The 72,089-nt window shown below is 32.8% G+C and overlaps 3 protein-coding genes and 2 long non-coding RNA genes across 9 annotated transcripts; 3 read left to right on the top strand and 2 right to left on the bottom strand.

Moving 5' to 3' along the window:
* The first annotated feature begins 28,591 nt into the window (after positions 1-28,591).
* On the top strand, positions 28,592-33,213 carry LOC105967756 (uncharacterized). Of its 3 annotated transcripts, none has more exons than XM_088820040.1 (15): positions 28,592-28,787; positions 28,870-28,977; positions 29,057-29,200; positions 29,511-29,828; positions 29,958-30,048; positions 30,167-30,445; positions 30,548-30,742; positions 30,897-30,991; positions 31,173-31,478; positions 31,570-31,655; positions 31,735-31,953; positions 32,116-32,244; positions 32,338-32,640; positions 32,736-32,851; positions 32,973-33,213. In XM_088820040.1, the coding sequence occupies exons 1-15, from the start codon at positions 28,683-28,685 to the stop codon at positions 33,065-33,067; spliced, it is 2,589 nt and encodes an 862-aa protein (XP_088676166.1). In that variant the 5' UTR covers positions 28,592-28,682; the 3' UTR covers positions 33,068-33,213. The 3 variants fall into 3 exon arrangements, with proteins under 3 accessions (XP_088676166.1, XP_088676164.1, XP_088676161.1); XM_088820038.1 differs by having other exon boundaries at positions 28,602-28,787; positions 31,152-31,478; XM_088820035.1 differs by having other exon boundaries at positions 28,602-28,787; positions 29,958-30,081.
* A 13,111-nt stretch (positions 33,214-46,324) lies between these two features.
* On the top strand, positions 46,325-49,430 carry LOC105954340 (uncharacterized). Its single transcript, XR_016031902.1, has 3 exons — positions 46,325-46,952; positions 47,706-47,790; positions 49,228-49,430. It is a non-coding gene; the product is annotated as an uncharacterized LOC105954340 (long non-coding RNA).
* A 451-nt stretch (positions 49,431-49,881) lies between these two features.
* Positions 49,882-57,259, bottom strand: LOC148772852 (uncharacterized). Of its 2 annotated transcripts, none has more exons than XR_016031899.1 (2): positions 51,893-52,358; positions 49,882-50,107 (listed from the first exon to the last, which is right to left on the bottom strand). XR_016031899.1 is itself a non-coding variant. In XM_088820023.1 (2 exons), exons 1-2 carry the CDS (start codon positions 57,187-57,189, stop codon positions 50,073-50,075), a joined length of 1,068 nt encoding a protein of 355 aa, XP_088676149.1. In that variant the 5' UTR covers positions 57,190-57,259; the 3' UTR covers positions 49,882-50,072. The 2 variants fall into 2 exon arrangements, 1 of the variants encoding a protein (XP_088676149.1); XM_088820023.1 differs by lacking the exon at positions 51,893-52,358 and adding an exon at positions 56,157-57,259.
* A 3,386-nt stretch (positions 57,260-60,645) lies between these two features.
* On the bottom strand, positions 60,646-63,635 carry LOC105972825 (uncharacterized). 2 transcript variants are annotated; one of them, XR_016031896.1, is made up of 5 exons: positions 63,227-63,635; positions 62,787-62,954; positions 62,531-62,590; positions 61,221-61,990; positions 60,646-61,142 (listed from the first exon to the last, which is right to left on the bottom strand). It is a non-coding gene; the product is annotated as an uncharacterized LOC105972825 (long non-coding RNA). The 2 variants fall into 2 exon arrangements; XR_016031895.1 differs by lacking the exon at positions 63,227-63,635 and having other exon boundaries at positions 62,787-63,210.
* A 2,948-nt stretch (positions 63,636-66,583) lies between these two features.
* Positions 66,584-67,743, top strand: LOC148772851 (uncharacterized). The gene is made up of 5 exons (XM_088821196.1): positions 66,584-66,759; positions 66,849-66,950; positions 67,055-67,132; positions 67,205-67,265; positions 67,384-67,743. The coding sequence occupies exons 1-5, from the start codon at positions 66,600-66,602 to the stop codon at positions 67,391-67,393; spliced, it is 411 nt and encodes a 136-aa protein (XP_088677322.1). The 5' UTR covers positions 66,584-66,599; the 3' UTR covers positions 67,394-67,743.
* Positions 67,744-72,089: the final 4,346 nt, after the last annotated feature.

Below are 72,089 nucleotides of genomic sequence, written 5' to 3'. Positions count from 1 at the left end.
CATTTAGGATAAAAATATTTCTATTATTAGTGTACATACACAAACATAATGAATATTCATTAAGCATATATATTGTATATGGTTTACCATGCTTCCACATAGAAATTAAACTATCATGCAATAATCCACCATTATATCATATAGCATTATCAATGTATTTCACAAATAGATATCTTATAATTAGAAAGCGTACCCGATAAATTATATGTTCGTCAATTCAAGATTTTGTGGGTAGCACCAAATCGTGTCAATATTATGGCAGTGCTGAATGATTTATTCATATCTCTTCCGTCCCAAGTCCGATTTTGTTGATTCAATATGATCCGAACAACCAACAAACTTTTCTACAACTTTTATCTTTTACGTTTTCTGAGATTCAGACTGGATCATGATCAAAATAAGCCTCGAAGTCGGAATAGGTGTGCTGTAAATTTGCACCTACAATGGAACAAGAAAAAAATGTATTAAATAATATTCATGAATCAAAAATAATATAAAACCTCATTATTGATCTTCGATTCAGTCTTCTTTCACCAAAATTTCGTGCATTGGACATTGGTGATGCGTTAATATGCGACGAGTTGCATTGGTCACGAACGGTTGTATTTTTCATGAAAAGATGCATTGGCAGTTCTGCCACCCTTTCGTGTTTTCATCATAACTTCCTCGTACGATCTCCGATTGTGACGATCTAACATGTTCTGGAAAGCTAACTTGATTATCTACAACTTCGGTGAAATGTTAATTTGCCATATTCGGACTGTAACACCTTCGAAAATGGGCAAGAATGTGGACTTCATGTTCTGTCCGAAAATAAACTTTCTCCAATTGTATTTTGTAACTTCTTGATTTTTGGCAGACTATCTTCTTCTCCATCTCGTTTACCAACATGTGCAGAAAACACAATTTACTAAATCACAAAAAATTTCGTCTTAAGATTGTTGTTCCCGATACATAAAACTGGTCATATGTGCTTGTTGTTGTAGGGGTCCTCTAAATCTTCTTATTGTTCATATGCAGTCAGTGATATGCCGTACGGAAATATAAATAACTTAAAAGTGTTATAAATAAATACAATTTATATCATCTTACCTTGACTAATCAATTAAATTCATTGGATTTGACAATAAGATTAATATAAAGTGCAAACAGACCTAACACTACAAATTAAATTATTTTTCAGTTTTTATAATTAAAGAAACAGAGAAAAAATATAAAAACAAGCAACAATCAGACAAGTAGAGGTGGGCATTCGGATCGGGTTATTCGGGATTTTGACATAGAAATGATTACCTGAACCCATCCCGAAATAGACCTAACACTACAAATTAAATTATTTTTCAATTTTTATAATTAAAGAAACAGAGAAAAAATATAAAAACAAGCAACAATCAGACACGTAGAGGTGGGCATTCAGATCGGGTTATTCGGGATTTTGACATAGAAATCATTACCTGAACCCATCCCGAAATAACCAGGTGTCCGGTTATCTCGGGTCGGGTTCGAGGTTTTTTTTTTTTTTTTACAACACCAATATTCAATAATGTTGTTCCCGATACATAAAACGGGTAGTGAATTTAGTAAATTGGTTGAACAAATTAATTAGTGAAAATACGGAAAGATTAGCCGAGGCGAGTTGACTCTGTCCTTAAGACGAAATTTCCCCGCAACGGTGCTAACGGATTAAATGGAAAGCGTCTCCCAAGATACAACGGCTAAACTTGGAATAGGAGCACTCCAAATCCCAAGTACGACGAACTGTACTTTGTGTAGAACTTTTCGAGAGAATCTGTGAAGGGTAGGCTTAATATGTAGTAGGCTTGTTTTTGGATTGAAGTGAGGAATTTTGGGAAAGTTATGGTCTATTTATAAGGTTCGAAAAGTAGTGTCCTTTGGAGCAAAAAGGTACCTTTTGTTTGAATGGTTGCACCATTTCGAGTTGAGCCAATTGGGAGTGGTTGCACCATTTCGAGTTGAGCCGAATGGTTTGCATTGGTTCGGCCGCACCAATTCAGACCAGTCAGACCAATCGAGATGGGCTTCGAGTAATAAGGGCCCAATGGGTTAAAAGCCCATGACCTAATGTTTTTGGCCCGTCCCAATATTTTGATATATATACAGCTCAGTACTTCTCTACTTTTCCAATGTGGGATAACTCAAATCCCACTTTCCTTATATTTTGGACTAGTAATTTTTTCATTCACCACAAAATTGGTTCTAATCCAAAATTCATTTATATACTCAATTAGACTGTACAATAACATTGATAAAAAATTGTTCATGACTCAATTTTTAACCAATTTTCCCAACAAATAATAATTTTGATTTTCGAAACTTAGTAGTCCCATAATGCCACCACCTAGTACAAAATCATTTATTTAAAATATAAATAATATAAGAAGCCCTTTGTTTTGGTTCCTATCTTCTTTTTCTTTGAAAAATGAATTAATAACTTCATATTTTATTTTTTAGGTTTTTCTTGGTTTTTTTTTTCTCTTTAGAAAATTTTATAACTTGACATTGAATATATTGATATTTGGTAATTAATACAATGTCAAATACAATGCCTATGTAAGACAATTGTGTTTGGCTTGGGAGTAAGATATCTATAGTTTAGTTTGTTTGTTTTTTTTTTTTTTAGCCGGTGCCCGATTGGGTATCCAAGTAGGAATACTATTACTCGGACCCGACCCGATTTGTGAACACCGGGTACCCAAACTCGACGAAACCCGGTACATTTAAAAATCATCCGATCCGATCAGATAAAACCAAACCAGGTCGGGTTAAAACCCGAATAACTCGATCCGAATGCCTACCCCTATGTAAGACAAGTTATAAACTACAAATTTAAGTAACTAAACTACAAATTTATGTAAATTTACTGTAATTCGAAAAACCAAGCCGCGGAGTACTCATTCTCGACATTTCCTTGTTTGGGCTTCGCACAACCCAAGACTCCAGTGTCCACCTCCTGATTTCATATGGATTTTATGGATTATGGGATTACAAACTAGGGTTACCGATCAAGAGAGAAATATGGTGGGAATTTCGGGATTGCTTTTGCTAGGGCTTACCAGATCGAGAGACTAAAAGCAAAGTTAGGAATTCGGGTTTGAGAAATTAGGGAAAAGTGTGAGTTGGATTGTAGGTGTGCTCCAGCTAGACATTGACTCCAAACGGTCAAACAGAAGTGTCAAAAAATGATGACTTTAAAGACTAATTTTGTGGTTGCGAAAGTTGAAGGATGAATATATATATATATATATATATATATATATATATATATATATATATATATATATATATATATATATATATATATATATATATATATATATATATATATATATATATATATGTATATATATATATATATATATGTATATATATATATATGTATATATATATATATATATGTATATATATATATATATATATATATATATATATATATATATATATATATATATATATATATATATATGTATATATATATATATATATAATAAAAAAATTATCTCAGATTTTTAAAATTAAACTTAAAACAAATTGATTTTAATTTTTAAAAAAATTATTTTCAGTTAATCCCAAGTAGATAATCGATTCAACAATCATCTATTTTAGTAAATAGGTGTTAGATTGATTAATTAGTTTAAATTGTTAAATTGATCTTAATTAATAAAACACATATATAATATTGATTATACTTCAACTTAATTACTAGTACCTCAACGTTGTTTGATTAATTTATGCTAGTTGAGGTCCTATAATTATTTTGAAAAACTCAATAATTAATTAATGTAATTAAGTATATAGTTAGATCGTATGTTCCTCTTAGAACAATATGCGTTTCCATATACCTTTAGAGAACATAGATGTAGGAATCACATTGACCAATCCAAACCTTCTGATGAGATAAAACTTTTTCTAAAAATTCCCTCATTCTTAATTTAATTAAGAATTATTTCAAGCTATAAAGAAAAACCAATCTATTGAATTTTTTTTCTTTCTGCCAACGGTTGAATTATGTGTAGCCCCTTGCAATAGTGCAGTAAGCCGTGTTAGCGGGGGGTGCTATAGTAAGGTAAGCGGTAATTCCATTGACATAACGATGAAGGTAGCCATAGAAAAGGTTATGCTAGATTAACGTGGTCGGCTAGATTAACTTAGGGACTGCATTAGTGTGGCATAATTAAGTTCAATGAGCATCTTTGATTGGTAGGTTAGACTTGACACACGAAGATTTTGAATTCGCGAGATTAACTTAGGTCATTATCCAGTGTGAGAAAAATTACTTTAGGGTCATATAAAGGATATGATTGATTGTGATCTACCTATGGGCAAATATAATCGGGCTAGATTAACTACGGGTAATATTTGCCTATTGGACCTAATGCCCCCATTAAATAAAAATCGGTTTTCTCGTTTGTCTACTAGAGGGAAGTGAAACTCGATAAAATTAGTGGGAGAACAATTAAATAACAAAAGTCCAAATATTTAATTGTAAAAAATATTTAATACGAATCTCTAATAATCCTCTTCTCTAACCTCTCAGATAATCATGTCTAAGAATCCCAGAATGTCAATCCTCGACAATAAACGCAATGGCTCTAATTACCTAGCTTGGTTACGTGGTCTTAAACTTGTGTTAAACGTTGAGGGGCGTCTCAATGTCCTTAATGAGAGACTTCCTGCTACTATACCCGACACTGCGACCGATGCTTAAAAGGAAACTTATGAAGCATAGAAGAAAGACGACACTCATGCTAGGTTCTACATGATAGTTGCCATAGAGCCCGCGCTTGCGAGGAAATATGAGTCTCACAAACATGCTTTCGATATCAAGGCTCATCTCGATAGCATGTATAGTGAGAATATTAGGGCGTCAAGGTACACTGCTACAAAGGATTTTACCACTGCGAGACTGCGCAAAGGGGCTTCGGTCCACGAGCACTGTCTCAAGATGATCACTCTCCTTGAAAAGCTAGTGAACCTTGACGTCACCCTCCCTGCCGAGCTCTCGTTGGATTTGATCATGTTGTCCCTTCCTAGTTCCTATGAATCGTTCATAATGAACTTCAACATGAACAAATTTGATCCTCCTTGGATGAGTTAATGAACATGTTAGTCAATTTCGAGTCTACCATCAAAAAAAAGAAATATGTTCTCGCTGTTGCCACTTCTGGAAAGAAGAGTTCTTCCCAAAAGAAGAGAAAGGAAAGAGTTCCATTCCCAAACAGCAAGTTCGAAGTTGGCGAAGGTAGTAGGGGCCCTAAGGCGAAAGTCAGCAAACATGCTGATGATGCTTGCCATCACTGTGGAAAGAAAGGGCATTGGTGCCGCAACTGCAAGGCTTACCTAAAGCAGAAACGTTCTGAAAAGGGTACTTATTTCATTGACGTAAATTTGTCTGTCAGTTCTTCTTCTTGGGTATTAGATACGGGCTGTGGCTCACACCTATGTAATGATTTGCAGCTAACGACAAGATGTAGAAAGCTTAGAGCGGGTGAGACCTACCTACGGATGGGAATGGAGCAAGAGTTGCTGCCGAAGCCATTGGGACTATTTACTTAAATGTTTCGGATTCTGGTTTTCCTATTGTTTGAACGACTGTTTATTTGTTCCGTCTCTCATTAGAAACCTTATTTTTATTCCCGTTTTGGATATTGAAGTTTTTACTTTTGTTTTTCGAAATTCGATTTGCATGATACAAAAGAATGAAAATTTGATTTGCAAGGGACGACTATTAAACAACTTATATGAACTAAATCCAAGTGAAATACCTATTAATGTTATATCAGCAAAACGTAAGGAGATAGATCAAAACCCCGAACAACTTTGGCACGCTAGATTAGGTCATGTCTCTTTAAGAAGGATGATGATTTTGTTGGTGAAAGATTGTTCACTTGGGACGACGTGAAATCACTACAAACCTGTGAATCCTGCCTTAAAGGGAAAATGACCAAGTCACCCTACAAAGGGAAAATGGTGCGGGCCGAGGGTCTTTTGTATTTGATCCATACAGACGTATGTGGTCCACTGAGTGTTAGTGCGAAGGGTGATTACAACTACTATGCTACATTTACCGACGATTACTCTAGGTATGGGTACGTGTACTTGATGAAGTACAAGTCCGAAACATTTGAAAAGTTCAAAGATTGTAGACACGAAGTAGAGAAACAACTCGGATGAAGTATTAAGAAACTGCGATCCGATCGTGGTGGAAAATACTTGAGCATTGAGTTCATTGGCTATCTAAAAGAGAATGGAATACAATCTCAATGGACTCCACCTGAAACTCCTCAACTAAATGGAGTTTCCTAGCGTCGGAATAGAACCTTGTTAGACTTGGTTCGATCTATGATGGGGTTCACCAACTTACCGGCATACTTATGGGGTCACGCACTTCGCACTGCCGCGTATTTGGTGAATAGAGTTAACACCCAAAGCAGTTAAATCCACACCATACGAACTTTGGCATTCCCGGAAGCCCAACATCAAACATATAAGGACATGGGGTTGTCCCGCTTACGTGAAGCGACTAGTGGGAGATAAGTTGGATAGTAAATCCAACTTATGCTACTTTCTGGGGTATCCGGAGGACTCAATGGGATACGAATTCTATTATGTTAAGGAAGCAAAGACGTTTGTTTTGAGAAATGCCACCTTTCTAGAAAGGGAGTTTCTATCCGATAGAAAAGGCAGCATGATAGAACTTGAAGTATTTCAAGAACCGCAAAGTGAAGTTCAAGCACAAGAACAAGTAATCGAGCCAATACAAAAATCCACTAATATATCTCCTGAATCTCCAGTACATAGATCCGAAAGAATTCGGAAAATGCCTGATAAGTTATTCCTCCTCGAAAATGATGAAGATCATGTTGGACTTGGACACGATCCAAGAACATACAATGAGGCCGTATCGGATGCATACATGGGACGTTGGCTAACTGCCATGAAATCCGAAATGGACTCCAACAAGGTGTGGACCTTGCCCGTAGGCTGCAAGTGGATCTATAAGAAGAAAATTGGAGTGGATGGAAAGTCGTCGACCTATAAAGGTAGATTGTTAGCGAAAGAATATATTCAAAGGCAAGGTGTTGACTATGAGGAAACCTTTTCACCAGTTGCGATACTGAAGTCCATTGGGATGTTGTTGGACATAGCTGCGTGGTACGACTACGAGATATGGCAAATGGATGTGAAGACCTCTTTCCTTAATGGAGACATTGAGGAAGAAATTTACATGGCGCAGCCGGAAGGCTTCATATCTTCTGGAAGTGAGAAAAAAGTTTGCAAACTCCAGCGATCCATTTATGGATTGAAATAAGCATCCCGTAGTTGGAACATAAGGTTCGACTCAACTATCAAAAAGTTTGATTTTGAGAAGAACCCGGAGGAACCTTATGTATACAAGAAGGTTAGTGGGAGGGAAGTGATATTTTTGGTGCTTTATGTCGATGACATTCTACTCATTGCTTTATGTCGATGACATTCTACTCATTGGGAATGACGTAGGAATGTTGCAACAGACAAAAGCTTGGTTGTCCACACGTTTCTCAATGAAGGATTTGGGAGAAGCATTTTACGTATTAGGAATGCGCATCTATAGAGATAGAGCAAGAAAGATGCTTGGCTTATCCCAAAGCTTGTACATAGACACCGTTATGAAATGGTTAAGCATGGAAGAATCCAAGAAGGGATTCTTTCCAATGTCCCACGGGGTTCGTCTCTCGAAATCCATGTGTCCTCAAACACCTAGTGAAATAGAGGAGATGAAAAGAACGCCTTATGCTTCTGCCATAGGAAGCATAATGTATGGCATGCTATGTACTAGACCCGATATTGCGTATGTTGTGAGTGTCACAAGCAGATATCAGTCTAACCCCGGTCCAGCTCACTGCAAGGTTGTGAAACATATCCTCAAGTACTTCGAAGGACTAATGATATATTTTTGGTCTATGGGGGTGCCAAGTTGAAATTAGAGGGCTTTACCGACTCTAGTTTTCAATCGGATGTGGATGACTCAAAGTCGAACTCGGGATTTATATTCACGCTTAATGGTGGTGTCGTGTGTTGAAAGAGTTCCGAACAAAGCACGACAGCCGATTCCACTGCCGAAGCTGAATACAGTGCAGCGTCCGAAGCTGCAAAAAAAGGGGACTTGGATAATGAAATTCATCCAAGAGTTGGGTGTCATTCCTAATGCTAATGAACCAGTACGGTTGTACTGTGATAACACCGGAGTCGTGGCGCAAGCTAAAGAGCCGAGATCTCATCAGAAGTCCAAGCATATTCTGAGAAAGTATCATGTGATCCGAGAGATCATTGATAGAGGTGAAGTCAAAGTAGATCGAATCACATCGGAAGGTAACGTTGCAGACCCCTTCACGAAGCCTTTACCAAGGTCGGTACACGAGAAACATCGAGAGTCGATGGGATTACGATTTATGGGTAGTTGGCTTTAGGTCAAGTGGGAGATTGTTAGAGTAGGTGACCAACAAGCCAACTTGTGGCTGTGGTCTTTCCATTTATTCTTGTAATAAATAATCATTTTTCGTATTAATGATAAAACACCTTGGAATTCTATATCTTTGTCCCTTGTTCAAATATAGATATAGTCCTTACAGTTATTACAAGTACTTGTAATTGATCTTTTAGGATCATGAGATCTTTACTTAAGTATTATAACTGTTAAACGTGTTCCTAGTCGAAGGGTTACGCCACCAATGAGGATATCGGTCTTTCCCATTAAGAGACTAGCACTTAATGTATGTGTAGTGTGTCTCATCAGTAAACGGTAATGTGATATCGGCATGCATAAGTGGGTGCTCGTAAGTTGACGAGTTCACTGAACTCCCTCACCCTAGAAATCTCTAAGCGGTTCTCAATAATCGAGTAGAGATATCCATGGTATAGTTGTACACCATTAGTTCTTATGACCTAGACATCACCGTGACTAGAGGACCATTTGTATCGTGACCTATCCGTGAGTTCCACTGAGGTCCGCCCCAAGCGACAGTGTTCGTGCAGTCCGAAATCTAGTGAAGTCTGTGCATTGTAGTCGGGGATTCGATCGCTAGAATACTCTTGGATGTCTTGTGTGTTCTCATAGTTTGTAATCTTTAAGTCTCTGGCCAGAGCTGACTAAGTGATGATTAGAGAATTCGATTCTCTAAGTCATGCACGTACCGATTACAACACTTAGAACGATCGCACGGTTAATTAACTATTAAGGAGGTCTGGATGAATCAATGCCTCTACTTCAATTGGGACATATGAATCAAAGGGATCGTACTGTACGTTAACTATATCAAAAGGTTCTTGTAGGCACTTTATTTGTATCTAGGGAATCATGACGCGTAGTTGCTAGACGCCAATTTTGATTCGTTGGGAGATTAAGTTGAAATGACCTTCATCTTAATTGTAACTCTGGGGACGAGTTTAAACCACAAAGAGTTGTGGACCCACGGTTAGCTTACACCTGAACCATCGAGGGTCACACTGCTCGTGCACTTGACTTCTTTGAATAAACGGTCAAAGATAAAAATGTTTAATCTTTGCATGATTGAAAGTCAATATGATTGAGTCCAACATTCGTAATTTGAAATTATGAATGAGAATAAGAAAATGAAAAGAATAGGCGAACATCTTAGTAAACTTTCTAAATAGGGAAGTTTCCAAATTTAGAAGGTCCACAGAATTAGGGTTTCCACTTTTAAAAATTGGAAATCGAGAATTGGCACTCGTAATGACGATGACGTTTCAATGATTCCGAAAATGTAATCGTTATAATTTTCATTGAGTTGTGAGAAACGAGCGAGTAAAGACTAACGAACTTAAGTTGTTGGGCCCGGTCCAACTTAAGCCAGTTAGGACTTTTATACAAGACATTATAAATACATGATTTATAGGTCTTGCACAAAAAAAAAACACAACACACTAGAGAAAACCCTAGCCGCTCTCTCACACTCTTGGCCGATTCTCCCGCGTCCGCCGCCGCTCCGTCGCCGTCGCCGGAATCGACCTCACGTGCCGATTACTATTGGTAGTATATTTCCTTTGTCTTTTTCTTTCGTCTATTCTGACTTTTGCGTGTCTAGTGCCACGTATTTAGTAGATCTCAGTATACGAGGTGAAATCTGAGAGGAGGAAGATCAAGGAGTCGAATTGCCGAGAAGCCGTTGTCGAAGCACCGCCGCACGCGCCGCCCGAAGACCGCGCGTAGATCTCAGGCGTCGTCGTCGTTGAGCGTGTCTGTCGCTGTTGTGCCGCCCTTGCTCCTCCCGACTGCACGTATTGGTTTCCGTGGCAGTCTGCTTCGATCCGAGAGTTTGCCTCACGCTCCAAGAGTTATTTTTCGGATCCGATATTTATTAGGTATTAATTTAATTAGATTAAATTACATGTTTATATTCGCAGTACGAATTTCGTGAATTGCTATATGTAATCGTTTGTATGAATTCATGATTTACTGCCAGCATGCTATGTGATTTATTATCGAATTAACTACACGCATGTTGTCTTTAATTTACGCTGGAAGCGTACGTTAAGGTACACAATTAATTATTTAATACGAATCGAGCATGTGATTATTTGAATTAAATTGTTTATTTCATGTAAATATTTTGTTTTCCGCTGCGTGCACGTGCCCAATTCCCAACAGTGCTTATGTATAAAATTTGGGTAACAACAACATGTTACTCACATTTTCCAATTATGTGGCTATTTAAGTGTTATATTGATGCTTTATTTAATGATTTAACTATATCAACCATGCTTATGTATGTATGTGTATTTTTGTTATTATTTGAATATCATAGTATTTTATATAGAATTTGAAGCAACATCTAACATAACTCATTCAGGCTTACGAGTTTCAGACTGAAGTTATTAGGGAACAAAAAAGACGTGCAAATGAAGCAAATGAAGAGCAAATAGTCCATCTTCTGATTCTGCCTTATTGTAAACATATGATAAGCTATTTTAAGAGTTCGTCTATAGTTATGTCTTATTTTTAAACTTATTTTTTTAAATATTTGGATAATAAGCTTATAAGCTATTGGTACGCATTATGAGATCCCGTTATGTTTTATTTTTCTTAAACAGTATTCTAAATGATTATGAGTAAAATAAGGAGGCTGTAATTATCATTTTGAGAAAAAAAAGGGTACTAAGTGAAGAGAGAACCTCAAATGGATGGTTGTAATTTTCCAAACAAGGATAATTTTTTCGTAATCCAACATACCTTTAGGTTGTTTGTAATTATCAAATAAGAATCTAATTTTGTTTACAGGTTACTTACAAGTAATGGTTGATTTGAACTAAGCATTTGCACTGATGATAATTACAAATAACATTACCTTTATGTTGTTTGTAATTATCAAATAAGAATCTAATTTTGTTTACAAGTTACTTACAAGTATTGGTTGATTTGAACTAAGCATTTGTTTTTATTTGCACTGATGATAAAAGTGTATTGAAGAAAAAGTAGTTGTATTATTTTGTTAGGACAATATTTTGTATTTTCAGTTGGAGATAATACAATTTATTTTACTTCATATAATTATTATTTTAATGATCATTATCAAAATTCAATCGATAGGTTTCTATTTTTTCCCCGATAAAACTCCATGGGTTTTCCTAAAATTCTTAGAATTATTTGTTCCCACTCTATTCGATTATATTCCATAATATAACACTACATTCTTCACTATATTCACCGTGCAACACATGGGTGTATTACTAGTATATTTCGAAGCACACTGCACCCATTGACATTTTAATCTTTGACCAAGGGTAAAAAGACAAAAATGCCCAAGACTTTTTGTAATGATTAAAGCATAGTAGTGTGTAAACAAATTTTTAATAGTTTCTCAATTTTAAACAAACAAAATAATAAAATTATATATATATATATATATATATATATATATATATATATATATATATATATATATATATATATATACACACTTACTTATAGACTAAGGAATAATAAAGCAAGATATATCTCAAAGCTCAATATTATCCCCTGATGAAATACGATGAAATACGTGTAATATTTTTAGCAATTTGTGTATAAATACTCATCTTTGGCAATGAGAATATGGAAGCTTTCACTAGAATACAGGTCCACTATGAAGACAATGATGCCTACATAGCATATGTACGAAGTGGATATATAAAAATCATTGCACGATATTTACATTTGAAAAATTGGTATACGATATTGGAATGAGAAGAGCCATTAAGTAAGATTGACAACCCATCTCAGAAGCTATATATATTGCTCATTTCATGGAGAACAATAGTGCGCTGCACTATTTTTCCCTTATGTTTAGTTTTGTCCCATTGGGTTTTCGAGCAAAGGTTTTTAACGAGGCAGCTTATGGATGCTGCTTCGATTGAGTTTTGCACTATTTACCCTTTTGATCGTTTTTGCCCTGGATTTTCTGGCTTGAGGTTTATAATGAGGCATACATATATTTTACTCATCCGAATTTACGACCGCTACAATAATGCTTAGTCCAAGTGGGGTATTATAATATTTAATTACCTAATGACCTAAGGAATGACAAAACAAGATATATATCATATTATCCTTGGATGAAATACGTGTCATGTTTTTAGCTATTGCTTAGTTAAATAAAGCATGAGAATGCTTGTAACAAATTTGTGTATAAATACCCATCTTTGTCAATGAGGACATGGAAACTTTCACTAGCAATTCCACACTCTCTTTCTCTCGAATACATCTTCTATTATTTTGTATTTTGGACACTTACAGTGTATATGAGTATATCTTGTATCTATTTACTATTGTATTATTTTTTATATTTTACAAAACTGAAATGATTTACGCGGTACTAAAACTACGAATACTGTTCATTGTGTTTTTACCTTTCTCCTCTACAAACACCCAACCCACCCAAACCCCCCAAAAGTCCCAAAATGAACAAAAACCCTCAACAATCCTCGCAAATTCGAAAATCTCTCAAATTGAAAAGTAATTTCTTATCTAATTTAGTTATATGTGTGTATTTGTGTTTACTTTGTGGTTAAACATGTGAAAACCCCAAAAAATTGCGTTTTTTGGGTTGTTTTTGTTGCTGGTGTGCATCATTTCCACGCCCAAAACGGGCGTGTGAAAATAGTTTTCACGCCCAAAATAGGCGTAAAAACTATTTTCACACGCCCATTTTGGGCGTGGAAATCTGGTTTTGGCGACCGTTCTGGGCGTGCAAATCCCTGATCGGCGTCAAGACCGGTCGTTCGGTTTGTTATTACTTTTTTATCAAGCTATACGTAATTAATAAACTAAAAGAAAGCTATAAAGTATTAAATATGTTGTAGTCTAGTTGGTTAGGTTACTCAACTCGCATTCGAGCGACCCGGGTTCAAGTCTCATCAGCGGGTTAATAAAGTATTTTTTACCCAGGGTAAATGCAACAAATGAGACTAATTAACTAAAGTATAAGATAATCAAATTCGTGTTAGTCTAGATTGTTAGGATACTATGAGGATAATTAACTAAGTATAAGAGTATTAAATTCGTGTTAGTCTAGTTTGTTAGGATACTATGAGAATAATGAACTAGTATAAGAGTATCAAATTCGTGTTAGTCTAGTTTGTTAGGATACTTGGCTTTCACACATTAGACATGTGTTCGAGTAGCATATATATGTTTTTTTTTTTATTATTATTTAGGCACCCAAACCAGAAGCGAAAATGAGAGTTAGGCGCCCAACCGGGCGCCCGATTTGAGCGTAATCGGGCATCTTTTTTTTTTTTTAAATTGTTTAGTTGTTTAGGCGGCCCCAAACCGGGCGCGGAAGATTTGAGCGTGAATCGGGCATCTTGCACGTCCAGTTTGGTCGTGAAAATTATTTTTCGCAAGAATATTTATTCAAGAGAGAAAGAGGGATAGAGAGTGAATTATATTAAAGGGAAACTACATATTAATTCCTAATCCAAAACACAAAACACGGATCAGTCCCTAGGTAGTTTCCCCAAGTAAATCAGTCCCTACTCACGCGTCTAACATGCAGATCAGTTCCTAATGTGAATTTAATATATTTTATTATATTCTCTCTCTTCTTTTTCAGTCTCACCATTTTCTCTCTCTTCATTTTTTCTCTCTTCATCTTCTTTTTCTTTCTTCTTTTTTTTCCTTTTTATCTGCTCTCTTTCTTCTCTCTTTCTCTCATCTAGTTTCCTCTTTTTCCTACGAAAAAATCACTATAAAACCCACCCACCCCACAATGGCTACAAATGATGTACCTAATGATGTGCCCATTGTGATTCTTGGAAGTTGTCGATACAAAGATCTACTTCACATTATTTCCATCAAAAGTAATTCGACCTTAATGGAGATATATGGTGCTGTTATCAACAAGTAGAATCATACCCATCCATGTGATGAAGATGGTGTTGGAACCACGGCTGTAATTTGACGATTGATCACGAAACTTGTGGATTGAGGCTTGTACTCCATTTGTTTTCCAATTTTATATGTAACAAGTTGCTGCAATAAAAACCACGATAATATGGAGATAGGCAAGGTGAGGCGCGGACTAGGTCGCTCTCTTAAGACGAATTTCACGACCCCTTCTCTAATGAGGTGCAAAAAGGTTCCGATCGTGTCGCCTATGGGATACAACAGCCCAGCCTATCTCTCCGCTGTAACTTCACCGAAATTGCACGTTCAAGTGAAGTAGAAGCTTACACCCGACACACAACAAGAGCTCAAAATATATGTATATAGTATAGATGAAAAGTGTTTCTTTTTTTTCTTCCCTCTGACCCCTTTTACAAGCCACAATGCCCCATTTATATAGCATATAATATGACCCCCATAAAACCTCAATTTAATATATAATTATGGTGTTTTATGTAGGAGAATAATGACTTTGAAGGTTTCAAAATAGTGGTCTAATGATCCTCATAAAAGTGGTCAAAGTCATTATTATATTTTATAATAAAATATATTATTTTTATTAAAAACCCCAACAATCCCCCACTATTTTAATAAAAATAAGAATATTACTAATACTTGAGCTCTTGCGGAATATTATGCATAATGAAAGTGGACAATGCCTTCAAACCTTCACTTAGTACAATATGTTTCCCGTACTAGAATCAAAGTGGACTTAGCCTTCAAACAGTGACCCTTGGGGCACGTAGAATCATATTGCACACATAATACTCAAAGTGTCCCGATCGAAGCTTCTAAAGCCAGCACATTAACGGCCTTGTGCTTTACCCCTTTCTCGTGAGAGCTCTAGAGAATAGCCTATAATTCTCATAGGAAGCGGCCTCACTTCCACACTCACAAGGTGAATTCTATCAAGGATGTTTACGTAACTCCAACACCCCACCCATTCGGGCTATAGAATTCATTAAGAGATCAAAATCTCAACCTCACAATTCGTTATGAGCTTTATTAGTGCACACGCATCATAGGGATGGATAATAAAGTGTGCACTTTTATCACTATCAAGTTGCTTTCAGATCGTTGGTCTCCGACCTAGTTCTTGGGATCTCCAGTCCCTAGGCAGTTGTATCCTCATCAGCAACTTTTCGAATATTTTTAGGCTTTAATCCAATCCCCCTCAATGCATTTCAGATTAAATCTGAAATAATATGAAATATAATTTCACAAATTCAATAGCACTTATTCGACATTTAGTCTCATGAACTCAGTAGTTTATTAACCATTTCTCATATAATTTCACAGATAATTTCACTTAAATTTTCACGTGAATTTTCACATAGATTCACAGTACTGTATTTTCTTTTAATGGTTCCGGATTCCATTAAAAGATTCTCGCAATTTGCCAACTGCAGTTTTTCAATCTCATTTATCAAAGCACAAAGCATTTGATTTTTCTCAATCATATTTATCAAAGCACAAAGCATTTGATTTATTCTCACTAAGATCTTATGTATCACATTCGGTATCAACCGGCCTCTTCACAGGCTAATGTCAAAACAACCAATCAAAATTGATATGAATTTTGACTTATAAATTATCGATATAGCTCATTCACACAAGGAAAACATGTACTCAAGTAGGAATATAATTCCGCTTATTTAGATTTTCAATAATCAATAATATTGAAAACTTTCAAAAACATTTTACTTCACAAATCACAAATTTATTTGCTAATATATTTTCAGCAAATTTTAATAATCACAATTAGGCCTTTGTAAATCACATCAGTGTCACATGTATGCAAATTTAGGCCTATGATAGTTACTTGTATAATCAAGATTGCAAATAAAGCATAATTTATTACATTATCACTATACAAATTTGCAATCATTAAGTGAGCAATTTAAACAAAGATCACGTTAAAATTAATTATAACATGCTATCATATAGGTAGACACTAAAACCCCCACTATTTCTCAATATTTAAACAATATATAAAATGTTTAATGATATGATCATGCTCTCTAAGACCCCCACTAATTCCCCACTAATTCACATCAAATGTTTCAACACATGCATGATGAATTAAATTTAAGATATAGTATATCATGCTCATTTTCACAATTAGAGAGAAAACTATAAAACCTCTACTATTTTTCAATTTAAATAAATTATTTATTTTCATAAATATCCTCTCTCTAGAAAATTATGTCATGATTAAACAAAATTAATTTCGCAACCACATACCACAATACACAAATGTCTACTGATTAAGAAGGCACCAGTTATTTAAAGTCGAGAAAAGGGCATGCAAATTAATCCTTCAAATGCACAGTCAGAGCACGGTAAATACATCATGAACAAATAATATTTTATCCTTCCATTTTTGCCCAAAAAGAATTGCATGCAGTATAACTAAACATGAATTAATATATAGAGGTAATTTTGGCAGTGCAACGGATTTTTCACAGTCAAATGAAATTGTTGCTAAATTAATTCATCAATTCTTAAACAAATAAAACCGTTTTCATTCCAACGTTTCAATTTTTATTTCCTATTAAAATGAATTTCAATAACCTACTTTAATCTTTGTAACTCATAATTCCAACAACGGTCATATGTTTAAGCTTAAATGCAATTAAGAGGGTGTTTGGCTAAGCTTATAAGATGTTAAAAGGAGCTTATAAGATGTTTTAGAACTTATAAGCTCTTCCAAAGTGTTTGGTAATTTTTTAAAAAAAGATCTTAAATTTTTTAAAAATAAGTTGTTGGAGACCAAATAAGATCTTTTTAAATAAGTACCTCTACCTCACCTTTTTATTTAAGATCTTATAATGAGTAAAAATAGGAAATATGCTCATTATCCAAACACTCTAAAAATTAATCATAAAAATAAGATATAACAACTTATCAGCTCTAAAAACATCTTATCAGACGTAAGAGCTTATCAGCTGTTTTAAATAAGCTTAGCCAAACACCCTCTAAGTTCACATTAATAAAATCGTTTACTAGTCAAATATGGAATTTGAAACATGAATGACAGAACCAAAAAAGAAAATCCAAAGCGGCCACAACATGCAATTTTTACACATACAATTCCTCGTGTAAACAATAACTTTAATGCACTAAATATATACCTACTATTCTCAAAAAATCTACACATAATTGGTCATTCAAGAATTTATTTCAAAAGATTTTCATGCAACAATAAATATATGTGTGTCAAATTATATGAACAAATGCATACACATCTCAAATCATTACCACGTGCTATATTATAAATACTAGTGCAAAATTATCTGAAGTAATGTGAAAACGAAGAACATACCAGATTCAATAATTTTCCATTATCGATTCTTTGAATACCTCAAAAAACGCGCACACAATTTGGCAGCTGCAGCAGTGCTCGGTATTTGGAGCATATCTCTCTCGTTCGATGTCCGATTTCAGTGATTTAAGATGTTTCGGATAGCCAACAGAAATGCCTACAACTTTCATGTTTTACACATTCTCAAATTCGGATATTAGCAGGTCCAAAACTAACCTCAAAGTATAAATTCGTGAATTGTACATAGATTCACCTACAACAAAAATAAGATCATTAATTTTATTTCGTCAACACAAGATAGTAATAAAATAAAATGAATTATCTCCCTTTTCATCATCAAGGGTTGCTCTTTTGGATCATCGTCACAGCTCGTCTTCATGGGATCAAATTTCGTCTTAAATTGTTGGAACCACGGCTGTAATTTGACGATTGATCACGAAACTTGTGGATTGAGGCTTGTACTCCATTTGTTTTCCAATTTTATATGTAACAAGTTGCTGCAATAAAAACCACGATAATATGGAGATAGACAAGGTGAGGCGCGGACTAGGTCGCTCTCTTAAGACGAATTTCACGACCCCTTCTCTAATGAGGTGCAAAAAGGTTCCGATCGTGTCGCCTATGGGATACAACAGCCCAGCCTATCTCTCCGCTGTAACTTCACCGAAATTGCACGTTCAAGTGAAGTAGAAGCTTACACCCGACACACAACAAGAGCTCAAAATATATGTATATAGTATAGATGAAAAGTGTTTCTTTTTCTCTTCCCTCTGACCCCTTTTACAAGCCACAATGCCCCATTTATATAGTATATAATATGACCCCCATAAAACCTCAATTTAATATATAATTATGGTGTTTTATGTAGGAGAATAATGACTTTGAAGGTTTCAAAATAGTGGTCTAATGATCCTCATAAAAGTGGTCAAAGTCATTATTATATTTTATAATAAAATATATTATTTTTATTAAAAACCCCAACAGATGGTGTTGGAGAATATGGTTGCATTGCATTTGATAATGAAGATGAGTGTGGTAGACATTGTCGTGATCCGTAAAGATGAAGCTAATTTGCGTGGAAAGAGGGTTCGCACCGATGGCTGGTAGTTCTCCATCCGTTTATGTACTACTGAAATGCATTTCTTCATGGTTGTTAATTATTGTGTGTTGCATACTATAGAATATGACACGTAATAGTATCATGCTAATATAATTATGGTATGGGCGTATGGTACTTACAGTACGTAATCGTTATTCGTATAGTATGGGTGATAGGTAAATTTGGTATTGTTTGTACTTTATTATTATGTGATTTGTACTATGTTGATTTGAACTTTGTACTATGTTTCAATTTACACTATGCTTTTACTATTTGTATTTTGTACTATGTATTATGTACTCTGTTCATTGATGGTTTATCATTTTCAGTCTAATGGTGCTATTTTTATTTACACATGGTATTAGATATGAAATAGGATGGTATGCCTGTTGTTGGTTGATGGTTTATCATTTTCAGTCTAATGGTACTATTTTTATTTACACATGGTATTAGATATGCGATATGATGGTATGCCTATTGTTTCTTGATGGTTTATCATTTTCAGTATAAAGGTACTGATTTTATTTATGCATGCTATTATCTATGGGATATGATGGTATGTCTTATGCTGGTTGATGGTTTATCATTGTCGGTATAAATGTAAAGATTTTATTTACCCATGGTATTATCTATGAGATAGGATGGTATGACTTACTCAACTTATGACCGTTACAAACTAATATAGCCGTTGCTTAGTGTCAGAAGTAATCAAGTCGTAATATGAGCATAAAAGACACATGCTCATTTGTTTCTCATTCATGGCTTCTTCGAGTAGCACCACTCAAATGAGTGGGTTAAAATACAAAAAAGGGAAATGCAAGCGTCTTGATTGTGGGAAGAAAACAATAATCATGGTTTCAGAAACTATTTCAAATCCTGGAAGGTTATTTTACTGTTGCCCACACCATGGCTACTCCCATTGGTGTGAACCATTTGAAGTTGGGGAAACATTTTCCCACAACAACTCAAATCGTGAAGAAAAATGAAGCTACAAGTGTGTCGATGAACCAAGTCCATCAAGAAAGTGAAGTGAAGAATTGCAATTCTGAAGGTGGAGTAGTTCATAGTTTGATAGCGTTGAATCTGGTAATATTTGTAGTCTACATGCTATGTAAAACCTATGTATTGTTGTTTAATTAGTGAACATAAGAGTACGGTAAAGTTAGCGTTATTCGTGAATATAGTACGCTTTGTTCACCAAATAAGTACAATAGTACAATGTATAAGCTGGTAAAGCTCGGGTTATTCGTGAATATAGTACACTTTGTTCACCAAATAAGTACAATATATTGGCTGGTAAAGTTCGGGTTATTCTTGAATATAGTACGCTTTGTTCACCAAATAAGTACAATGTATAAGTTGGTAAAGTTCGGGTTATTCGTTCATATAGTACACTTTGTTCATCAAATAAGTATAATGTAGAAACCGGTAAAGTTCGGGTTATTCGTGAATATAGTACGCTTTGTTCACCAAGTAAGTTTAATGTATATAGTGGTACAGTTCGGGTTGTTCGTGCATATAGTACGCTTAGTTCATCAAGTAAGTACAATGTATAAACTGGTAAAGTTATGGTTATTCATGAATAGTACGATTTGTTCATCAAGTAAGTACAATGAATCCACATGTGAAGTACAAGTTATTCGTGAATATAGTACGCTTTGTTCATTGATAAAGTATATGTTTGCCATTCATATAGTGTTGTTACACTCTAAATATTATTGTGGGGCCAATGCATCCATATAATGCATTTTAAGACACAATTCTTCATTTTAAGACTATTAGAAGTGAATAGAGACAATGTGGGAGTCGATCAGTATCGATTATGGTAACATTTGAGGAAAATATTAGCTTTACACTTGAGCATTGTACACTTATATGAGTATCTTGTATAATATATGAGTATCATGTATGAAATTCAACATATTTATGGGATCTTGTATTCCAAACGCAACAATAATGCTCACCTACCTTAGAATAATCATCCAAAACATAATTTATGCATCTCCCATACTTATTGATCATTAAAGTGTCAAAATTAGTACAATTCAATTCATCACAAAATATGGTACGCTTTGTTCATCAAGTAAGTACAGTGAATCAACATGTGAAGTACAAGTTATTCGCGAATATAGTATACTTTGTTCATTGATAAAGTATATGTTTTCCATTCATATAGTATTGTTGCATTCTATATATTATTGTGGGGTCAATGCATCCATATAATCGCATTTTAAGACACAATTCTTCATTTTAAGACTATTAAAAATGAATAGAGACAATGTGGGAGTCGATCAATATCGATTATGGTAACATTTGAGGAAAATATTAGTTTTACACTTGAGCATTGTACACTTATATGAGTATCTTGTATAGTATATGAGTATCATGTATGAAATTCAACATATTTATGGGATCTTGTACTCCAAATACAACAATAATGCTCACCTACCTTAGAATAATCATCTAAAACATAAGTTATGCATCTCCATACTTATTAATCGTTAAAGTGTCAATGAAATTGGTACAATTGAATTCATCACAAAATATGGTACGCTTTGTTCATCAAGTAAGTACAGTGAATACACATGTGGAGTACAAGTTATTCGTGAATATGGTACGCTTTGGTCACTGATAAAGTATATGTTTGCCATTCATATAGTATTGTTACACTCTATATATTATTGTAGGGCCTATGCATCCATATAATCGCATTTTAAGACGGAATTCTTCATTTTAAGACTATTAAAAATGAATAGAGACAATGTGGGAGTCGATCAACATTGGTTATGGTAACATTTGAGGAAAATATAAGTTTTTCATGAATACACATCTGAAATACAGGTTATTCGTGAATATAGTACGCTTTGTTCATCAAGTAAGTACGAGTCTAGTGTTGGCAAGGTATCTTCGAATAGACTAGAAAGTATTTGTTGCTCATTTTTATGGTACACTTATATTCTTTATACAAACTCAATTCATCGCAAAATAAAGTACCATGTGTTCAAAAGGTAAGTACAATTAATCGAAACATATAGTATGATGCATACAATGGAAAAATACGAATAGAGCTAACCAATAGTATTATTAGCTCTACAACAAAAGAACATATTGTTTATGGCACAAAAACACATTCATCTGTTTATGAAAAAGAAAAAACACAAAAACCCCAAAACACTTCTACTCCCAGATTTTTCACAATAACGCTACATCTCTTTCATCTTTAGCTTCCACTTCTACTCCCCGATGCCTCAGAAAGATAATTGCTAGTTTAGGGCGAAGTGTTTTGATATCGCAAGTTTTTGCCGTAAACCAAATATCTGTATTGTCTACAGCATGACAATATGCCTACAAGCAGACAAACAAGTCGTAATTCATACACATAAAAGTACAATTATAACAAATACAACGTACTATAAAGTTCCACTACTAGTACTTCCAGTAATTTCGTTCAATACCATTGTTGCATATGACACATACTACATTACAATCAAACATTATACTTCCAGTACCCTTTGTCAATACCATTTGAATGTACTAGCAATATCATTCAAAGACACTAGCAATACTATTGGGGCATATGACACATACTATAGAACCATCAAACATTAGCAATACCATTTAAATGCACTAGCAATACTATTGTGGCAAATGACACATACTACAGAACCATCAAACATTCTACTTCCAGTACCTTGTGTCAATACCATCCAAAGTCACTCGCAATACCATTCAAAGCCACTAGCAATACTATTGTGGCATATGACACATACTACAGAACCATCAAACATTATACTTCTAGTAATCTATGTTAATACTGTCCGAAGTCAAGAGCAATACCATTATTAGGACTAAATGCTTTCGGTACAGTACTTCGAGTACCCTGTGTCAGTACCATCTAAATGCACTATTAATACCATTACTGCGCATGACACATACTATAGAACCAGTATAAAATATACAGTAAGCCTCTTTCCCATATCCTATATGAAACCCTTGTTAGGACTCAAAATGCTTTGGCGACATGCTAATGTCACCGAAAAATAATAGCCAGGAGGAAAGTGTTACAAAATCATGAAATTTGACAACAAATAAATGATCTGCAAACCCAAACAACAAAACAACAGATATTGGAATCGAATTAATGATTAGGGGAAACACCGAATAAAGTCGAGGCATAATGCCCATGAGTGAATATGTTCAAAAGCATGCAATTCTACAACAAATAAACCTTTTTGCAAGGTTAAGCAACACCCAAATGGGTCTGTTTCCAAGAAAATGAAAAAACAAAAAAAATCAAACCTTGTTGTTTACCAGGCTTCACCATTGTCTAGAAATGGGTTTGTTTATTTTTATTTTTCCTTTCGCTTTATTATTTTTCTGCGTCTTTGTTGATTCTTCATTATTTGTTGTTTATTCCTTCTTTTTTTTTCTTTGTTCTTGGTTCTTTGTTTGATCTTCTATGTTGCTTCTTCGTCTAGAAATGGGTATAAACTGATAACGGTGGTTTTTTCTGCTCCTTTTTAGCTTCTTTCTTGTTGTTTGATTTTTGAAATGTAACGGGCAAAGAGCGTGTAATACAAATGGCGCGTTGGAGGTTAAAAATAAATTATGTAAAATTAGTATAAGGTAAAGGGTATTTTAGTATTTGCACATTTCATTAGGACTGATCTGATCGTGTGTTTTCTACCTTTTGTTTGACGTTCTTCTTGTCGTATTTTATTAGATTATTAGGGTTTTATTCAGTTTTCTCGGGTTATCTTTTTTATATTTTGTTTGCCGCCCATACTTTCAGATCTTCATTCTGAGTATTCTTCTGCTTGTTTACTCTCGTGTCGGTGGCTCCGGATCTCATCAATCTTTTTTTTTTCTCTCTGATTGGGAAGGGACTCACAAATGGTCTCGAAACAACTTTCTGGTTACGAACGGAGGAGGTAGGAATTACCCTCTCGAGAACTATGAGCTGTATTTTCTGGAATTGTCAAGGGCTTGGGGGTCCCTTGACGATTCATGTGATCGGAGATTTACTCTGAAGGTTCAACCCCAGCTTAGTGTTCCTATCCGAAACGAAAGCAACACAAGTTCTAATAGAAAAATTAAAGAGACGATGGAATCTTTTTGGCTTGGCAGTGGACAAGGTTGGCAAATCCGGTGGGCTAGCACTATTCTGGAAAAAGGAAATACATGTGGACCTTATTAGTTTTTCTTCCCATCATATTGATGTTGAGGTCCGCTCGCAACACGATAACTTGATTTGGAGGTGCACAGGGCTTTATGGCTACCCGGAGCATGAGATCAAACCGAAATCTTGGGATCTGTTGAGAACTCTCCATAATCACAGGAGTTTGCCGTGGATGATAGGTGGCGACTTTAACGAGATATTAAGCAACTCGGAGAAGGAGGGGGGACTTACGCGACTGCCCTATCAGATAGAGGCTTTCCGTGAGATCCTTGATGTTTGCAACTTATCGGATATTGAGGGTTATCCATTTACGTGGACTAATAAGCGAGAGCATCCTAACACCATCAGAAGTCGGCTGGATCGTGCTTGTGCTAACTATGAGTGGATTTCTATTTTCCCGGATGAAAAGGCACTTCACTTACCACTCCCTGGGTCCGATCATATCCCTATAATGGTTGCACTCCTAAGAGAACCGAGAGTTAATAAACACAAACTTTGTAGACCATTTAGATTTGAAGCAATGTGGATTGGACGGGGTGAGTGTGAGGATATTATCCGACAGACGTAGGGAGAGAACGTCACATCCGAGCCTATGGAGGACCTCATTTGGAAGAGGAATGAATGTAGAATATCCCTCACTAAGTGGAGTAAGTCCACTCTTAAGCAACCTCAAAGACAGATTGAGACTTTACATAAGAAAATCCATTTTTTGAACAGTGAAATACAAACTGAGGTTGTTCGGGCTGAATTGAGGGCCGTTAGGGAAAATTTGGAGCAGTTATATGAGGAAAATGATATTTATTGGCGTCAAAGGAGCAAAGTTCAATGGATGAAAGAAGGAGACCGAAATACAAATTTTTTTCATGCAAAGGCTTCCTCTCGTAATCGTGTTAACAGAGTAGATCGATTAAAAGATATGAATGGGAACTGGAAGGTGAATGAGGAAGACGTCGAAAAAATTATTGCTGAATACTTTGCTCACATTTTCAAGTCTACCAATCCGAGTGAGAGGGAGATTGATGAGGTTTTGGAGCATTTTGATCCGAGAGTTACGAGCGAAGCGAATCAGATGTTATCCATGCCTTTCACTGCTGATGAGGTAACCCGTGCTATTTCTCAAATGGCGGCCCCTTTAAAATCTCCTGGCCCGGATGGCTTTCCTGTTATCTTTTATACTAAATATTGGCATATCTTAGGGTCTAATGTTATTTCTTGCGTGTTAGAATTTCTTAATAATAAGAGACTCCCTTCTGCCCTTAATTTCACCTACATTGTTCTTATCCCTAAGGTGAAAAAGGCGGAAAAAATGACAGAGTATAGACCTATCAGTCTATACAATGTGATTTATAAATTCGGATCAAAGGCTATATTGTTAATCGTCTCAAACCGATTCTTTGTGATATTATTTCACCCACCCAATCTGCTTTTGTTCCCAAACGTCTTATCACCGATAATGTTCTCGTTTCTTACGAGGTCAATCACTTCATTAAGTCTAACTCTAGTAATCGAAATAATTATATGGCAGTCAAGTTAGACATTAGTAAAGCATACGATCGGATTGAATGGTTATTTTTGAGAAAAAATCTTTGTCGTTTGGGTTTTTTGCCTGGGTTTGTTGATCTTATTATGTTGTGTATCTCTTCTGTCTCGTACTCATTTCTCTTTAATTGTTCACAGTTTGGCTCGCTTCGTCCATCTAGAGGTATTCGGCAAGGCGACCCTTTGTCCCCATATATGTTTATATGCTGTGTAGAAGCTTTAATTAATATGGTTCATAAGGCAGTCAATGAAGGTAACTTTCATGGAATTAAAATTGCTCCATCAGCTCCCACAATTTCCAATTTGTGCTTCGCGGACGACACTCTTCTGTTTTGTACGGCTTCTGAAGCCGATGCGATTACTATGAAAAACATTCTTGATCAATACGCAAGGATTTCGGGACAGGAGATTAATTTTGAAAAGACTAATGTGAGTTTTTGTCCAACAACTTTCGCGGCTTTGAAGGAAAGTATTTGCAATATTTTGGGGTTTCCAAGTGGTGGATCGACATGAAAGATACTTAGGTATGCCTGTCTCGATGGGAAGAACAAGAAAATAAATTTTTAGTTTTCTTCGAGATCGTATTTGGGCACGTATTAAAGGATGGGGCGAGAAACAACTCTCAAATTCCGGAAAAGAGGTTCTATTAGGGTTGTTTTGCAAGCAATTCTGTCATACATGATGAGTTGCTTTATGTTACCGGTGGGTCTCATTAATGATCTGGAATCGGCTATCCGAAGGTTTTGGTGGGGAAATGGAAATGACAGGAAGATGCCGTGGTTAGCGTGGAATAGAATGTGCATGTCGAAAGCTGATGGTGGTCTTGGATTTCGGGATTTGCGTAGTTTCAATATAGCATTATTAGCCAAACAAACCTGGAGAATTTTAAATTACCCTAACCTTCTGTTATCCAAAATTCTAAAAGCTCGTTATTTCTCCAATGGTGAAGTTCTCACGACTGAATTAGGTTTGCGGCCTTCAGCGACTTGGCGGAGTTTAGTTAAGGCACGATCTCATCTGTTCAAAGGTTTAAGAAAGAGAATTGGTGATGGCTCAAGCACATCTATCTGGGCGGACCCATGGCTCGGTGACGATGGAAATTTCAAAGTTATTACTCGAAGACCTATGCACTCGTGTTTCCCAGATAGAGTCGAAGATTTAATTAACCCAACTTCAAAGTCGTGGGATATCTCGATTATTAATGAGCAGTTTTGGCCAGTGGATCGAGAACGTATTCTGGCTATACCAATTGGAAGTTCATATGCATCGGACAAATGGATTTGGCACTACACGAAGGACGGAAAATTTACGGTTAAGTCGTGTTATCAACTCGCACTAGCAACAACACACAGCTATCATGCTAATATGGGTCTAGCGAATGAATCGTCGAGTGGATTATCAAGTAGAAGATGGAAGAACATATGGAATTTGGCACTTCCCCCGAAAATTCGTATGTTTCTTTGGAGGGCCTGTTCTGATATACTCCCCACACAAGCCGAGATGTTTAGAAGGAAGATTGCCACCTCTCCAATGTGCAACCATTGTGGGAGAGAGTGGGAGACACCTATGCACGTCTTTCTCCATTGTCGAGGAATGGAAAAAATATGGAAGTCACACCCTTTTGGCATTATAGGGCAGCCAAAACCAGTGTCTATGTGGGATTGGATAATTCAATGGCAACAACAGTTAACAGAGGATTCCTTTCTCTTGGCGGTCGTCGTAGTGTGGAAAGCTTGGGAGTCAAGAAATCGAGAGATGCATGGAGAGCAAGGGATGGCGACGGACGAGTTTATTAGCTTGGGTCTGACTTTTCTCAATTTGTATCAACAAGCACAACTTCCTCGTACTCCTATACAGCGACGCGCTCTTCCAACGGAGTGGAAAACGCCTCGAGAAGGAATAATTAAATTGAATTTTGATGCAGCTCTTCCAGCTGGTACAGACCATTATTCGGTGGCTGTGGTAGCTCAAGATTGGCAGGGTGACTGTATTTTTTGGGCAGCTAGAAGATTTAGAGGCCGACCAAGGACAGTCGATTGTGAAAAGTTGGCCATCAATTATTCTGGAAGGAGATTGCCTCAAAGTTGTCGAAGCTCTTCGCGGAGAGGATGCTCAATTATGTTCATTTGGCGCTTATGTCGAAGATTGCTGGTGTGTGGCTAAATTTTTTGAAAGTTGTGTCTTTAATTTTATTAAACGTTCGGGAAATATTTTAGCTCATCTTATAGCTAAAAATTATGGTGACTCTTATACCGAAGGTTATACTCTTCCTTCAGATTTGGCAAGGTATGCCTAAGTAAGTTAATTTTTTCTAAAAATAAAAAATAATAATAATAAAAATAAATAAATAAATAAAAAAAAAAGAAAAAGAGAAAGGAGAGAAAGAAATCCCGTCTGCCACCACCCCAGGCCCATCCCCAACCCCGCCCCAGCCAGCCACCTCAACCTCACAACTTCATCTATCATTTCTCCTAAGTCACAGCCCTCCGCCGCTGCTCACCACCAGCAGGCAGTGCCTCAATCCTTGTGCACCACCCCACCACCACCACATTTTGCAGATCTTCCGCCCACAACCGCAAGCTAGACGTCGGTTTGAAATTGGAGCAGGAACGATCGTGGATTGGTCACTCTTCTCGCAATTGAGTCCGCTCCATACTGCGGCGGAAATGGTGGCCCAAAAAATGATGATTCTACCACCGTCTTCATCTTCGTGCGGCGGCAGCGGTCAATCGTGGAAGCAGAGGCATCGTCGGTGATTTATTCGGATTTTTTGGGCCATGGTTTCTCAAAATGGGCCGCCGGAAGATTGAAGATGGTGGCCATGGTTGGGGGCGTGTTCTTGAGGAAGATGAACGGTGGGTGAATAAGAGAAGAAAAAAAGGAAAAAAAGGAGAGAGAGAAGAGAGCTGGGGGCATTTATGACATTTCAGGCGTTAAATGAGAAAAAACGGCAACAGTAGCGCGTGAGAGTCACGATAGGTATTTGCAATAAACTCAATAAATTTTAGTTCCCGCCCTGTGTCTCTCTCTAGCGCGCGCGCTCTCACTCTCTCTCTCTCATATTAGCAGCATCGCCCCTCCCCAGAAAAATAGAGAAAAGATGGGGAAAACAAAGAAGGAAGAATTATGGGAGGATATAGAAATAGTATGTGTGGGAAAGCTGTTCACTGGTCCATGGGAGAACAAGTATTGGAGTTCATCTACGGTCGATCTCTCTCTCTCTCTCTCTCTCTCTCTCTCCGAGATTCGAATATGGTAAATCCTAATTTATTTTTCACTTATTGCAGGGTAAAGAGCGGTACCCATATCCAGTTGGATACAAATCAGTGAGGACTCAAAATGGAGTGAGATACACAATGGAAATTCTCCAAGGTCTCAAAGGTCCTTCATTTATGGTCAGTACATCCATTTTTTTTTTTTTTTTTTTATTATTATTATTGAAAGTAGTAATAATACTATTAATTTGCACTATAGATTAGTAGTTGTTCTTCTTCTTGTGATGATGATGATGAGAATAAGTGTTGTTACGGGCATGGGGACACTCCAAATCTGGCTTGGCAGATCTTTCAGAAGAAAGTCTATTCAAAGTTGTGTCATACCAACATTGATGGAGTCGAGGTACACCGTACACCCACGCCCCCTTTTTATTAATTTCGTAGTTCCTCGCATCACATTTTGCATCACATATCTGTGTTTACTTGTCCTTATTGTTTTTAGATATGTCGTTGCTCATTCTTTTCAAGAACATAACATTCACTCCTCAATCCTCATGCTAATTCACTCATTGTTTTTTCATGGCAATATGCTTCTTAAATTTAGTGTATACTATCCTTGTATTTTGTTTAATTACAACTCTCTCTCTCTCTCTCTCTCTCTCTCTCTCTCTCTCTCTCTCTCTCTCTCTCTCTCTCTCTCTCTCTCTCTACAGTTGTTTGGATTGAAAAACAGATTTGTTCAGAAATTACTGAGAGAATTGGTAGTAAACGTTGGTGGAGGAAATGCTGAACAATTGTCAAACTTGTCAAATGAATGCACACCATCGAGTGTCTCTTCACATGCTAAAGAAAAGAGAAAGAGGAAGGATAAACTTGCTACAAGTACACAACTCAGTAAGACTCGTGTCAATCAACAACAAAAATGCACAAATAATGTCAGCAGCTCTTCAACTTTTGCTGATGCAGATCAAGTCGACATCACTAACCATCTCAAACTAGGTTGTTCCCTTTCCCATCCAGAAAATGAACAGGTAACTTTCCCAGCAATATTTTCTCGTCTTGTTTTTTTTTATTATTTTAAATAATAGAGTCCTGACTGAGAGAAACTTTATGCAAAGTTAGTGTGTGAAATCTTATTAGATTGGCATACTTAATGACAGAGTGATGAGAGGTCAAGATATGGCGAAGACAGAGGTGTATTTAGTAATTCTCAAAATGACCTGCTGCCAGTTGTCAATGGTGATGATCTATGTGCACCCGACTCTTTCGATCAGGCTGGAGGAGGTATTATGCTCCTTAATTATCACTCAGTAACTCAAATTGCTTAGTTTTCAATTCTCCCCAGCTTCTTTTTTTTTTTTGGTTTCAGATGAAAATGTAAATGGAGTGGACGAGTCTGAGTTCGTTGTCACTGATTCAGCACCTCAAGAAGATGAAATAGGAATATCTACTTGTTCAGAAAAGCGTGATACTCATTTATTTGGTGAAGAATTAGACAATTCCATGATGACAGTTCTACTTCCTCGAGCTGTTCCTTTACTTAAAAAATCATTATTTAGAAAGAAATGTAAAACTGCAAAGCCTTCAAAAAAGCCTGGTCATGGATCTCAGGTGGAATACAACATTAGTATGTCTAATGCAACCATAGGTAAAAAGTGTTTTCAAAATCTTTACCATTAATCTCGTTTCGACTTAGTCATTTGCTTTAGTGCAAAATGAATTTTAATTGGTTACAAATTTTCGCTTTCAGATTTGGAAAGAAAGAGTGAAAGGGGATTGATTCAATGTTCTCGTCAAGATTCAGTTGTCTCCACTTCTGGGAAATCAGATTCTGATGGTTTTGAAAATGGTCCGAGAATTTCTCACGGTAAATTTTCACAGCTGCCGAACAATGTCAAAGCAGAAGAAAACCTATCACTTTGCCACAGTGGAATTACAGAAGATGGTATGAAAGACAGACTGCTTTAAGTAATAATGCTAATATCTAAAGTTGTTGTATGTTCTGTTAGGATTTCAAACGATCTTTTTCCACTAGCGAGAATATATATATTAGTCTCCATTTACTGATAGAGCATGCTGACATATATATTATGTTTTAGCTCCTGCTAAGGAAATTATTGCCAACTCCAACCAATCCAAAATTGGTTACAAAGTTCCTGCTGTTCGTGCATCGCAAAGTGTTTGCATGTCTGAGGTAAGGATGGTAAGGAACACATAATATATATATATATATATATATATATATATATATATATATATATATATATATATATATATATATATATATATATATATATATATATATATATATATATATGCTTTCACTTGTGAATCAAAAATTATTTCATTTTAAGTTTACGTTTTCATGCCTTCAGAACAATGAGATGGATGATGAGCCGAGGTCCAATATTCACCAAAAAGTGAAGTTAAATAACAAACCCGATGGCAATTTCAAGCTTTTTGGATGCTATGTCCACGCGATGCCAATTTCAATGGTGCAGCTAATTGTTAAAGATAATGAAATATTTATATTTGTGAAATGCGGATACTCGGGGCGCAATGAGAGCAACCTCTTTCTCCACAAGGCCTTACTGAATGCAGCAGAGAAGATGGGGTGCCCTTCATTAATTGGTCATGCCCCAATAGCTTTGCAAATTCCAAACAATTTAGTTGGTAGAGATGTAAGATGAAGATTTCAATCATTTGTTGCATAATATAATATTTGTCACTTGCTTATAATATTACACAACTAACATGGAATCCATTCTCCAGATTGTTGTGGGTAGATCAATGTTACAATTAACCCCCGATGCACAATCAGTCGTTTTGTTAAACAACATTAAAACTCCTTGTTGTAGGTAATAATTATCTGTCTCTATATCACATGGAGCTTCGCTTTGCCTCGTTATTGAAATACTAACTTTGTACGAATATCAGGGAGGGTAAATTGGATTGTCCATGTTGGGATTGTACTTCAGATATATGTGAGAGAAATGCAGTTAAAATTGTTCGATTAAAAAGAGGGTATGCTTCGGTTGTAACAAAACTGAAAACAGCTAAGGATGTATGCTGTTTATTAGTTTGTGAACCGAGTTTTCTTCTTGCTGCCGAGGAGGATGGAAACCTCAAATTGTGGGTCATGAACTATGCATGGAGGTGACTATTACTACATGTCAATTTTTTTTTTTTTAATATATATAAAATAATAATAATAATAAATCCCAGGCTTTGAACAGTGAGAATAATGTCGATACAAGTTGGTCATTTTGTTTAGATAAAATGTGGTAGTTATTGTAATTATTGCTTCATAATTTTCAGCGGACAGAAAGACGAATGGCATTTGCCTACATTTGACTGGATAGTTCCTAGTATTATTGAGTTGAAGACAATTCCAAAGTCTGCTAGCTTAGTTGTTGGCCACAATGGGTTTGGAGAGTTTGGCTTATGGTATATAGTTTCATTTTCCATTTAAATTTGTTTTGTATTTAAATGTTGTTTAAGTAAAAGAAAAAAAAAGGCTTATTTATGGTATTTGTACAGGGATATATACAAGGGCAACCTGGTATCAAAGTTCTCATGCCTAGGATTGTCCGTTTCGGAGTGCGTTCCTGTCAGTGTTTTCAGATGGCAAAGAAAGACAGATTCAATTGTAAACGACATCGTAATCGACGACATGAATAAAAGCTTTTCTTCGGCAGTAAGCAAGAATAGCGATGTAGCCGTGTGGCTTCTCATTTCAACACCCCCTGATCCATTTTCACTCGAAACAAATCCAGTTGCATGTTGGAGCCTTGCTTTGTTGGTCAATAACTTGGTCATCACTGGAACTGTTATCGATGGATGGTACAGTAATCTACTGCTCTCTATTCTATTTCCATATAATTTGATTCATGATAAATACAAAAAAATAATAATATAATAATTATCCTTGCTTGCAGCATGGCGGCTGCCGTCACATCTGCTGGTCATGGAGTTGTCGGTGGGAACAATGGAATTGTTTATTTGTGGGAGTTATGTACCGGAGAGAAGCTTGGGAACGTACATTCCTTTAAAGGTAAGTTTTTCTTGGTCTTACAAGAAATGTTATTTGTTTGCCAAATATAAGACAAGAGCGAAATTAGTATGCATTTGTATTCAACCAATTAATTAACTCGATTTTTGAACTGTTCGTTCAGGTAATCAAGTATCATACATAACCACCGATACTTCAGAATCGGGGGCTTTGGCCATAGCTAGTGCAGATCAGCTGTGGGTTTATCTCCCATCTTAAAATTGTTTTGTGGTGCTACGGTTTACGACAACATTATGTATAGCTTGTTTCTACAGTTTTCTTTTGAAACTCATCTAGTCTATTAAGATAGATGCATGTGTATACTAACCAAATAATTATATCCAATATTTTATTTTGCTATTCAATGTTCAAGTTATATTTCTTTCTATCTTTTCTTGTTTTTTCTCAAGATTCATTATTGGATTTCCTATCCAATAAACCCTCTAAAATCAAACTGTGTTGAAACAATATTTTGCTAATTCGAAGCAAGAGATCTGATATCAATTTGGAAATAAGAAGGAATCTATTTAGCAGCAGCACCGTTGGTATTTTAGCAGAACCCTCGTCTCCATAAATCCCAATCTTCAATTCAAGTAACTATATTAGTAGGATTTAAGACTAATTATTATTATTATTATTATTATTATTATTATATATATATATATATATATATATATATGTATATATGCATAAAAATGTTTATTTTGCTAAACTCTCCTTTTATAAATATTTTGAATACAAAATTTTGTTCGCTAAACTCTTTAATTAAACTCTGTAATAAAAACTAGCTATCTAAGCTCTCCTTTTGAATTACTTAGAACATACTGTCTTGTCTAAGTTCTCTATGTGATTAAGATTATAGGATTTTGTTTTGAGATGTTTGAAATAATAATCTACACATAATAGGAAGATTTTTGGCAACATTCAAATGCATTGTGATTACCTAAGCTAAGCTGATGACATTCAACCTTTTAAGGTTCTTAATTAATTATCTGTTTAAGAGGTAAAAACTTTCACTTGTCAATTACAGAATATCAACTATATTCCAATTGGAAGACTACTCATATAATTTGTTTCTATTGGAAAATGTTAGCTTTTATTTCCATTAAAGCTATATTTATACAATTACTCTATATTTATACTATTTATAATAGGGTTTTTGAAAAAAACCTCTCAAGCATTTCATTAATAGAGAGATCACTATTTCAGATAACCTCATTCTCCTTTTTCACCTTTTCTTTAATCCCAAAGTTGCCCTTGAATTCAAACATGATAGACTCCATCTTATTATTTAGTCCCGCTTTAGTCCATCATGGCTCTATTGTCTCATTTTTATCCCTCAACTTCTCAATTCATCTCATTATTAAATTCATCGTATTATTTATAGTCCATTGGTGTGGTGTATAAATTTGTTAAATTCAACGGAATATCTTCAAGATTGGATGAAATATTCCGTTGTTAATTATATTTGATAAATTATGAAAAAAATAATTAATAATTATCTCTATAATTTAAAAACAAGTTTTTCAATCAAGAAAAATATAATTTATAAAAATATAACTTAAAAAATTATACAATATTAATTTATATTAATAAGTATAGAAATAGTCATTTATATCTATTTTGTTGATATTACTTGAATTTAAGAGTATATCAAATGATGACGATATATCATCTACATATATTTTTTATTTGAATTTATTTATATTTTTTTACGATTTTATGTTAATATTTAAAGAACAAACTAGTTATATATGTTCTTCTATTGTTTATAGTTTCTTAAAAAAATTATAGGAATATAATATTTTATACACTAAATAAAAAAGGGCGAATGGCAAAAATGCCCATCACATGGGACTTAAATGCATTTTGGTCCACAAAAAAAACAGTCTCTCAATTAAGTCCATCCCCATTCTTTAGTCTAAAATACCCTCAATAATATAATTCTTATCCATTCCACCAATTATGCTCTAACTTCCTTAATATTACACATTGACCCCGTATTTAAACAAATATATCACATTAACCCCCAAAACCTTTTTTTTCAGAAAATAATTTTTTTTCTGGCCAGATTGCGGCGTTGAATTTTTTTTTTTTCTGAATTTTTTTTTCTTAGAAGAAAACAATATTTTAATTAATATCACTGTTTTAGTTACTAAATTACTTCCGAACAGTAATATTATGAATATTATTTTTCCGAACAGTAATATTATGAATATTATTTTTCCGAACAGTAATATTATTAATATTATTGTCTAAGACAGTTAAATTACTGTTGAAGACAGTAATTTAGCATCTAAGGCAGTACTATTAATTAAAATATTTTTTTTTAAGAAAAAAAAGTCAATTATCAGTTAAATTACTGTCTCCGACAGTTAAATAACTGATGGAGACAGTAATTTAGCAAACGAATACAGTAATATTAATTAAAAATATTTTTTTTAAGAAAAAAAAAGTCAATTAACAGTTAAATCACTGTCTCCAACAGTTAAATAACTGCTGGAGACAGTAATTTAGCAACGAATACAGTAATATTAATTAAAATATTTTTGAAGAAAAAAAAAAGTCAATTAACAGCTAAATTACTGTCTCCGGCAGTTAAATAACTGCCGGAGACAGTAATTTAGTAGCCAAGACAGTAATATTAATTAAAAAAAAATTAAGAAAAAACAAAATTATAAAAAAAAAAAAAAAAAAAGTCAACGCCGGAATCTGGCCGGAAAAAAAACATTTCAGAAAAAAAAATATTTTCTGAAAAAAAAAATTTTGGGGGGGTTAATGTGATATATTTGTTTAAATCCGGGGTCAATGTGTAATATTAAGGAAGTTAGAGCATAATGAGTGGAATTGATAAGAATTAGGGTTAAAATTGGGGTCAAAATTGAAATTAGAGTTAAAATTGGTTAATTGATGAAATTGGGCTAAATTGGGGTGTAAATCATGAAATTGGAGTTGAATTGGGTTTCAATGAATTGAGGGTAATTTTGGTATATATGAAAGGATTTTCCTTATTTGCAAATAAGTTTGAATGTGTTGGATTTATTTGAAAGATAAAAAAATTGAATGTCCCTCTTTTAATTAAGTGCCCTTGTCATGGGCCTATTTGCCAATACCCAAATAAAAAATAAATAAAAACCGTTAAAGATAACCAAATTATACACCGGTCACCGAAGGACTATAATGAGATGAATTGAAAGGTTGTGAGATGAAAATGAGACAATGAAAATATAAGAACTAAAGCAAAACTAAATAAATAATAAGATGGAAGTCATTAATGAGATTTGGTTTATTAAATATGATATGATTAAACATGATAGAACATTGCTTTTACGTATTAAATACCATATCTCACTAATAGCCCCCATCTTATTATTTATCTTATTATTTAGTACCGCTTTACTCCATCGTGCCTCTATTGTCTCATTTTCATCCCTTCAACTTCTCATTTCATCTCATTATAGTCCATTGGTGTATAAATTTGTTAAATTCAACGGAATCTCTTCAAGATTGGATGAAATATTCCATTTGATAAATTACGAGAACAATAATTAATAATTATCTCTATAATTTCAAAATAAGTTTTTCAATCAAGAAAATATAATCTATATATAATATAAAAAGAGGATCTATGCCCTCAATGATTGACATGTGGCAAATGATGATGTCATTTGTCAAAATTGCTTAGTTAGAGTTCAATTGATTAGGTGGATTCTTCAATTGATTAGGTGGCATTTTTATTTATGGATATTTTTAAGTTTTTTCCTATTTTACATTTACACAATCATTTAATAATTACCACATGTATATATATTATTTCCAAAGTTAATATTTTATAAATTCGAAATAAAAAAATCTTATTTATATTTTAAGTATTTCAAAATATATTTATTCAAATAAATTCATGAAACTCAATTTTTTTACGAATATTCAAATAATTTTCATAAAATAATATTTTTTTTAAATACTAAAATATTAAAATAAAGGAATATGTTGTTGTTTTTTTTTTTTTTTTTAATTTCCAATATTTTAGAATATTCGAATATCCATTTCATTAAAAATAATAATAAAAATTGTTTTTAGTTTTTAATTGAAGTATTTAATAAATATACACTATTTTTTATATAATTTTTATTATACCATATTTCAAATTAAAAATAATTATATTATTTAATAAATATGCAATGCACGGTGGATTAATTCTAAATGCAGTAGTTGGTTGTATATTTGGAAAACACTATTTAATATATAATATGGCCCGAACTATAAAACGGATTATGCATTATATTTATTAATTATTATTTCAAATAAAATATCAAATCACCAATATAAAGGAATCTTTAATATTCCAAGATTCCATCATATCATCTTTGATTGATTTAATTTATACTTTAATTCAAAATTGAATGGTAAAAAATAAAAATCGTATCTTCATATTTAATGTTTTTAAATTGCAAGATTTTTTTCCACAAGTTTTTATTTTATTTTGGGTTGTTTCCTTTATTTGTTTGATTTGATTTTATTTACTAATATATAAATCTTTTGAATTTTTAATGTTTCCATAGAATTAAGTTCATTTTCAATACTATATAAACCCCTCAATGTTCATTTCATTTTTTTCTACCACCATTCGATTACAAAGTGCACAATGTTCGTATTATACAGTTTCATATTACATTTTTTTTTATCATTTCTTATAAATTATTATAAGTATATATGCATAGTTTTATATTCATAATTAATTTTATATATACATATTAGTACTATTTGTATTTCTTTCTCTTGGGTTTTAATTTTAATATACTTTTTTTTATTGTTTTCATGCAGTTTATTAAATAAAGTCGTGCGTACTTTATGAAAATCAAAAAAATTGTTTGCGCTCAGTCCAAACAATGTGTTCTTTGCAACGCGCATTTTGATCCTAATTTCGATCCATGTATATGTGTCTCATGTAGGGAATCAATCAAAGTTGTTCCACGCTTTGGATCTTGCATAATCTTTAACAAATTGGAATTCAATGTATTATGTTCTTCTTGATGTTTTGGTTTCATTGATATTCGTTGTTACACTTAATAAAACAAATAAGTGTATACAATGTATCAACAAATTTTTGTTTTTAAATTCTTTGTCTAATTAATATTGTTTCATTTTTTATTATCCTGTCTTTATGTTATTGTTAACATTCTTTTTTTTTTTTTTTCTTTTTTTTGCATCATTATTTGTATTCTTTAATATCCGTTGTTTCGGTAAAATTCTTTTATTTCTCCTTACTTCTTTATTTTTTTTATGTTTGGCAACTTCCATTAATTTTTCCTATCCCAATTTTCTTATATTTTCATTTTTATTCAAAGTTCTTTTTTTTTCTTGTCCCAATGTGATTCTTACCAATTTTTCTTTTGCTTTCATTTTTTCTTATATTTTTATTTTTCTTATAGTTTCATTTTTATTAACTATATTATTATTATTATATATTGTTATTTTATTTTTTCGTTGTTCATTGTTTCATTGGTTTTTTTTTTTTCCTTTTCTTATTTCCTTTTGCAGAACCTTACCAATTTGTGCAAATTATGTAACAATAATGGTTACGTACGGAAGAATATGGAGTATGATGTAATCAACAATAATTTTTTTGTATGAGTACTGTAACAGTCAAAAAGTTGAATATAAATTATTATGTCTTATATCAAGTTGTTATGACCGAAATATTAATTTTCGTTAGGTGCAATTTGTATTCATATTTGTTTTTTATAAACAAATTGTAAATATAAATTGCCTGATTGATTCGATTGAATTCATGTGTTGTGCAACTTTGTTCCATTTGTTAAGCACAATCAAATTTTGTTAGATTCTTAATTTTCATCTAACAAACAAGTTCTAATTAAATCCAACAATGTTCTATAGATTAATTTACAGTAATATTACATTTTTTAATGCATTTTTTATTTTATTGTTTTAAAAAATATTATAAGAATACAGGACTGTATAATATCATGTAAATATTTATTTTATTAAAAAATAATATTTATGAGATGAGAAGATTAATATATTTTAATTTAACACAGTGATGTGGAAACTACAAGTTTAATACAATTATGTGAACGTGAGAAATTATATATAAAAAAAAGTCAATTTCAAATATACTATATTAATACTATTAATGTTTAAATTAGGTTGTGCTAAAAAATGTTCAAAATTAATCATATTTGGTAGGAATCGATTTTTGAAAAAAAATGTTTGTTCGTTCTAATTGACATCATAATCCAGTAAAACTAATCTTATGTAAATGCGGAACCATAATCAGCTTTTCTTCTTCTTCTTCTTCTTCTTCTTCTTCTTCTTCTTCTTCTTCTTCTTCTTCTTCTTCTTCTTTCTTCTTCTTCTTCTTCTTCTTCTTCTTCTTCTTCTTCTCCTTATCTTTTTATTTTTCTCTTAAATATATTTGTATTACAAATCATTTGGTAGTAATAATGAAGTGTTGAAATTTGGCTCAATTACCGGTGTTCATTTCTTAAAATTTTGGATCAATATTTTTGTGATGAATATCCTCAATTGATTTTGGTTTAATATTTTTGGCAATAATAATAATAATAATTATTATTATTATTATTATTATTATTATTATTATTATTATTATTATTATTATTATTATTATTATTATTATTATTAGGATTATAATTAATATTAGGATATGATTTACATTAGGATTAGATTTCAGATTAGGATTAACATTAAAATCAGAATTAAGATTAGAATTCACATCAACTTTAGAAGTAGTATTAGTATTTAGATTACATTTATAGTTACGATATAGATTAGTATTAGTATTAGGATTAACATCAGCATTAGCATGTTAATATTACTATTAGCATTAAACATTAATATTTATATATTAGTAAAAGTATTAGTATTGGAATAAATATTAGTATTAGTATTAGTATTAGTAATAGTATTAGTATTAATATTAATATTAGTATTAATATTAGTATTTGTCTTAGTATTAGTATTATCATTCGCCACATGTCAATCAATTTTTTAATATAAGAAGTTGACGCTCAATTGATGAGGATCTATGCCCTCAATGATTGACATGTGGCAAATGATGATGTCATTTATAAAAATTTCTTAGTTGGAGTTCAATTGATGAGGTGGATTCTTCAATTGGTGAGTTGTCAATTTTATTTTGGTATATATTTAAGTTATTTCCTATTTAACATTTATACACTCATTTAAACAATTACCACACACACACACACATATATATATATATATATATATATATATATATATATATATATATATATATATATATATATATATATATATATATATATATATATATATATATATATATATATATATATATATATATATATATATATATATATATATATATATATATATTATTTCCAAAGTTAATGTTTTATAAAGTCGAAATGAAAAATAATTGTACTATTTAATAAATATACAATATTTTGAAATATTAACAAAAATATTTCATTTTTACATTGTACTGTTTAATAAATATACAATATTTTTTGTTAATAATTTGAAATTGTATATTTCTATTATACGTTCAAACAATTATACTGGATTGTCAAATATTTGAAAATTTAAATTTTTAACAATTTTTATTATGCCGTATTTCAATTTATAAATACGGTATATTATAAATACGATATATACGGTACATTTCAAATTATAAATACAGTATAAATACGATCTATATATTATATAAAATAGTATCTATGCCCTCTTTGAATGACATGTGGCAAATTCGTATGTCATTTTCTCAAATCGCTTAGTTCGCATTAAGTTGATGATATGTAATACTCAATTGCTTATTAGGCATTTTAAACTTCATATATTTTTAAGTTCCTTCCTATTTAACATTTGCACATTCATTTAATAATTACCACATATATATAATATTTCATGCATTAAATATCCTATAAATTTGAAAAATATTATCTTTTTAATATTTTAAAATTTTTGAAATATATTTACCGCCTATATTTGTTTTTTAAATTCAGAAAACTCAATTTTTAATGTATGAATATTTTTTTTATATTATGTATATATTTTCGATTTTTTTATAGTATGTATATATTTTCGAATTTTGTAATATTATGTATATATTTCCGAATTTTTTTATATTATGCTTATATTTTCGTATTTCTATGTATTTTTTAGTATTAAATATTAAATCCTTGGAAATATGTTATATTTGTAGAATTTCACAAAACTAATTTGGAATATCATGTTTTTAGATAATGCTTTGATTTTTTTTTGATAGTATAATACTTCCAACAAATCTGCATTTTTTGTTTTTTTTATGTAATCATAGTTTTATGTTATTTCTTATGATTTTGTTTTAGTAAATTTGGACCATATTTAGGAAAGCCGTGGATTTTGTTTCATTTTGGTTACATATTGTCTTTTAATTACAATGTATTCCTTATTCTATCATTGCTTTCCTTTAATATATATTTATAGTATTTTTTTCAAATTTATATATTTATATATATTACATTTTCTCTACTTTATTATTTACCTTATTTAAGCGAATGGTTTGCCATTGCACCAAATTATTATTTTACCAAGTCCGCCAAATCCGTCTTACTAATAACTTGATTAGGTATTTTGTACTTCATTCCAAAATTCCAATTTACGATTCACAAAATCTTTGCAATTTATATTCTATGTTGATTATTTTTTTCCATGTTTAAAATAATGTTTACTTTTCTATGATGCAAATTCAAGTATAAAATCCTCATACCACACCTCATTTTTCTCCACCATCCAACTTTACAACAACAAGAGGATATAAGAATATTTATTCGTTTTCCTCATCTTTTTTTTCGATTTTTTTTATTCCAGTAAACTAAATCATTTTTTTTGTTTTATTTGGTTGTATTCACACAGTTATTTTTTGATTATATCGAATTTGGAATTGTTATTTTATTATTTGCATGTATTGGAATTTGCAACTTGCAATTTGTATAGGGAATTCACATATATTTATTTGTTTATATTTCTTTAAGTCCCTTGTACAAATTGCAAGTTGCGAATTCCAATATATGTAAGAATTGTAAATTCATTCTTTTATTTTATGGTTTTGCTTTCATGTTTAAAACAATTCCCAGGTTTATGTTATTTATTTTTATATAGATTTTATTTCAATAATTTCAGATTTTATTTTATGGTTTTACTTTCATTTCTGCATTGTTTTCTAAATAGAATTCGATTCACCATTCGTTACTATTTGATTTTTTTTTTTTTAATAACCCTATTGAATTTTGTATAAAAGTTTTTAATGAGGTTTAATCACTTTGTATATATTTAGTTTTTACATTTAAAAAATTATTTTAAATGAGAGTGTAAACCTTTTTTTTTCTTCATTTTTTTCCATATATACAATATGACCAATGCCATAGATGATTACTACAAATTTTACGTTGGTTTTTACATATCTTTATTTAATTTCATCCCATATTTATATTATTATATAATTCAAATACCACATATATATATATATATATATATATATATATATATATATATATATATATATATATATATATTGTCCTTATTTACAATTACTTTAAAATTTTCAGTTCGTAGTTCACACCACACTAACTTAAATACTAAATCCATTTCGTCATCAATATTGAAACGATATTCTTAAGTATTTTTTTATACAAAGAGATGCTTTTTATTTGTCCTTAAAAACTCCATCTCAATCCAATTGTTTTATTCATTAAGTTTTTTTGGATATATTTGCAATTCATTCAAAAGAAAACTCGATTTATCATTACTTTTTATTTGATCGCATTTTAATTTTTTAATGAATCCATTCAATTATTATAAATATTAAATAATGTGTTTGAATTTATATATATATATATATATATATATATATATATATATATATATATATATATATATATATATATATATTCCATTTATTTAAATAAAAAATGATTTATATGAAATAATTCATACAATGACTTACATCAAATGAAATGATTTACTTGAAAATGATTTTTATTTTTTGTTTAATTTAGAAATAACCCACACAACGACGCATACACATATTCAAAGATTTTTATTGCAATAACCTCATTGAAGTATCATACCATTTACATATAAGTACTAATTATTTATATGTTTAAATGTGTTTATTATAATATTGTACGTATGATGAAATTTTTTGATATATTTTTATTATTGTATGAATGGTAAAATAAAATAAATTCTTTTTGTTGATGGAAAAGTTTTGGGAAATAGTTAACTAAGTTAGAATTACTAATAATTCTACCCTGTTCATATTCTTCAAATTCATATTCTTTAAAATATTTTAATAATTTTTTTTTTCTTTTTGAGGAGCAAAACAAAGGATTTATTAAGCAAGATGAGCAAGATGAGCAATGGAATTTATTGGTCACTATTTTTTTCTTATCGTGTTCTTTTAAATACTGTTATAATTATTTACTGTTCATTATTTTTTTTGTCATACTCTTTTAGTTACTTTTATAATTATTTGAATATTTATATAATGTATCAGGATTTTTAGTCTATGTTCAATCGTTTATTAATTATCTTCAGTTAACTAAAGTTTATGATTTTTTTGGTTAGAATGTATTATCTATATTTATTAATTAGAATACTAATTAAAAAAAGCAATCTAAGAATGATATGAAAAAATTTATTCACAAAAAAAAATGATATGGAATTATTTTACTTTGATTTTGCATTTCAAAGAATTATATTAGGAAAATATGTTTATATTTATGAAATAAATTGTACTGAAAAATAACAACACTACTCTACTTTTTCTCGCAATTTTGGTTTTATTTTTTATTTTGTATTTTATTTTCCTCAATATCTGTTTTATTTTATATTCTTACTATAAATCCTTTTTTTAGTTAATGCATTTGACAATTTCTAGATTTCATCCATAAATCCCAATTTTTAATTATCATTTCCATATATTTTAATGCGTAATATATTACACATTTTTTAATATACAGAATGTAGTTCCACCAAATCTGCATGTTTCATTTTTAAAAATTTCCGGTAATTATTTAATGCTAACTAATATATAAGTAAATTATTTCAGTATTATTATAGGTAATATATAAGTAGTTCATTTTTTAACTTATTTTGCATATCAATTCATGATTTAAGAAAATTATTTTACCAACATATTAATTAGTACATACATATTATTTTGCTTAAATATTGTATAAATTAAAAAAGAAAACATTGTATTTTTAATTTGAATAATAACATTAATGGTGGTACAGTATAATACGAATTTGAGTATGAGTATGAATATGGGTATTAGAATTAGTATTAAAATTAATATGATTATTATTAGTAGCATTAACATCATTATTAGCATTGCCATTAGTATGAGTATCAACTATCAATAGTAGTATCAGTATTATTATCTGTATTATTACCATTATCAATATTAATATGGGTATGAATATGAGTATTTGTATGAGTTTCGGTATGAATATAAGTATTAGTATCAATATAAATATCCATATTAGTATCAATATTAGTATACGTAGTAATGAGTATGAGTATGACTATATGTATGAGTATGGGTATAAGTACGGGAATGAGTATGATAACGTGTATGAGTATGTGTATGAATATGAGTACGAGTATGATATAAGTATTAGTATGAGTATGAGTATGAGTATGAGCATAAGCATGAGCATGAGTATGAGTATGAATATTAGTATTAGTATCGTTATTAATATCAATATCAATATTAGTATCAATATAGCTATGAGTATCAATATAAGCATCAATATCAGTATAAGTATCAATATGGGTATCAATATTAATATCAATATCTATATTAGTATGAGTACGAATATCAGTATTAGTATAGTGTGTATGTATAAGTATGAATATCAATATGGGTATAAATATGAGTATCAATATTAGTATGATTGAGTATAAGTATTAGTATACATATTAGTACCAGTATCAATATGAGTATGAGTATTAGTATACATATTAGTAGGGGTTCAAGTTGGAAGGGAATTTCCAATTTTCACCGGTTCCGATCCGAAAAGTTCCGATTTTGGAATTCTTTTTTTCATTTTGACTACCGAAATTCTGATTTCCGAATATTTCCGTGTTTTTTTTATTGGAATTGGAAATATAAAATAAATTTGGAATTTTCAATTTCCATACCAATTTAATTCCGGAATTAATTCCGAAATAATCCAATTTTTTTCCGAAAAATACACCTATAAAAAATATATATTATATAATACTTATTTTTCCGAAAAATACAAATGTAAGTTTTGTTTTAGGATTTTGACATAATGAATTGTTGTTAGAAATTTTATTGGGTATTATGTTGTGTTTATTTTTATTTATTCTTTTAACTGAATTTAGTAGTTATTAGTTTTACTTTTATCGATGTGGGATGTTCTTATTTTGAAATATTATGAACATTTTAGAAAATTTCGGCTAAGTTTGAAATTTTAAAGCTTATGTGATTTCCGATTTTTTTCCGAAATTTTGAAATTTCCGAGCCTTTTGGAATTGGAATGAATTTTTAGATTCCGAAAATGTTGGAATTGGAATTGGAATTGAAATTGAGTTTGTACTTCCGATTTTTTTTGGAAATTTTCCGCAAAGGTTTATTCCGATCCGATCCATCCGACTTTCACCGCTAAATATTAGTATTCATATGAGTATGAGTATCAGTACGAGTATGAGTATATGATAAGCGCGAGTATAAGCACGAGTATGAGTAAGAGTTCGAGTATGAATATGAGTATGATTATTAGTATGATTATTAATATGAGTAAGAGTTTAGCATGCACAATTATACAAATTTAGTATTAGTATTAGTAATAGATAATTATAATTAAAATTAATATTAGTATTAGTATTCGTATTTGTTTTAAAATTAGTATTATTAGTATTAATATTTGATTTAGAATTAGTATTAATTTTTAGTGTAGTATTAATGTTAATATCATAGGTCACATCGGCAAATATACATCGCAATGTCGAGAGTTATGAATAGATGTGGTATAAAAATATTTTTCAATTTATAATATGTCCATATTTACTAATGTTACGTGCAATATTCTGCACAGAGAAGCCGATGATACATGAATTTTGTTTTAAAGCACCGGATAGGATAATGAGATCAAGATTGAATTCTTACAAACTTTTGGTTAATTAAACATGTGCATTTTTTGTATGTTCACATTTATTTGCAATGAGTATAATTTTCTATGAATAATCGAGTACGTTGTTTTTTGTGCAAGGTTAGTCTATGCATATGTAACACCCCATAATTTATGCTTATGGGTTTCCTTTAAGAGATTATTGTACTTAATAATGAGATTTGGGGCTGATGTGTTATTATATGATAATTTTGGGGCATAAGCATAATAATTCTAATTATAAAACTTGGCAGCCAAGTTTATGACTGGGGGATAAGTATAATAAATATTTTTATAAACTTGGCAATCAAGTTTATGACTTGGTAATCCCCGATAAATACGTCTCTCGTCTTCTCTCTTTCTCTATCCCCTCTCTTTCTCTCTCGCCTACTCTCTTCTTTTCTCTCTCGGTTCTTGGCTGAATTCGAGAAATTAATTGAAGAAAATTCGAATTCAAGAAGGGGTTTGAAGAAGTGAGGTATATGAAACAAATTTGAGGTTGGAATTGCAAATCCCCAATTCGAATTATTGGCAGAATTAGGGCTGCGTGAAGGAGGGCTCTATCAAGGGGCGAAGAAGACAAGCTGTCTTAGAATCGGATTTCAGCTTTTGGTCCTTCGAAGAATTAATTGCTCGGAGGCCTTAGAGGTTGAATATTGACGATCAGGACACACGGTTAGAAACCTTGAGATGTTAGCCTTCCATTGGTGTTGGAGCTCGGTAGTATTAATCAGCGGTGGTTGCCGGAATTGGGCAAGAAGTTCAGCCCGCTCGCCGGAACCTTGAAGGAAATAGTATTTGCTGCCGCACCTGTTTTCGGAGCAGAATTTGGAGGGTTTGGAGTGAGAATTTGGGAATAATTCCTTCACAAAACTCGTAGAGGACCTCGAAAACTATTGGTAAGTGTAAAATTGTATCGAGTTAGAGTATGTTTTGAAGCTGATTAGAGGTCCGAATTAAGTGACGGTAAATCGGTAAAAACAGGGCAGTTTTGAATATTTTTCTTAGGAGGCCGTTTTTGCTATGTTGAGCTAATAATTTGGGCTGTGTGTCTTCTGAGAACTTGTAGTTTACATTGTAAGGTTCAATTTGGTGTATTATTTGGACAATTTGGATAATTTTACAAATAGTTATGATTTTTACAATAAGCTGTACCAGAAATAATCTTTCCAAAATCCCGGCAGTTCTGTAATGCTGGTTTGAGGCTGTTTCTGCTATTTTCGGTTCCGAATTTGGGACTAAAGCCTTTTGTGAACTTGTAGGATTTTCTGTTAGCTTTCATTTGACGTATCATGTGATCAATTTGGATTAGCGTGCTAATTTTTATGATTTTTCAAACAAACTGTGCCAACAACGAATTTTCCAAAAACCTGGCAGTTTCATGTACTCATCTTCCGGGGCTGTTATTACTGTGTTAGGTCGATAATTTGGGCTCAGGGTCTTCAGTAAACCTGTAGACACTGATGTTAGCTTTAATCCGATATATCGTTTAGGTTATTCGGATAAGTAAGGTGATCGTAACGATTGTTCGAATAAGCTGTGGCAGCAAGGCATTCGTAACAAATGTTTCAAGAAATTGACTATGTGATATAGTGGAATAATACGATTATATTAGCATTTGGAATCTTGGTAAGTGATGAATATGTTTATAGGTGTCGAGCGTACTAAAGCTCTCATTCAAGACTTGAGCATGACTCGAGAATAAGGTGTTCTTATAGCACTTGCATTGGACTTCAGGTGAGGATCCCTATCCCTTGTCTATTCTTTCTGGAAAAACAAAATATATGCCGAGCACTCGTATCGTTCGGTTTATTATTGTTATTACTCGTCGTTTAAATTCAATATATATTTATTGTCACCTATCTCGTGAACTAATTTGATTTCCGAGAATTATTAATTCTTGAGCTATCGAAATATTTGATCGATTCGAAATCCTTTTCCTGGAACTTAATAAGTTCTCATCTTGATTCGGGAATTATTCCAATAATTTCTCTTCTCGATTCCTTGACTACTCAATTGAGTTCGTTTATCGACCTTGAATAATTCAACGAGTTTCAGTCCGATTCTCTATCAATTGTGAATCGTTTCACATATTGACTTGTATACTAGTTGGAACCACTTCTAATCTACAGTGGTTCGATAAACGTAAATCGTTCTTTTCCCGACTCTTGGACCATTTAGGATTATTCTGTTTATCCATTAAATCATTCGTTTCGTACCTACTGTGAATTGATGGATCGTTCATATGTTGACTTCTCATTGATCCTTTGGAAACCACTTGTCTTTCGAGCTATACAACTACGAATTCGATTTTAACCATGTTGATTGAGATCCATCTTCATCAATTGTTATACGATCTTGAATTGTGGTCACTCCCTTATTGAAACCATTGATCGTACCCTTCTTGACTAGTGATTTTGTGACCACAAGATATTATCACTTGTTATTGGAATCCCACAATCGTTGAACTGTGATATTGGTTCTTTCCAAAGTGGAATTCATTATTGGGATTCAAAATGTAAATTGAGATAGTCGGAAGCATATCCGTATCTCTATATTATTGATTCCTTTGGGGACGCCCTAAGGATAATTGACCAGTTGGGCCCGGGGCTGTTCGAAAAAGACTGCTGGGCGGTATTGGGCCGACGGTGGATGGTCTCTTCGACAGTACCCATATTGGATCTAGACCATTGTCATAGTTGGAGGTTAACTGTGCTGATGGATGGATCGGCATGCGCCCGGGCATGCCTATTGATCAATTAGCAGGGTAGCTCCCTGATCGGGGTTATAAGGTAGTAACGACTAAGGGAGTCACAAGGCAGGTACAGGTACATGAACAAATTGTTACCATGGGAATCTCCATGGTCTCATATTTGATATCCGAAATTGTTATCGTGGGAATCTCCACGCGGGGAATTACCCGTTGAATATTGTTCTTTACCTGTACATATTGATTGTATTGTTTATTCTGATCATACTAACATGCCTTATATTTTGGCCCATTGTCCCTTATCGAACGATCATTCTCTAGATGGTCCAATTTCAATTCCAATTCCACCCCAATTCCGTGAACACTTATATTGTGATTATTATTTGATTCGACTATTTTTCCCTTGTATTCCTCACTAAGTCCACTTGGACTTACTCCTCCTTTATTTTCCTTCTTATTCTCAGTAACAGGTGTATAAGTGGACGATAATGTTGATGGCTCTTAGGAGTAGAAGTTATTCAGTGATTTTAGAGATTTTAATGTTGAGTAGTTAAGAATGATTGTAATTCAAGAACTATGTATACGAGATTAGTTGTGAGCTTTGGTTGTCACGTGTATTTGATTTTATTGTTGAGAAATTAAGTGAGAGACATTGTATTTATCGAAAGTCATGGTATTTATTTATTGTAAAGAAAAAAAAAAGTACAGTGTATTTCGATAGTGGGCGTCACAGCATACATCTTCTTTTGTTATTTATATATATTTATTGTAGCACCCCCCTTCTAGACGGGCGATAAATCGAACCGGTTTATCGGAATATTCATCTAACTAGCGGAAGCAAAGGATCTCTTTGTAATTTTTGAAACGTTGGAATGGGGTGAAAATGCAATTATCAAAACTTTGTTCTTTTTGGGTATTGAAGGCTTTGCATTTTCGAAAACTTTGTTGAATTGATTTAGTCGAATATAAATCTTGGTTTGGAAATAAGTTTCGAAAGGAGGTTTCTTATTCGAGTGCTACATTCTCACTAAACATTCTTTTCGGTTCGAGAATAAATCAGAGTTCGAAAAGGTTATTTTGGTGAATAATTCGAAGTTTCCTAACGAAGGCATGAAAATAGCAATTTACGAAACTTAATATATTAAGATAGGAAATAGGTACGATTCATAATAAAAAAAAACGAGTTCAAAGGTACGAAAGGGAAATATTACGGTTTAGGTTTACACCACCAAAAGAAAATAACCAAAAGTCTAGCATCGTTCATAGGTCCTCGTACGTCTTCCAAAACTCCGGGCAAGACCTCGATCCACTACTCGACCCATCCCGGTTGAGGATTACTACTACCTGCAATTAAAAGGCATCTATATGAGCTATAAAGCTCAGTAAGAAATCCGAGTATTATCAAACTTTGGAAATACGTTATATATAATATATATAATATCGTATACCCGTTCTTACCCACAATCCGCACACAACACAAGGCAATCGGTCAAATCACATATCTCACGAAAACACATCATTTAATAAGATCACGTAATTATGCAAAATGACTAAAATGCCCTTTTTAGTGAAAATCTTTAAAAACACATTTTTCGGTTTATCGGATCCGTGAAAGATTAATTTATGTACCGGATAATAAACCTGTTACGAGCCCGTTTTCACTAAGTGGAATCAAACCACTACCACATCATCCTAGTTGGATACCGGCCCACTATATCCGAGTTGTTTATTACCCGATATTCCATTAATCTTTCAAAAAAAATCATTTAATGCAACTTTTCGAAATAATGCTATAACCCACACATGACATCACAAATATCAATCAAGTACCACAAATTTACACAATTATCACAATTGACCACATATTTGTAATTTAGGCAAAAATCCCAAATTCACACACACAACCACACACGGCACACACACCATGCACAATCAGCACCCACACATTCACACATTTTCAGCACACACACATGCACAATCAACACATTAAACATCACTAATTACTCATCAAAGCAAGCTCAAGAACAAACACCTTTTTACCTTCATTTAATGGACTTATTACCACATCTAGGTAATAATCCACTTCAATCAATTTTCCACAGCCATTAAACACATCCAACAGCAATTAAAGTACCAAAATACCAAAATTCATCACTCATCACCATTCAATCAAGAACATAAACAATAAAGCACAAAACATGTTAAATGGTATGCAAATTGTCCTAATTTCGAAATATTAGCAAACTAATTCCAAAAACTCTCAAATTAAATCCTAGAACTCCTAACTGACTCAAATTTCAGATTCTGAAATTATTTTTAAGTTTTACAAAGTTTCGAATTTTCTTGAAATTAAAAACTAGGAAAATCCCTTTTTCAATTTAAAAATCCAAAACTCTAATATAACTCTAATTGATTTAAAAACTTATTAAATAAAACTTTTTCCTATCTAATACTTGCTGAAAAACAGATTCAAACTTTAAAAATGAGAGATTTTTCGGAAATTGCAGTTTTGACCCAAAAGTTTCGAAATTTATACATGCAACCACACTAAAAGTTCAAATTCCACTTTTTCATGAAAAACCCCTAACAATCTGAAATTATATTTTATTAGATGCAGAAATCGAAGTTGAAAAGTCACTTTATGCAGAAATTTCGGAAATTACATAATTTGCCCCAAAATTTCTAGATCTACACATGCAAGCCTACTAGAATTTAAAAATCAACTTTTTCTTACAAAAATTCTTTAAATCCGAAATTTTAGTTCAAGAAATGCTGGAAAACAGTTTTGAAAACATTTTTCGGACAGACTTTACAAAAATTACAGATTTGGCCCAAACTTTCGAAGATCTACACATGCAACCACAAAAAGTTAAAAATCTCATTTTCTTGAAAACCCCTTTTTTGAAATCTGAAAATTTTTAAGGCTTTTGGCCAATAAATGCTGTATCTAACCACTATCAACATAGATGATGCATGCAAGAACAAGAATTTAACAAGAACACTCATTTTTCCGTTTTTCTTCAAAAAGCCCTAACTTTTCGAAATCTTTCCCAATCTTTTAGAAACTTTGAAAATTCTTTCAATACTATTGATGCCATTTAATTGCAGCAAAAAATCGAAATTTCTTACCTTAAAATCGAAGAAAGAAAAATAGCCGAAAGGGAGGAAAGCTTTCAAGCACCAAAGTCCAACCAAGCCACCTTGATTGTGAAGGAAATGGTGTGAGCTTCAAGGAGTGAGGAGTTTTGATCTCCCGAAAGAAGGCAAGTGGTTTTGATTGTGTTTTTGGAGTAGTCTATGGCAAGAGTTAAATAAGGAACCTTCATTTTTATTTTGGGGTTTTCTTTGAAAATGAGAAATGAGGTGGAGAGAGGAGGGCCGATGATGGTGGTGATGGCTTCGGTGGAAGGATGAGAGGAAGACAAGTAAGTATGGAGGTGTTGGAAGGAAAAGAGATGAAGGTGTCTCTTCATCTTACTAATGAAGGTAGAGTGTAGGCTTAGCTAAAATGATTAGCATTTGCCAAGTGTAAGTGCATGCCTAATTACACATAATTTATTTATTTAATTTAAATCACAACTTGCATCTTAATACACACACACACACACACACACATCCGAACACACACACACAATTTCGGACATATATATATATATATGCAAATGTATAAAGCAAGTATTAGTATATATGTATGTATACGTATGCATGCATGTATGTACGTGTGTATGTATATATATATATATATATATATATATATATATATATATAATCATACTCACACTTTTTATAATTCACATAAGTCACCACATTTCGAAAATAATTTACCAAATAATTAAGACATGTAATTATTCACATAAGTCACGTAATTTACGAAATTCCTAGAATTTCAATTTATGGGAATTTAAATCATATAAATCACACATATAATAGCGCACGTAATTATTCACGTAAGTAACATAATTAAATTCACGTAATGCATATAATTAATATCACGTAATAATATTTCCTAAGGATTTTCGAGTTAGAGATATTAGTCTCGGGTTTTTAGGTTTTCGGGTTTTGGAAAGGTGGGGTGTTACAATCTCCCCCCCCTTAAAGAAATTTTGTCCCCAAAATTGTTACCTGAACAACTCGGGGTAACGTTCGCGCATTTCTTCTTCTCGTTCCCACGTGGCTTCTTCGGGTGTATGGTTTTGCCAAAGGATCTTAACGAATTTAAGGTCTCGGTTTCGAAGGGTTTTGGTTTTGAAATCAAGTATTTGGGAAGGTTTCTCTTCGTAGGATAGGTTGGGACTTAGTTCGACCGGTTCGGTTTTCAATACGTGGTCGGGGCTGCGAATGTATTTTCGAAGCATCGAAACGTGAAAGACATTGTGAAAATTGGATAAGTTGGGCGGTAAGGCGAGTCGGTAGGCGCGAGTACCAACTTTGTCGAGAACTTCGAATGGGCCAATAAATCGCGGTGCTAATTTTCCCTTTTTCCCAAATCGCATAATTCCTTTGAAAGGCGCCACTTTTAAGAATACGGAGTCTCCGATTTCGAATTCGAGATCTCTCCTTCGAGTGTTGGCATAGCTTTGTTGTCGATCTTGGGCTATTCGCATTTTCTCTCGGATATTTTTGATGATATCGACGGTTTGTTGGACTAGGTCGGGACCAAGGAATTTTCTTTCGCCTATTTCGTCCCAATGGAGCGGGGACCTACACTTGCGGCCGTAAAGGGCTTCGTAGGGTGCCATTCCAATTGACGAGTGAAAGCTATTGTTGTACGCGAATTCGATTAGTGGAAGGCGGGATTCCCAATTTCCTCCAAAGTCGAGAATACAAGCGCGGAGAAGATCTTCTAGGGTTTTGATAGTTCGTTCGGATTGACCGTCGGTTTGGGGGTGATAAGCGGTGCTGAATTTTAATCGCGTCCCAAGGGTTTCGTGTAAGCTTTTCCAGAATTTTGACGTAAATCGAGGGTCTCGGTCGGAAATAATGGAGACGGGGACACCGTGGAGTCGGACTATCCCGCGGACGTATAGTTCGGTTAGCTTTTCTAAACTAAACGTCGTTCGGATCGGAAGAAAGTGAGCTGTTTTGGTCAGTCGGTCAACGATCACCCAAATGGCGTCGGATCCTCTTTGGGTCTTCGGAAATCCTTGCACGAAGTCCATTGTGATAGCTTCCCATTTCCATTCCGGAATTAGGTTTGACTGAAGTAGACCTCCGGGCCTTTGATGTTCCGCTTTGACTTGTTGGCACACTAAGCATTCGGCCACGAGTCGGGCCACGTCTTTCTTCATTCCAGGCCACCAGTAGAGCTTTTTGAGGTCTTGGTACATCTTGGTTTCTCCGGGATGGCAAGTGTACGTGGTTTGGTGAGCTTCGGTTAAGATGAGTTGGCGAACATTTGGATCATCGGGGACATAAATGCGATTTTGGAATCGGACGAGACCATCTTTGGTGATTTGAAAGTTGGGATTGGATTCGAGGTTGTCGCGAATTTTGAGGATTTGCGGATCGTTTTGTTGGGCTGATTTGATCGACTCTCCCAAGTTAGGTTGGACTATGAGCGCGTTGATCGATTTGCGGCTAAGTGCGTCGGCGACCACATTTGCTTTGCCGGGGTGGTAGAGTATCTCGCAGTCGTAATCTTTGACTAGTTCGAGCCATCTTCGTTGTCTCATGTTCAAGTCTTTTTGAGTGAAGAAATATTTCAGACTCTTGTGATCGGTGTAGATGGTACACTTTTCACCATAGATGTAGTGTCGCCAGATTTTGAGTGCGAAAACGACGGCGGCTAATTCGAGATCGTGCGTTGGATAATTGCGTTCGTACTCTTTGAGTTGTCGTGAGGCGTAGGCAATGACTTTTCCATTTTGCATAAGTACGGAGCCTAGACCTAATTTCGAGGCATCGCTGTAGACTATGAATTCTCCGACTTTCTCTGGTAGTGCGAGAATTGGTGCCGATGTGAGTCGAGCCTTCAATTCGTTGAAACTGGCGTCGCATTCGGGAGTCCACTGATACTTGACGTTTTTCCGAGTCAATCGGGTGAGTGGAGAGGCAAGCTTCGAGAAATCCTTTACGAATTTGCGGTAGTAGCCGGCTAGTCCAAGGAAGCTTCGGATTTCCTTTGCGTTCTTCGGAATCGACCAATTTGATACGGCTTCTATCTTGTTGGGGTCGACGGAGATTCCTTGTTCTGAAACAATGTGACCAAGGAAAGCCACACTCGAAAGCCAGAACTCGCATTTGCTGAACTTGGCGTATAGTTGATGTGATCGGAGGGTTTGGAGTACGGTACGAAGGTGAGACATATGATCTTCTTGGGTTTTGGAATAGATGAGAATGTCGTCGATAAAAACAATCACGAACTGGTCCAAGTATTGATGAAAGACTCGGTTCATAAGGTCCATGAAAGCGGCGGGGGCGTTAGTTAAACCGAAGGGCATGACAACGAATTCATAGTGACCGTATCGGGTTCTGAAAGCCGTTTTGGGGATATCGGCTTCTTTGATTTTGAGTTGGTGATAGCCGGATCGGAGATCGATTTTCGAGAAGGCCGATGAGCCTTGAAGTTGGTCGAAGAGATCATCGATTCGAGGAAGAGGGTATTTATTCTTGATTGTGACTTTGTTGAGTTCACGGTAATCGATGCAAAGGCGGAGGGATCCGTCTTTCTTTTTGACAAAGAGAACCGGTGCACCCCACGGGGAATGGCTGGGTCGAACATAGCCTTTGTCGAGCAATTCTTGGACTTGATCTTTCAGTTCTTTCAATTCCATCGGGGCCATACGATACGGGGCTTTGGAAATTGGCGTAGCTCCGGGGATCAGATTGATTTCGAACTCGATTTCTCGATCGGGCGGAAGTCCGGGAATGTCATCGGGAAATACGTCGGGAAATTCTTGGACAGCTCGAATGTCGGAAATTTGGGCTTTGGAATCGGACTCGGATTTCAGAATATCCACTAGGTAGCCGGAATGACCCTTGTGAATGAGTTTAACTGCTTTGATCGCGGATATGATTGGAATCGAGGGTTTGGGTTGACTTCGAAATTTTAGGGTTTCGCCGTTCGGAAGTGGAAAAATGACCGTTTTCGAGGCACAGTCGATTTGGGCTTTGAATTTGGTTAGCCAATCCATGCCCAATATAACTTTGAAGTTTTGGATCGGTAGGAGGATTAGGTCGAAATTCATGGTTTGAGTATGAACTCGGATTGGGCAATTGATAATGACTAGGTTAGAGCACATTTCTTCGCCAGAGGGAATGAGGATTCGGTATTCGTAATTTAATCGGTTCGGTTCGAGATTTAAACGCGCAATTATGTCTTTCGATATAAAGGAATGAGTAGAGCCGGAATCGATGAGAGCATAAATGGGTTCTTCGAGGATAAATATAGTACCTGCTATCATAGACGGGTCTTGCTCGATCTGTTCTTGAGTCATGGCGAACACTCGACCGGGGATGTTCGGTGGAGGTTTCGGGCAATCTTTCACCATGTGTCCGGGCTGATGGCATCGAAAACAACTCCTTGTTCCGTGTACGCATCCTCCGGAGTGACTCTTTCCACACTTTGGGCAGGTTGGCCTTGGCGGCGGTGGCGGTGGTCCAGTTGATTGGCGAATGGGCTGCGTTCCCTTCCCTCGGAATGGACGGTTGCCAAAGTTGTTCTTTTTCCACGGTCGTTGAGTAATTCCTTGTGGTCGGCGGCTGTTTTGAATGTCGCGTTCGTCTTGGGCAGCCATGAGTGCTTTGTCTACGAGTTGGCGGAAAGTTGAGGCGTCGGACATACGAATGTCTCTACGGATTTCGGGTTGGAGGCCACGAATGAAATGGTTCTTCTTTTCTTCCGCGTCTCGAGCGATGAATGGGGCGTAGAGGCAGCCACGTTCGAAACGGCGGATGTACTCGATCATCGGTAAGTCACCTTGTCGGAGTTCGAGAAATTCTTTGAGTTTGTGGGCTCGCACGTCTTTCGAGAAATATTTTTCGAAAAATTGGACTTTGAAATCGGTCCATGGCAGAGTCTCGAGATTTGTTCCTTCCTTGGTTCCTTCCCACCAGTGACGAGCTTCGTTTCGGAGTAGGAATATGGCACAGTGCACGCGGTCGCGGTCGGTCATTTGCATGTAGTCGTAGATGACTTCGAGCGATTTGATCCACTCTTCGGCTATAGTGGGGTCGGTTCCACCGTGAAATTCGGATGGGTTCATTCGGAGAAATCGTTCGTATATGGCTTGAGGCGCATTATTTTGAGGCGGGTTTTGGTTACGTTGGAGAAGTTGTTCGATTTGACGTTGGTGGTTTTGGGCTTGTTCACGTATTAAGTTGGAGAGATTATTAATGGTTTGATTGGGGTCTTGTGGTTCATCGGCGGGATTGCTCGGGTTTGCTCGGGTTATACGTCTCGCCATTATTTCTATATTAATTATCATTAATAAGTAAAGCAAATAAAACACATAAAGAAAATAATACACATACGTTACCGGATGGTCCGAGCTTCGCGTCTCGAGTAGTCTCTAAACCCGTGAAGTTCGTACGAGTATCTATGAACAATGCTCTGATACCACTTGTTGTAGCACCCCCCTTCTAGACGGACGATAAATCGAACCGGTTTATCGGAATATTCATCTAACTAGCGGAAGCAAAGGATCTCTTTGTAATTTTTGAAACGTTGGAATGGGGTGAAAATGCAATTATCAAAACTTTGTTCTTTTTGGGTATTGAAGGCTTTGCATTTTCGAAAACTTTGTTGAATTGATTTAGTCGAATATAAATCTTGGTTTGGAAATAAGTTTCGAAAGGAGGTTTCTTATTCGAGTGCTACATTCTCACTAAACATTCTTTTCGGTTCGAGAATAAATCAGAGTTCGAAAAGGTTATTTTGGTGAATAATTCGAAGTTTCCTAACGAAGGCATGAAAATAGCAATTTACGAAACTTAATATATTAAGATAGGAAATAGGTACGATTCATAATAAAAAAAAACGAGTTCAAAGGTACGAAAGGGAAATATTACGGTTTAGGTTTACACCACCAAAAGAAAATAACCAAAAGTCTAGCATCGTTCATAGGTCCTCGTACGTCTTCCAAAACTCCGGGCAAGACCTCGATCCACTACTCGACCCATCCCGGTTGAGGATTACTACTACCTGCAATTAAAAGGCATCTATATGAGCTATAAAGCTCAGTAAGAAATCCGAGTATTATCAAACTTTGGAAATACGTTATATATAATATATATAATATCGTATACCCGTTCTTACCCACAATCCGCACACAACACAAGGCAATCGGTCAAATCACATATCTCACGAAAACACATCATTTAATAAGATCACGTAATTATGCAAAATGACTAAAATGCCCTTTCTAGTGAAAATTTTTAAAAACACATTTTTCGGTTTATCGGATCCGTGAAAGATTAATTTATGTACCGGATAATAAACCTGTTACGAGCCCGTTTTCACTAAGTGGAATCAAACCACTACCACATCATCCTAGTTGGATACCGGCCCACTATATCCGAGTTGTTTATTACCCGATATTCCATTAATCTTTCAAAAAAAATCATTTAATGCAACTTTTCGAAATAATGCTATAACCCACACATGACATCACAAATATCAATCAAGTACCACAAATTTACACAATTATCACAATTGACCACATATTTGTAATTTAGGCAAAAATCCCAAATTCACACACACAACCACACACGGCACACACACCATGCACAATCAGCACCCACACATTCACACATTTTCAGCACACACACATGCACAATCAACACATTAAACATCACTAATTACTCATCAAAGCAAGCTCAAGAACAAACACCTTTTTACCTTCATTTAATGGACTTATTACCACATCTAGGTAATAATCCACTTCAATCAATTTTCCACAGCCATTAAACACATCCAACAGCAATTAAAGTACCAAAATACCAAAATTCATCACTCATCACCATTCAATCAAGAACATAAACAATAAAGCACAAAACATGTTAAATGGTATGCAAATTGTCCTAATTTCGAAATATTAGCAAACTAATTCCAAAAACTCTCAAATTAAATCCTAGAACTCCTAACTGACTCAAATTTCAGATTCTGAAATTATTTTTAAGTTTTACAAAGTTTCGAATTTTCTTGAAATTAAAAACTAGGAAAATCCCTTTTTCAATTTAAAAATCCAAAACTCTAATATAACTCTAATTGATTTAAAAACTTATTAAATAAAACTTTTTCCTATCTAATACTTGCTGAAAAACAGATTCAAACTTTAAAAATGAGAGATTTTTCGGAAATTGCAGTTTTGACCCAAAAGTTTCGAAATTTATACATGCAACCACACTAAAAGTTCAAATTCCACTTTTTCATGAAAAACCCCTAACAATCTGAAATTATATTTTATTAGATGCAGAAATCGAAGTTGAAAAGTCACTTTATGCAGAAATTTCGGAAATTACATAATTTGCCCCAAAATTTCTAGATCTACACATGCAAGCCTACTAGAATTTAAAAATCAACTTTTTCTTACAAAAATTCTTTAAATCCGAAATTTTAGTTCAAGAAATGCTGGAAAACAGTTTTGAAAACATTTTTCGGACAGACTTTACAAAAATTACAGATTTGGCCCAAACTTTCGAAGATCTACACATGCAACCACAAAAAGTTAAAAATCTCATTTTCTTGAAAACCCCTTTTTTGAAATCTGAAAATTTTTAAGGCTTTTGGCCAATAAATGCTGTATCTAACCACGATCAACATAGATGATGCATGCAAGAACAAGAATTTAACAAGAACACTCATTTTTCCGTTTTTCTTCAAAAAGCCCTAACTTTTCGAAATCTTTCCCAATCTTTTAGAAACTTTGAAAATTCTTTCAATACTATTGATGCCATTTAATTGCAGCAAGAAATCGAAATTTCTTACCTTAAAATCGAAGAAAGAAAAATAGCCGAAAGGGAGGAAAGCTTTCAAGCACCAAAGTCCAACCAAGCCACCTTGATTGTGAACACTACAAGAAATAATGCCTTTAGGGACGACTTTTTATGGTCGCTAAAAGCAAAAAAATGGTCGCTAAAACGTATAGCGAGCAAATTAAGCTTGGTCACTCGTGGTCACAACAGGGTGGCTACTAAAAGTATTAGCGACCAGTTAATCGGTTGGACGCAAAAGTGACTTATTTTGCGACCATACAATCATGGTCATTAAAGATGAATTTATTTGCGACCACTTAATTAATCGCTAATCTAAAAAAATATGGTCTCTATAATATTGATATGGTTGCTATACATATGCATTTAGTCACCAATCGTCTTGGTTGCAATATAATATTTCTGTAGCGACCAAAACATTGATGGCAACATAATCCTAACATGGTTGCTATAATGATATATTTAGTGACCAGTCTATTTGGTGGATAAATAATATTTATTTAGTAACCAAGAAATTGGTGCCAATATAATATTAGCATGATCGCTGTAATTGTACATTTAGTGACCAATCAATTTGGTTGGTATATAATAATTAATTAGTAACCACGAATTTGGTGGCAGTATAATATTAGCATGGTCGCTGTAATTTTATATTTAGTGGCCAATCTATTTGGTGGATAAATGATATTTATTTAGCAACCAAGAACTTGGTGCCAATATAATATTAGCATGGTCGCTGTAATTTTACATTTAGTGACCAATATAATTGGTGGATAAATAGTATTTATTTATCTACCACGAAATTGGTGGCAGTATATTTTTAGTATGGTCTCAATAATTTTACGTTTAGTGACCTATTCTTTTGGTAGGTATATAACATTTATTTAGCAATCCATAAGTTGGTAGCAGTATACTACTAACACGGTTGCTATAATTATAATTTAGTGGCCACATCCTTTTGGTTACTACATAATATTTATTTAAGAACCATGTAATTAGTTGCAATAATGTAGACATGGTTGCTAATCTATATATATCAAACACCAAAATATGGTTGCAAAATAATTTGAACTGGTTGATAATAAATATACAATAAAAAACGAACACTAATTGTCAACATCCACATCTTTATCTTCATGGAGTTTGATAAACACAAAGAACTAAAATGATCGAAGCTCCAAAAATTACTAAGGCACATGATTTAAATATAAAAAAAATAGACATTGTCGATTCGAAAACAAAGATTGATGGATCGGTTCTATCCACTCCCGTTGGTCGTAATTTTGCGAAAAAATTAAGTGTAAATATCGAAGAAGTTCGTGGGACCCAGAAAGAGGGAAAAGTATAAAAGATGATGTCACCAGTACTTATTATGCTGAAGGAGTTTTAAAGAGAAGTCCAGCTTTAGTAAATTCTTCTTGTGCTACTTTAAAAGAGTTTCTCCCACCTATATCAAATTTTCGTGAAGCCATTATAAGCTTGATAAGCAGCACAATTTTTAAATATATAAAGGTAAATAATAAACCTTTGCTTTCTTGCCAAAAAGAACTGTATGAAAAAGCTCCAGATTCTCATCAACTTTTCTCTTCGACAACTTAAAAGCCACTGCAAAAAATCAGATTAAAACAACTCATTTTATCAAAAAGAGGGTGTGTGCTAAATCTTATTACATCATGTAATATCACAGAGCCTATACCAATTCCGACAAAGAAGCTACACGAAATCATATATGATGCAGTTTTAAGTTTTCACATGCAATTTATAAATCATGGTAGAAATTAATAGATCAACCTCATCAAATATACATGCTAACCGACCATATCGGAAAAACTTGAAGCATAGGAAATACAACTAATTAAATTAGAGTCAGGTACAACTGACAAAAGTCTAAGAGTAGAGATTTGTAAGACAACACTTTCTATCAAAATAAAATGAAAATGTTTCCAATTTAATGCTACTAAATATCTATAGAATTTCATATTAAAGAACAATATGTTTCTTTGTCCTATAACAATTAAAATACGTGAGTAAACTCACAGTAATTGATAGAACCTTATCAATCCTCCTTTTGGTAGATATAACCAATAATCTCAATTCTCATATAATTACTATTCAAAGTACCATGACTATAGCACAAGTGCACGTAAGTTTCAGAACAACCATCTTAATAGAAACAATAATTGATTGAAGGCTTTCCATTTATTTTTCCAAAACCAAAGACATAGTCAAGTGTGGGTTAAAAAAATAAAAAGAAAGCATGCCATTAGGAATGTCCTTAAGATGTGTTTCTCCGCCCTGGAAACATTGAAACAACACAGTTATTAGTGAAAAATTAAATACACTTTTTGTAATTCATTATATGTAAACACACTATCAGTTAATCTTAAATTTGAATTATCACTTACATTTTAATCACAAAGTATTATGCAGAAAGCCAGAAACTGCATCAATTATGTGTTGCATACAAACAAAAAACCTTGTCATCTCTCAAGTTTAACTCACACTAATTCTTCACTCATCTTCATAATGATCCATTACCTCTAATATCACATCAATTAACTATCAAATCACATGCTAGTAGTTTTCCAAATACACTAAAAACATACTGAAATTAATTCATAGCCATTGAACAACAAAACAAAAGAATCATTTACTATCTACACAAACCATACAATTTTTTTTACTATTCAACATGACAAACATATAATTTATGTTCTGCATATTCTGATTCAATACAAAGAAATAACCCCCCTTATTTCTTCACATGAAACTTAAACAAATATATACTTCTTATTCCCAATGAAACTTAAATAAATAAAACTTTAAGCAACTCACAGATTTAGAAAAAATATGATCCACAGATGAGGACTCCACCATTAAAGTCTAACCCTGAAACTGCAAAGTTGACAAAATTGGTACTACGAGGGAAGGAAAATAGATCTATAGAGACAGACATGAATGATTGTAGACAAATACTTTTTATTTTGTTGATCACTACAATCTAAGATTGGTGAACTAAAATTAGAGGATATTACAAAATTAAAAAATCCAACTATATTTATTATGAACGAAAAAATTGAACTATTTATACCTGTATTTATTCACTACTCCAAGTCGCTATCCACATTAGCGTGAGACGCAACTTCATCATCACTGGTCCAATATTCACCTAAGGTGTCGTCTTCTTCTTCTTCATCTTCTTCTTCGTTTTTATCATTTTGTGTGTGTGGAATAATTATCTTTTCAGCAATTTCAATCTCTAGAGGCACATCACGACTCTTGTTATAAAGAAAAAAGTAATATAAAACATTGAGATTACTAATTGAGTTAACATAGCATATTGAGATTTGTATTTTGGTTTCTGGATTATTAGAAACCGAAGTAATGATTTCGTGTTCTGATTTTTGGCAGAAGAAAATTAAAGCCCCAATTTCCATCTATCGAAATCTGATAACAACTAAAGACAAAAAATAAACAAATTCTTAATCCAACTTTTAACCAAACGAATCCTCGCAAATTAATTATTCGTACCCGTATGCCGAAATAGTGTGCGACTCCAAAGTTAATGTCGCTATTTTCACCGAACGACCTCTGCCAATGTCGACCAACCGCTGATGCCTGTGTCTCCAGATCGTGTAAATTACTTGTGTCCGTGTTGGGATGTTAAACGATGATGGGCGCTGTTGTATCCTGGAATTGGATGCGAAATTTGATTTTCAGAAAATTGGGGGTATTGGCCGTGTACGGTGATGTGCTGTTGTGGTGAAGAAGCCAAGTCTCTTTTTTTCTTAAAGAAGCAAAGTCTGGTGCAATCTTCAATGCGGCCTTTTGTTGGCTAGGTTATTAACACGATTTTTCATTCTTTTTTCTATAAAACAAAAAAGAAAGTTTTATTAAAGTAATTTTTATTAGGCACTCAAAATATCTCCAGAACAAAAGTATATTAATTAACTTAAATAATGTTACCTATATCAATAAAAAAATATCAATAAATTAGTATTATTAATATTTAAAAAAAAAACACAAAATTATAATACATTTTAATTTATTATCAAACTTTTTATTATGTCAACTAAAAATTAGTATCGCAATTTTTATTGGTGCTCGGTTCCTAACCGTCGGTTCTCGGTTCAGAAAATGAGGAATCGGAACCGAACCGGTTTTTTCAGTTCCGGTCAAACCGGTTCCGATTCGGTGCGTGTGTATATATATATATATATATATATATATATATATATATATATATATATATATATATATATATATATATATATATATATATATATATATATATATATATATATATATATATATATATATATATAAACAAAAAATATTTTACGTATTTAAAACACAATTAAGTTTTTTAAATATACTTTCCACTTTAAAAAAGAAGAACTATTTTTAAAAGTTTTTTAAGTTTTTAAAAGTATTTTTTAAGTTATATATATATATAATAAAAAAAATTATTAAGAACCGAACTGTTCTACAGTTCTAACCGGGAACCGAACCGCAAGGAACCGGATTTTTTCAGTTCGGTTCCGGTTCCTCCAAAATCGGAACCAGAACCGGAACCGAACCAAACCGTGGCCAGGTCTAGAGTCGGCACGTGACATGAATTAGTTGGCTCGATTAGTAATAGGATTAAAATATGGTTATAGTCATACACCATTTTAATGTATTAGCTTTATATTTTTTATTGGTTATTAGATCGAAGTACAAATGAGTTGAGCCGGCACGTGACATGATGAGTCGGCTCGAGGTTAGCTTAAACTCGAGCACTAGTTCTTCAAGCTCCAGATTTTCTAGTTCTTCGTGAGCTCACAAGCAGACTTCCGAGCTTTTTTTAATTTCAATATTATTTTTTTTTATTATAAATATAAATAATATATAGTAATATGAAGTATAGGGGGTGGTAAACGAGTTGAGCCGACTCGTGAACTCGATGAGCCAGCTCGAAAAAAGGCTCGAACTCGAACTCGAGCCTTTTCTTAGTTGTTCATGAACTCACGAGCCGACTCGCGACCCTTTTTTTGTATTTTTTATATATTATTTTTTATTTTATAATATATTATATTATAAATATAATATAAAAAGAACATATAAAAATTAAGAAAATATAATTACGATTCATTATTAGCATTGTAATTTTTTTATTATAATATAAATAATTTTTAATAATAAAAAAATAATAATGAAAAAAAAAACAAAATGAGCTTCGGCTCGAGCTCGAGCTTGAAAAGTTGGACTCGAGCTCCGCTGGTTAATCATAATCAACTATTTTTTTACACAAAATAATTAAATTATTTATTATGTCCAGGAATTCAACAATTTTCTCATGTATATGTAGTTAAAGAAGAAAAATGAGAGAAATCGAAAAGTTAACAATTGGCGGTCATCTAAAAAATTTCATCAATTTCTCAATCCTAAAAATTCTTGTTTTTTTACCTGCAAAACAATTGGCGCAAAATATGTTTTTCTTTTAAATTAATTGATATGTATATGTTTTTATTCTAAAAATCAATGTTTTCAGAACCGGACCGGACATAAAACCGGATAGGTATTCGGGTCACGGTTGGACCGGTTCAATCGGGTTCGACCCGGGTTTTTTTCATTTTTTTTAATAGTTAATTATTTATTTTTTTAAAAAATATAAAATATAATTCTTTGTACTTTATATCATTTATTCACCTTAAAATCTGACCCAACATTTATAATATAATTTTTTTTAACTAATATGTCTGATTTAATTTTAATATGCACTATTTTTTTGTTTTCCTTTCACCATTACTATCTTCACTGGCTCCACCCCACCCCACCCCTTCGTTTCTTCTTCTTTGTTCTTTTTTACTTTTTCCACTGTTTCTTTTTTTCACATCATTTCTCTCCATATTCAGAGAACATCATCTTCCACATATTTCTTTTCATTTTTCATCCGTCTTCACGTAACAGTACTTCTTCTATTTACTTTCTCAGTTTTCTTTTTCCCCCTTTCAGTCCATTGATCTAGCCATCCACAACTCCGATTTGGTCACATAACACACATATCCGACCACCCACAAAAATCCCCAGCCCAGATTCGACCACCGCGGCGATCCCCCACCCAAATCCGGCAACCTACCGCCATTTTAGGCTAAAACCCGGTTCATTAACCGGTTTCCGGGTCTACCGGTTTTTCCGGTTGAACCGGATTTTTTGCTCATTGACCCCGATTTTTGATTTTTTTGGTTTATACAACCTAAAGACAAATTAGTAAAAAAAATATTTTTTTTTGGCGCCTAAGAAGAGATTTGGCGGTAATATAATAGTTGATAAGGTAAATCCACCTCTCCAAGTTTCCCACGATAGAATCCATCGTGATCTACTCCCAAAATATATATCTCCCTTTCATTCCCTTGACCTTTCATATTTCATTATCTGTCTTGAATTGTCTAAGGAGCCGACAACAAGGAGAATCATTAGAGTATTCTAAACTATTGGAATAACCCATAACATACAAAATCTTGTTGGATTATAATAGTTGCAAGTTTTTTTGAAATTGTCTTTAATATGTCCTGTTCTTTCAAATCCGTATTATGTTATTGTGGTTTTCATTTTACCGGATAATTGGATTTGAATTGGTTTGCATTTGCATGTTATATTGGTAAAATGACTCTTGATTTTTTTTTCTATTATCTGTGATGGAGATGGAGTGTTATGCAAAAAAAATAAAAAAAAAAAAATAAATAAATTATGTTGCACTTATTCATACAATCAAAATTAACAGAGATCAATATATGTACAAATTAAGCCTTATAGCTATATTAGTATATATTTAATTAGTATTGAATTTTATGAAATATTTTTTATGTTTCTCTTTTATTGATATCAATATCTTAATTCTTTTCAGATCTCAAGTCTAATAATGAGTACAGATCATAAACGTAGAATGGAGTTATTAACAGCAATGGCATCAACTAACAATACCGGAAATTTGAAGCTTAAGAAGGAGTTAGCAAATGCTTTAACTGCAAATGGTATAGCTAATGAGCCAACTGAGAATTCGTCTCTTCGAAATTTAAATGGTAATGATATTAACATGTTATTTTAATTTATTTGCAGTTATATATAAAAAGTTAATTTAAGTTAATATTTTGTACTTTGAACATTGTAGTTTCAAGTAGAAATAAGAGAGTGTTTGTACCACCGACTAAATCAAGTATTTCAAACTCTTTGACTAGACAATCGACAACAAACCCAAAAACTAGCGATAAAGGTATTTTTTTTCTATGATTGAGTTTATTTTTGTAAACTTTGTTTATTAAATAGTATAAATTTATATATTTGCTTAACACATGTAAATGTAATCAATATTTACAGCTAGAGTGCATACAGAAGACCTTCACGTACAACATGTGACTAATGCTTCGAATGAGCACACTGGAGTTGCTGTTACAGGTTTTGTTAAGTTGTATATTTTATTTTTAATTATTTTTACTTCTAACTTATATTTTAAAAAACTAATTGTAGAATCAGTCATAGATACGGTTGATAAAGTGGATGGGCATACAAAGATTTTGAGGCTAATAGTGTAAGTATAATTCGTATTTAGGTTATTTCTTAGTTTGTTTGATCAATTATACTTGTGTGTTAAAAGTAAATAATTTATCTATAAAATGATTAACATATTGACTCATATTTGAAAATAGGTTCGAATGAAAGAATTGAGAGAACAACAAAGAGCTTTGCCATAAGGCGTTGATCGAATGACCACAGAAGAAATTTGCATAACAGTTTTAGGGGAAAATTCATCATACGCTAAATCAAAAGGTCTTAATCGAAAAGTATCTGGAGTTGATGCTATTTCATCTTTTGAAGCTTCTAGCAGTCGAGCACGATTAGAAGAAGAGTTGGCGAACACACAATCTGAGTTGGCAAGTACGAAAGCTGAGACGGCTATTCAGAAAACTACTGTAGAAGCGGTAGTAAAATTCATGGAGCAGATGACTGGCAAAAGCTTTGCTGAAATTATAAACGTACCTAATTGGTGAGTTCAAAACTAGAATAAATCCCGGTATGATTTTATTAATAACATAATTATTTATAATTAAATATTTTTGCATTTATTCAAGCTATTCTTAATTTTATCATGCATAGTTAATTAAGAAGAAATGAAGAAGTAACTTGATTGAGGTGGATTTTACTTTATGAGACGTATTATGGCCATGGGCAAATTATGATTTAAGGTTTTAAATTTAGTTGATGTTTATATTTTGGGCATGTTTCATAGGGATCTTTGTCTTAATTTGGATATGAATTATGGTAATTTTGCTTAACACTATGAGTTTTTTTTATGATATGGTTATCTGCTTTCTTTAGTGTCGTATTATCTTTAAAAAATGAAAAAAGCTTCTTGTTTTGCGAAGGAAGTTTGCATGCCGCCGGAGAAAAGAGATTAGAAAACAAAGAGTTTCGCTTATTAATTTATTTCTCGTATTATTTCAATTTTTTTTCCTATTTTACACTGAGTACACAAGAATATGAGTGGAAATATATCAGAATTATGAGAGAGAGCGAACTATGAAAGAGAGGGAAGAAACGAAATAAAAGGGAAGGGAAAACAGGGTAGGTGGCAACGAAGAATGAGACATAATCTCGGTGGAACTCTTCTGCCTAAAAAAAATATAGAATAGCAATGGTTGCTATTGCTGCTGTATTGCAGAAGCCATGTTTTTCCACAGTGTCCTTGAGGTTCAAGGTTCAGTAAGAAAATTCTCAATCGATTATATTATAGTATATATTTGAATTTGGATTTACCATTTGATTTATTTTATTCATGCAGAAGGAAGTCGAAGAAACATTATTTCAAGCTTTTGGAGAAAAGTCAATTTTGTTTTCTGCTTGAACAATTTTAAAGTTCAATGGCGAATCTGACCAACTTATGGATTTTATTAGAATTGGTACTACGTGATCGAACATATGTGTTAGAATTTATTCATATTGTATAGGTTTTATTATCTAGATGTATTATTGTATAATACAAGTATTTTGTGTAAACGTTAGTTCCATAACCAATCATTAGTTCAATGTAGTTACATTCTGTCATTTTTTTAAATAAATTTAATTAGCTGAATTTATATGCTTACAATTTAATGATTTTAAGACACTTTAGTTTTGTGTAAAAGACATGTAGCAACTATATATACAATATTTTTGTTATTAAATTGGTCACTATTAATATTTATTTATATCGACCAAATGTAATTCTCACTAAATACTCCAACTTTGGATGCTATACTAGTACCCGAGTCTTGTTAAATTACAGTGACCATCGATAGTTACCAAATATCAGTTGGTCGTAAAAAAATAAACAACTTAACATTTGCAACTAAATTATTTTTGGTGGCTACATTCTTGCTATGAAAATATCGTTAGCAACCAAATTAATTGGTTGTTAATAGTTATTAAAAAAATTATAGCGACCATTGTTTGTTTCGTTACTAAATTGGTCACTATTAACATTACTTACAACGACCGTTTTAAAACAAGTCGCTAAAGACTCTACTCATGGTCGCTCAAGGATCGACAACTAATAGTGACCATTTATAGCTACCAAATCTTGTTTGGTTGCAAAGAAATTGAAGTAACTTCAATTTTGCAACCATATTGTTATTGGTGGCTATATATACATATTTTGCGACTATTTGTCTATCGTCGCTAAAAATTTGGTCGTTAAAGCTAGTTTTTCTTGTAGTGGAAGGAAATGGTGTGAGCTTCAAGGAGTGAGGAGTTTTGATCTCCCGAAAGAAGGCAAGTGGTTTTGATTGTGTTTTTGGAGTAGTCTATGGCAAGAGTTAAATAAGGAACCTTCATTTTTATTTTGGGGTTTTCTTTGAAAATGAGAAATGAGGTGGAGAGAGGAGGGCCGATGATGGTGGTGATGGCTTCGGTGGAAGGAGGAGAGGAAGACAAGTAAGTATGGAGGTGTTGGAAGGAAAAGAGATGAAGGTGTCTCTTCATCTTACTAATGAAGGTAGAGTGTAGGCTTAGCTAAAATGATTAGCATTTGCCAAGTGTAAGTGCATGCCTAATTACACATAATTTATTTATTTAATTTAAATCACAACTTGCATCTTAATACACACACACACACATCCGAACACACACACACAATTTCGGACATATATATATATGTATTCAAATGTATAAAGCAAGTATTAGTATATATGTATGTATACGTATGCATGCATGTATGTACGTGTGTATGTATATATATATATATATATATATATATATATATATATATATATATATATATATATATATATATATATATATATATATATATATATATATATATATATATATATATATATATATATATATATATATATATATATATATATATATATATATATATATATATATATATATATATATATATATATAATCATACTCACACTTTTTATAATTCACATAAGTCACCACATTTCGAAAATAATTTACCAAATAATCAAGACATGTAATTATTCACATAAGTCACGTAATTTACGAAATTCCTAGAATTTCAATTTATGGGAATTTAAATCATATAAATCACACATATAATAGCGCACGTAATTATTCACGTAAGTAACATAATTAAATTCACGTAATGCATATAATTAATATCACGTAATAATATTTCCTAAGGATTTTCGAGTTAGAGATATTAGTCTCGGGTTTTAAGGTTTTGTTTATATTTCTTTAAGTCCCCTGTACAAATTGCAAGTTGCGAATTCCAATATATGTAAGAATTGTAAATTCATTCTTTTATTTTATGGTTTTGCTTTCATGTTTAAAACAATTCCCAGGTTTATGTTATTTATTTTTATATAGATTTTATTTCAATAATTTCAGATTTTATTTTATGGTTTTACTTTCATTTCTGCATTGTTTTCTAAATAGAATTCGATTCACCATTCGTTACTATTTGATTTTTTTTTTTAATAACCCTATTGAATTTTGTATAAAAGTTTTTAATGAGGTTTAATCACTTTGTATATATTTAGTTTTTACATTTAAAAAATTATTTTAAACGAGAGTGTAAACCTTTTTTTTTCTTCATTTTTTTCCATATATACAATATGACCAATGCCATAGATGATTACTACAAATTTTACGTTGGTTTTTACATATCTTTATTTAATTTCATCCCATATTTATATTATTATATAATTCAAATACCACATATATATATATATATTGTCCTTATTTACAATTACTTTAAAATTTTCAGTTCGTAGTTCACACCACACTAACTTAAATACTAAATCCATTTCGTCATCAATATTGAAACGATATTCTTAAGTATTTTTTTATACAAAGAGATGCTTTTTATTTGTCCTTAAAAACTCCATCTCAATCCAATTGTTTTATTCATTAAGTTTTTTTGGATATATTTGCAATTCATTCAAAAGAAAACTCGATTTATCATTACTTTTTATTTGATCGCATTTTTATTTTTTAATGAATCCATTCAATTATTATAAATATTAAATAATGTGTTTGAATTTATATATATATATATATATATATATATATATATATATATATATATATATATATATATATATATATATATATATATATATATATATATATATATATATATATATATATATTTTCCATTTATTTAAATAAAAAATGATTTATATGAAATAATTCATACAATGACTTACATCAAATGAAATGATTTACTTGAAAATTATTTTTATTTTTTGTTTAATTTAGAAATAACCCACACAACGACGCATACACATATTCAAATATTTTTATTGCAATAACCTCATTGAAATATCATACCATTTACATATAAGTACTAATTATTTATATATTTAAATGTGTTTATTATAATATTGTACGTATGATGAAATTTTTTGATATATTTTTATTATTGTATGAATGGTAAAATAAAATAAATTCTTTTTGTTGATGGAAAAGTTTTGGGAAATAGTTAACTAAGTTAGAATTACTAATAATTCTACCTGTTCATATTCTTCAAATTCATATTCTTTAAAATATTTTAACAATTTTTTTTTTCTTTTTGAGGAGCAAAACAAAGGATTTATTAAGCAAGATGAGCAAGATGAGCAATGGAATTTATTGGTCACTATTTTTTTCTTATCGTGTTCTTTTAAATACTGTTATAATTATTTACTGTTCATTATTTTTTTTGTCATACTCTTTTAGTTACTTTTATAATTATTTGAATATTTATATAATGTATCAGGATTTTTAGTCTATGTTCAATCGTTTATTAATTATCTTCAGTTAACTAAAGTTTATGATTTTTTTGGTTAGAATGTATTATCTATATTTATTAATTAGAATACTAATTAAAAAAAGCAATCTAAGAATGATATGAAAAAATTTA

The sequence above is a fragment of the Erythranthe guttata genome, chromosome 1 (assembly GCF_056151865.1).
Source record: "Erythranthe guttata isolate IM_541 chromosome 1, IM_541, whole genome shotgun sequence".
NCBI classification, from domain to species: Eukaryota; Viridiplantae; Streptophyta; class Magnoliopsida; order Lamiales; family Phrymaceae; genus Erythranthe; species Erythranthe guttata.
This window is presented reverse-complemented; position numbering and strand designations above follow the sequence as displayed.

Excerpts from the sequence above, each read along its gene's own strand:
- LOC105967756 (XM_088820035.1), top strand. The coding sequence starts at position 28,683 with ATGGGGAAAACAAAGAAGGAAGAATTATGGGAGGATATAGAAATAGTA. Across the intron at positions 30,992-31,172 it reads AAAGTGTTTGCATGTCTGAG|AACAATGAGATGGATGATGA; the intron begins GTAAGGATGGTA and ends TCATGCCTTCAG. Across the intron at positions 31,656-31,734 it reads ATTAAAACTCCTTGTTGTAG|GGAGGGTAAATTGGATTGTC; the intron begins GTAATAATTATC and ends TACGAATATCAG.
- LOC148772852 (XM_088820023.1), bottom strand. The coding sequence starts at position 57,189 with ATGATAATTAATATAGAAATAATGGCGAGACGTATAACCCGAGCAAAC. Across the intron at positions 50,108-56,156 it reads AGACCCGTCTATGATAGCAG|GTAGTAGTAATCCTCAACCG; the intron begins GTACTATATTTA and ends TTTTAATTGCAG.
- LOC148772851 (XM_088821196.1), top strand. The coding sequence starts at position 66,600 with ATGAGTACAGATCATAAACGTAGAATGGAGTTATTAACAGCAATGGCA. Across the intron at positions 66,760-66,848 it reads GTCTCTTCGAAATTTAAATG|TTTCAAGTAGAAATAAGAGA; the intron begins GTAATGATATTA and ends TGAACATTGTAG. Across the intron at positions 66,951-67,054 it reads CCCAAAAACTAGCGATAAAG|CTAGAGTGCATACAGAAGAC; the intron begins GTATTTTTTTTC and ends CAATATTTACAG.